We start from the raw sequence: 72089 nt of genomic DNA, 5'->3' as shown, positions 1-72089 counted from the left end.
CTGATCACATCCCTGCATGCTCACACAGTGTCTTTGTATTCGTCCCAGGTCTTGTGCCTCTGCTTCCACCTCCTGCATGCTTTATTTTTATGTCTGAGTTTTGTCTTGAGCTGCTTGTTCATCTGTGCTGGCCTCCTGCCACCTTTGCTTGACTTCCTGCACAGCCAGATGGACCTTTCTTGAGCTTGGAGGAGGTGACCCTTGAAAATCAAACGGCTCTCCCAGACACCTGCTTTCTCCAGGACTGTCTCCCATGAGATTCTTCTAAGCAGATGCCCTGAACAGGCCAAAATCTGGTCTCCTGAAGTCCAGAGTTTTGCTATGCTATGCTCCTAAAGAGCATCTGGCATGCTCTTAAAGAACTACCATTTATTTTGTTTCAGTTAAAAGGTATCCAGGCTGTGGTCTCCAAGACTGCTCTGCACTGCGAATCAAAGTGTTCAGAAGCATGCTCCCAATCTAGGCTAAAACAAGGATATAAGACACAACCTGCAGGCAGGAATGAATCTAATTCTTTATCATTCCAGTCAGAGAGGTCAGTGAGTGATATGAGCTTTTTTCCTTAAAGTGCTTCTATTTCTATTTTTCTATGACTCTTTAATGTAAAAAATAAAACAAAACCAACAACAAAAAAAACCAACCAAAGCATAAACAGCCCAGAAAGAAGGATCAGAAATCTATTTTCTCCTTTCCTGTGCCCACTAAGCTGCAGCATTATACTCCTTCTAAATTACATTAATTATACACAAAGGCCAGAAGAGCATTTCTGACTCCTTCATCCCTGCTTCAGGCAGGCAGACCAAATTTAAGACAGAGATATTTCCACATCATTTCCTACCAACTGACAGTGGTATACCCCTTTAGCCTCTTGCTTCTTGTAAATCCCATTCCTGGGAGCCTATACCTCTTCATTAACTGCGCATTACGCAAGAATATGAGTTCCACTTGTGGCATCAGACCCCAACACTTAAGCACTGCAGTCCCAAGACTTGCAGTGCCTAAGGCACCTTCTGAATCTGTACTGCATCACCTTAACAGATCTCTTGATTTGGGCCAAAGTAATATGAACTTCCCCAATAAACATGTCCAAGAGTTGGAACTAGACAAAGAAAAGCTGCATGCTAGGATGGTCACTTTATTGCAGCTCATTTACACAGCTGACTAAGCCCCAGCAGTTTGTAAAATCTTGTAATCTGTTCATATGATACTTGGCAAATTTCCAAGCTCTTTTGACTCAAGAGTGTTCAAATTGTCTTGTAATGAGGATGAATAAAAAAGTACTTTGTTTTCTTGAGAGTTTTCATGAGAAACTTGGAATAATTTCTGGCCACCTCTCCAAAATACTTCTAGATTTGCTGAGCCTTATATTTATAAGACAGCAGAAACCTATACGTAAAGTTTAGTGCAGCACTGGCTCCCTTTATCATTAGTCCCATCTGAATGATAAGGATAACATCTTCTTATCTAAAGACATATTAATGCGTGATAAAGATTGAGTTCTAGTAGAGCTGGCTAGTAGAGCTAGTAGAGGGTAAATCAGTTACTTTCAGAAAAATACCATTTGGGTGACTATTTGGGTCTTCATGAATTCACATTTAACACCCCACCCTGCCTCCCCCCCCCCCCAAAAAAAAAAACAAAAAAACCCCAAAGATCAAGAAAGGAAGCTAGAAAGCATGCAGCCATCAGGAAAGTAGAATAGTGCTACTTTTAAAATAAGAGGTAGTGACCTTTCATCTGAAGGGATTATTTTCATTTTGAAAATTGGCAACTTCTACTAAACAACGTTCCTGAAACTTTTACTAGAGGAAAGTTAACATTTCTGGAAGTCTGACTTCTTTCATCTCTGAAATAAAAGGTCCAGGTAAAATGTGGACTAATAGCCTAAAACCTTCTCCTAAAATTAGTTGCCTAAATCATTCTTGTTGGTCTAAATGTCCTGTGCAATAACTTACTGAATAGGGCATTCACCTGATGGAGACATCCAGGTTCCTGCCATCATTGATCTGATTGCTCCAGATTACTATATGAAAGGCAGTACCACCATAAGCCATATTTTGAGATAAAAGCAGCCATGGCTGTTGTTTCTGTGCTGAATTCAATAACATTAGTATGAGCAAGGATGAGTAGGTCAAGATTTAATCATCATCTAAAGTTTTATAGTATGGACACAGTCTGGCCATTTATTTCCGCTTCCCCAAGCTGTCTTGTTACTGTATTACACAGCTTAACCAGGGGAAAGACATGATACAATGGTCAGTTGTCACTTTGAGTTTCATTCAGTCTTCAGCTTCTCTGAGAACCAACAGCCCACATGGGTGAAGCAAGAGCCCATTGTTTTCTCCCCTTATTGGTGGATGGAGATCATCTGCCCATCTCCAACAGACCTCGAGTCCCAGAAGGCCCCACTAGATCAGCGCTGTCTTTCTGGCAGTACCAAGCTAGCTAATAACTGGATCAGTGAGGTAACATCCACATGTGGCATCATCAGTGTCCTGAGATGAAACAATGCTCCAGCATTGTGATTTAAATATTTTATATGAAAATAAAAATTAACAGCTTACTTTTAGGCAGAGTCTTATACAGCCATGAAATAGTAGCAGGCTGACTAGGACTAAAGTGCCTTTAACTGCTGCAAGCCAAACCAAAAAGCTATGTGCTTGGATACATGGCCTTGTCTCCAACTGAATAGCACTGAACCCAGCCAAAACTCATTTAGAGTTGAAAACTGTCAGCAGTTGGCCAAATGATAATGATTCCAGTTGCCTATAAAGAGAATTCCTGTAGTTTTATCTCAGAGCAATTTACATCTCATTGTGTGTGCTTCACAGGATGGCATGAACTGTGAACACTTGTAATATTTATTGAAACCTGTCATGGTTTAACCCCAGCCAGCAACTAAGCACCACACAGCTGCTCACTCACTCCTCCCTGGTGGGATGGGGGAGAGAATCGGAAGAGCAAAAGTGAGAAAACTCATGGGTTGAGATAAAGACAGTTTAATAGGTAAAGCAAAAGCCAGGCACGCAAGCAAAGCAAAGCAAGGAATTCATTCACTACTTCCCATTGGCAGGGAGGTGTTCAGCCACCTCCAGGAAAACAGAGCTCCATCACACATAATGGTGACTTGGGAAGACAAAACACCATAACTCCGAATTTCCCCCCTTCCTTCTTCTTCCCCCAGCTTTATATGCTGAGCATGACATCATATGTTATGGAATATCCCTTTGGTCAGTTGAGGGCAGCTGTCTCAGCTGTGTCCCCTCCCAGCTTCTTGTGCACCCCCAGCCTACTCACTCGTAGGGCGGTGTGAGAAGCAGAAAAGGCCTTGATGTTGTGTCAGGACTGCTCAGCAACAACTAAAACATCCCTGTGTCATCAACACTGTTTTCAGCACAAATCCAAAACATAGCCCCATACTAGCTACTATGAAGAGAATTAACTCTATCCCAGCCAAAACCAGAACAATACCATATGTTAATGCATAAGTGGATGGCCAAACAAAGACTAATGAGACTCATAAAATATAAAAAACTGTTAGTCGGAGAGGATTTTTGGCAAAGAGTTTCTCATGCTTGAAGACTGAGCTTGTCCTCTGGAAAAAAAATCTACCACATGCAGAGGCACCAGGCAAGTTGCATCACATAGTTTCCCCATAAAACAGCCCTCATGTTACAGGAACTGCAATGATCTGTAGAAGATGAACAAGAAGATGCAAAAAAAAAAAAGAAATAAGGTGTTAGCCAAACTCCATCACAGGGATTTCTCCAAACAAATTTCTGATGTGGTCAGAATTGATTTCACACGTTTGTTTAGATTAAACAAGAATTGTACTCATTTTCATCTAAGAACTCTCAAGGCAGTAAGGAATATTTAGCTTCTGTAAAACATGCAGTGGAATTTCTAAGCTTCTTGATGGCAGTCATAATTGGAATAAAGACAAGGAGTTTTTGGAGGCACTGAGCAATTCAGAACACAAGTGCTGCAAAACATCAGCCAGCATCCCTTTCCATTCAGTATCAAAATTCACCCACTTCAGACAGTTCAGCACTTGGAATTCAAAAGGTGAACTTTTCACCACATATAAACCAGGAACAGAACTGCATTACACATGCTGTTGTGAGTTGTCTCTTGGTGATATGGATGCTGATTACAAAATGAGAGAGCAGCTCTACATCTAGCCCGATAAAGCACTCATAAAATAATTCTTAAAAAACATTTTAATCACCACTAATCCAAACTTTAAGCTCTGAAAAATCCATTGAAAATTCCTATGCAATGGATGATATTTTTATTGTCTTATAATTTCATTCACTCTCTGTCTTATCTTCCCATTCAAGCTGAACTCAGTAGTGGTGTCTGCATCCCATGCAGAGAGGTGCTCAGAAGAATAGTGTAGCTTGATTTGGACTTTGAGGATCCCCCTGCCCAAGCCATGTGAGGTGTCTGTGTTTAGCAATGGACTCTACATCCAGCTCAGTTATGCTGCGGTCCTTGTTCTTTATATAGGGCCTTCTAAGGAACCAGTTTTGTCTCTTCTCCCAGGCTGGTATATAACTGCGAGAAAGAGAACCAGGAAATGAGGTGCGAAAGGACACAAAGTTAGGAGATGTGTTTGCATATTCAAGCTCCTGTGCAACTTTTGAACACTTGTTGCAGAAAATGTCAGGAAGGCCCAGAAGGTGGCAAGCCATAAAAATTAAAGCCATATTAGGATAAAATACTTCATTGGTTCCATCTTTAAAGTTTTCCATGACATAAAATCCGTTGAACTGAGAGCATAAAGTTTTAAAAAGGCAAGGCTTTTGCTGGATCAGATGGAAAACTTAACACACCCACCATATAACGCTGGAGCATGTAATACTTTCCATGAGAACCACACATTTTGATACCAAGCCAAAATACCTTAAGTATTTGTTCCAAAGTTTTGAAAGTGACTAGTGATATGACAGAGATTTAATTTTCAGAAAATCAGGTCATTCTAAGGGCATATCAGGTTGGACACCAAGAAGCCAATGTATTTTGACACCCCAGGAACATTTAAAAAACTGCAGTGTTGGTTTTAATCTGACACATCTTCTGAGTGTAACCCTTTACCTCTATATATAATAAAAATTCTGCTTATAGTCACTATGCAGTCAACTACTTACAGTCAACATCATGTTTTCCATATTCTATTTAGCATAAAGATAAGTAAATTAGGGGAAAAAATCAGGGAATTGATTCCTTCTGTGCTATACCCCTCAAACTCCATCCTTTTTTATCTGAAGAAAGATTAGGTTTTATCTGAAGCAGGATGATGAGACACTGATATTTCCATTTAATCCACACCTGTAAAAAAAGAGTAGCAACTTTAATTTCAAGATTTCAGTGGTAGGATTTGTTTGCTGTGAATAGGCTGACAGAGGTTATGAGAACACATAGCCAAAGCAAGAGGTGGAGGAAAACATATTATAGGTTTTGTAATTACACACACAGGCTTTATTATACTCATCACAGACACAGACATTATTTTTGGAACAAATCATTTGATGAGCTGTCCAGCATTATCCCTGACTCCAATCTAAGATTATGATAATGACAAGGAATCCAAACTCTTCACTAGAAAAAACAAACTTAGAGATAGAGCTCTGGAAAGTTCCTACAGTAAATTAAATATTAAGCAAGAGTGTTGTAATTGTTTTAGCCTCTGTTGGATGAAAATTATTTTAATTTCATGCAATAAATTCAAAATACCAGAAGAGAGCTGGAGTGTGAGGGCCACTCAGTTCACTGTAAACATGATTTGTTTTTAACTTAACCATTCTAGTGCCAAGTGTTGGGGAAAACAGATGTCAACCAGGCATTAGAATTCGATGCTCAGTTTCTCCATTCCCAGGACTTTTAAACTCTATATATCAAAATATGAAAGAGGCTGCCTTTGCTTCAGGATCAATGTGGAATCAGTACCAGGGGAATGAGTAAGTGGTCAGGCACCATATCCAACAGACTGCTTGTCCTTTATACATAGTTCTGGTGTAAGGAAGAAGAATGCTCCAGTGGTTACAGCGGCAGTTTGCAATGCTGTGGAGTGGAACCTGGTTTTTGTTCTGCTGCACATTTCCTTGGTCACATCACATAACACTCAGGGCCAGACTGAAAGGACACTTGGGTGTAGTGATTCTTAACACTGCTATGCCTGACTTTCAAGTACCCAACTGCAAGAATTCAATGATGTTGAGTTAGACATCAGGGGCTACAGGTAACCTTTGTGAAAGGTTGCTTTCCATCCAAAGCAGACCAGTGCTCAGACTGGTTGGATGCAGTCCCACAGAGAGACAGCAGGTTTAGATAAGCTCTTTCAAAAGCACCATAGAGGAGAAAGCTTAATACTATAGTCTGGGTTAAGCACACCCTCACCTACAGTGTAGATAGGGCAGATACATGTATGGCTGTGACCACGGTACCAACCATGTATCTTCTTATGCTTCAATAAGGCCAGCTTCAGACAAACCTGCTCCTACTTGAAAGATCTTGTCATTATATATGAGATCTTATACAACTTAGGCAAGGACTTGTGTAGCTGATTCATTTTTGGCTGCAATATGATCATTGGTACAGTACTTCTATAAGAAGGCGTTAAAGTACCAGTAGGTAAAGGCATGGCACATAGTTGTTGGTGCACACACGGTTCTAGCTTGTGCCCCCTTAACTGTATAGTCACAATCTAGATTTCCACAAGGTACCGGGAGAAGTAGGCATATAAGACTGGGACTCACCAGAGATGCCATTTTAACAGAGCTTACACCAGTGGGATACAGAGCAGACCCTTGGAAATTTATTTTCTGTCCCAGACTGATCACTTTTTAGTCTGAGTTTGATGCCTACATAAAATTTGATTTGAAGTCCTAAATCTCTGTACATGTGTGCACATATACATACATATGTAGCTCATGTGTTCAGCTAGTGGAACCACGCTGTCCTCAGTGTATTCAGATCCATGTCACCCATGTTTACAGAGGTAATGTTCACCTTTCCCACCAAAGCAGTGTCACTTTTGAGACAAATGAAACATTCAGAAGATCCAGGGAAAGGAAGTGGGGTGTTTCACACCATACGTACCTTTGATGAGAACGTTCACTTGGAAGAGGGAGGACCATGGCTCTTCCAAGCATGACACTGCTGCCAAAACTGCTAATATATTTGACAGTGAACAGTCATAGGACAAAATAAACAATTAACTTGGGTAGTTGGGACCAGAATCCCATCTCCCAGATGAGAAATTCTTGATGTGTCTGCCTGCAGGTCCACTACAAGTTTGTATGGCTGAAGGGAAGAATGACATTTAAGTAAACCAGTTACATGTCCTGGGTGAGCCCAGAGGCTATGAAATCTGCCTTTTGGGGAAAGAAGTCTGAGTCCGGGGATGAGACCATCCACAGAAGGGTGAGGCTGCAGCAACCCTACAGGCATGATGAGGCATTAAATGGAAAATGCCTGTAGCTCTTTCCTAGGGTTGAACAAGAAAAAAGACAAAACAAACCAAAAAAACCAAACCACAAAATAGGGCCATTTTTAATTTGCCCCTCCAAAAGATACTCTATGACCTTAAAAGAAATCTAAGGCTTTGCCCCAGTCTATTTTAAAAACAAAGGCAGGAACAGAATAATTCTTTGAGTCCATGGCTATAAGTAGGAGTAGTCTTTGCAAGCTAGCAATGCGGAGCAGCCCCCCAGATAAACTGGTGAAAAGTTTATTACAAGTCATTTACAGCAAGAGTGGACAATGTGGTATGGAATAAATGACCTGGCATTAAATGAAAGTGGAAATTGGACAAATAACCTAAGAGGACTTTTATATCTCTGATTTCTTTGTTTCTACAGAGATTATGAAGAAAAAAAAAATTAGACCTCTGGCCTAGTAGTTTATATACCAGTGTGTGGGATCTTAAAATCTGTGTTTCAAAAGAACGTAAACCATGCAGAATTCCTGGCCAGAAAATTTTGTTTCCATTATAAGATAAAATACAAATGTAATACACTTTCTTCTGAAATGGTGCAGTACCACCAGAGTCACTTCCTTATGTGTCCAACAGAGGAAAGGAGGAATTGACAAAATTCAATTAAAAAGTCAGAAACTCTGAGTTAATCAGTTTCTCTTGGTCCAAAGACACAATAGAGTTTTGACTCTGGAACCCCAGGATAAAGGATAACTGAGAGTGGAATATTATCTTAGCGACATGTTGGAGCCCATCTAAGGAGTAAATCATCTTCTAGACCTAAGCGCCTCTGTGAACCATCAGCAAAGGAAGATTTCTGACATGAACACTCACTCCTCTAAATGCATACAACTAGGTGAGATGAATCTACAACTAAACATTACCCTGTTTTGTATTATCAACATGAAGTTGGTGCTCCAGACTTCATGAGGTTCACTTCCTCTAAGCTGAATGGGTAGTCTTCCAGAAAATCACCATAAAGGAAACAGTAGGTTAGAATGAGGAAAAAATGCTTTACTGTGGAGTTTTGCAAGACTTTCACTGCCTTGCCTTTTAAAGGTCCTCTTCAGCACATACTTTTATATCTTCTTCCAGGGGCTTGCAGAGCTGCACTACACCAGTGTTTTTAGAAGAGAGCATAGCAGGTTTGCTAACTTCTTCCCTTCTGAGTTAACAGACACAGAGTAAAAACACTAATGCAGATGTCTAGCCAGGCATATGTCTCACCAGTACATCAACAAATATTTTGGGGATACACTAAAGTCCTCTGAAAAGCTGCTTTCATCAGGAATAAATAAGATTGCAGAACTGTGAATTCTGCTCCACCTGATGAGATATTCCTTATGGCCAAGACCAAAATCACCATAAATTGATGAGATGTTTTAGTCCAAGATGAGAAAATAGCAACCGTTGTTTTTTAATTAAGTACTAACAAAATTCTATAAAGTAAAAGCACTGCTTACACAGCAGCTGATTTATTTTTAATACCACAGCTGTAGAACAATAAGCCTGTGCAGCTGAGCCAAGTGCCCGGGATATGTGTGCTTTCAGAAGTGGAAGTCTTTGGGCCCAATGTCTTGTGGTGTCCCTGAAACTCGGTGTGCAAGAGGCTGAGTTGACACTAGCTGAGCATCAAACTCAGTGATCTTGGACCTCTGCAGGAAAAGCAGCCACATCAGCTGTTTGGGGAGCCACATCAGCAGTTTGTTCGTTTTCCCATCACAAACTGCAACTATGCTCAGTCTGTCTTGGGAGATCAAAGAACTCGGGAGTGAGAAGAAAGCACAGCCTCCAGCTGATGCTATGTCATGCAATGCCATGATTCTCTCTACTTTTTACTCATATCTCTATTCCTTCAATGTGGGTACAATAGTAAATACAAGTGTATTTCATTTAGTGTTTGGCAGCAATGATGTATTCGTGCATTATCTTAACTGTCATGGTGAGAACCTAATTACTGTCCCCAACAAAAAATGTGGAAGCCTTGGAAAAGAGATCCTATAACTCTTTGATTTCTCTATATAAAGCATGACCAAAGCCAAGTGAAACTAATGTAAGAGTACTTACTGGCTTCTTGGGCTTTTGATTAGACTTTTATTTAAATATGAACATATGATTTTCAGATTCTCTGAGAACCTACAACTGAATTAGTTACTCTTCCTCTACTGAAGCTCTGAACCCATTTTTTTTCACGGAAATCATTAAAATTTAAACACAATTCATGTTAGTTAATCCACTCCACACTAAAAAAAAAAAAAAAAGAAAAATTAAGGAAATATTTTAAAGGAAGAAGTTCAGCATCAAGTCCTACTAGCTTGACAATTGTTCTGGTTTAACCCCAGCCATCAGCGAAGCTCCACACAGCTGCTCACTCACTCCCCACCCCGGTGGGATGGGGGAGAGAATCAGAAGGGCAAAAGTGAGAAAAATCATGGGTTGTGATAAAGACAGTTTAATAGGTAAAGCAAAAGCCAGGCACGCAAGCAAAGCAAAATAAGGAATTAATTCACTACTTCCCATTGGTAAGCAAATGTTTAGCCATCTCCAGGAAAGCAGCGCATCATCACTTGTCAGAGTTACTAGGGAACACAAATGCTGTAACTCTGAACATCCCTCCTTTCTCCTTCTTCCCTGCAGCTTCTATTGCTGAGCATGACATCATATGGTATGGAATATCCCTTTGGTCAGTTGAGGGCAGCTGTCTCAGCTGTGTCCCCTCCCAACTTCTTGTGCACCCCCAGCCTACTCACTCGTAGGGCGGTGTGAGAAGCAGAAAAGGCCTCAATGTTGTGTCAGGACTGCTCAGCAACAACTAAAACATCCCTGTGTCATCAACACTGTTTTCAGCACAAATCCAAAACATAGCCCCATACTAGCTACTATGAAGAGAATTAACTCTATCCCAGCCCATACGAATATAATGCACAAGCCATGGACAGAGCAGAAAGCAGAACTCTGTTGTATTTCCCAGAATCACAGAGCTGATGAGGCTGGAAGCAGCTCCGGAGATCATCCAGTCCAAGCTCTTGCTCAAAGCAGGGTTAGCTACAGTGCCATGGCCCATTGGGTTTTGAATACCTCCCAGGACAGAGACTGCACAGCCTCTCTGCTTCAGTGTTCAACCACACTCACAGTAGAAAGTATTTTCTTATATTTAACAGAATGTCTTGTGATTCAGCTTGTGTCCATTGCCATTGTGTAGATACATTCATCTGGGTAGTGGTCTAGGAACAGCTGTGATCCCTCTGCTTAGTTGATGACCTGAACTGCTAAGTCCATTAACTGCATCAAATAGTGTTCAAGAAACATTAAAGGATTCTTTATTAATTGCTCGAATGTACCTATTGACATTTTCTAACATGGCACTCTTACTCCTGAAGGAATTCAGCACAACCTCAGCTGTTATTGTTTTGTGCCAAGTGGATTATTTGATTGAATGGAGGGAGTTTTCCTATTTCTACAACTTATTGACTCCTTTCACTCTAGCCATTGTTTCTGGTATGTGCTTTCTTTATCCATAGAAAATTACTAAAGAAGATCAAAATATTTATGTCAGAAAATTCTATTGTAAGTCAAGAAAAGTAAAACAATAGCTTTTAGTCAAAACCTTTTTTTTTCCCATGTATCATATTTCTGTGGCTGGAAAAACACAAAGCTGAAGCTAAATTTTCTTAGAAAAAACAGCTTTGGTGGGTAATTGTCAATCATTCTTAGCTGAACTGCTTTACTCCACTACAATTATACATGTGTTTCCAAATCTTTTCTCTTTAGTGTGAAATAAGTGACAAATTATTTGACTGAATGGCAATACAGGAAACAGCAGCCACTTCGTAAGTTTACATATTTTCTGTGCATTCTGAAAAAACAAACACACTACCATGTACGTGAGTATGGGTGTAATTCTGTGCTCTGAGTACTGAAGTTAGTGCTGGTCCATCTGTTTTTACAAGAACTGTAGAATCACACAACACATGTATATACATGGAAAAGCAAACCATTTTGTAATAATGTCTTAGGAATCGGAAAAAGAAATATAACCTTAGTCACCTCCCATCAAAAAAAGGTGACTCTCTGCAGCAAATTCCCAATTGCTTTCATTCTTGTAGCTGTAAAAGGCTGAATCCATCACTTTCCATCACTTCCTTCTGATGACTGCAGAGTGTACTTTCTTATGATGGCTTCCTAATGGAAGTAATGTTCTCTTTCATGCACTTTCCATTTTCCTTTGCTTTATTTAATCTCTTTTATTCCTACTTGAACTGCTATGAAGCATCTTTTTTTTTGGTCTTTGAGAAAATGTCCTTGCCAGCATATAATCAATTATCAAAACTCCTTTAGTGGACATTTGTTCAGGCAATATGTGTTAAATTTGAATAATCTTTGCTCATGAGTCTACCTAATCTACCTATTCTACTTAAAAGGAAAAACACAGATACAGTATTTTGTAAAAGCCATGTAGGCAATGACTGTGGAACACTGAAAAGTGGGAAGTTTGTATAGGCAACAGCTGTTATTGTTATCAATATTATTACCATCTAAGGTAAGAAACATTTTAGTAATTTCCTACTTGGAAGGCTTTATAGGTATTTAGCCCATAAGATTAAAAAAAAATGGCAATCTCAGAAGTTAAGTTACTTGTTCATTATCCTGTTCCCATTGTTCCTGATGGCTGATATTTCACTTTGCTTCAGTGCAAAATGGCATCATGGCAGTGTCACAATCCACAAGAAGTGGAAAGTCTTGTTGAACAAGATCCTGAGATTGGTCCTTTCTGCATATGTATCAGATATGACTTTCCTAATTAGCCCTAACCAGCCCATTTTCAGGTTCCTGCGATTACTCTCCACAACTACTTTACCACATTAACCTCTGTAGCAAACTTACTCTGTAGTAATGAGGACAGAGAGAAGTACAGTCCTGAGACAGAGGACAAAAAAGGAAGTCAGAAAATTTGTGTAACAATTTCTTACTGAGACAGAAGGGATAGGGCAGTAACTTATTATGTTAGATTGACATGTGTGTACACGGGATGATGAGGATATTTCAATAAGGCACTTTGTGAGACAGGATCCTTCTCACCCTAAGAAACGTGGCAAGGCATGTGAGACATTCAGGGTGATGGCGTTGGCAAATTAATTGACATTTTGCCAATGAAATAAGATTTTCAAAGTTTTGTGGGTTATAATGGTCCTATCCATCTTAGTTCTACACAAATTCATCAATGAAAATCTGTGTTATCAATGGGTATGTTCAAGGAAAGGTTTCCTGTGCTGATTTCAGAGTGGTGACTTTAACATCTGTTAGTCGTCTTGCTTGGCAAGTCAAGGATGCTGTGACTAGGAAAATGATAAAAAATTGCTGACAAGGTCAAGTTTTGTAATAGTATTTATTTGATTCTAGTATTAACAATGTTAATTTTGCATGTTGATTTCTACATATATAAGCCTGTTTTGTAATTATTTTAGTTATCTAATCTACTGTTATATAAGAGACTCTGAGGCACCAATTCCAGAAATACAGAAATCACATCAATTTCTTCTGATTTGGAGTGAACAGAAATCAATTCTGTCCTTCAAGACAGTATAGAGAGTACCTTCTGTTGTATAACTCGCTCAACAGTTATTCCAGGAACAGCTGTACTAGTTATACATATGCACATTTTCATATGTGTGTATATGTGTATATATATACGCACAAAGTATGTTTAACAAGTGCATATGTTCAGGGTCCTGGAAAATAATCTTTTGAGTTTGAGTGAATTTTGAATAGATCAATGTGCACGTCATAATGTCATATTTCAAATGTCGACATGCCAATTTCAGACATGGATTTGCAGCCCTAGTGTTTCTGAAAATACAACTGAAAGTCAAGTCCTGGCATGTGTAAGTATGGTACACACTAGATGAGATGAATTAGCTACCAGCTGCAAAGATTAAGGTGCAGCTTTGACAGGGGTTCAGATGTCAGCAGCAGGGTATGGTGGGAAGGTGTACGCTTTAAGGTCATGGCTTACATCTGGGTAACAGACTCTCCAATAAAGAATGAGCTCCTCCCCACTTCTGTTCCAGTTTGGGAGAGATGGAAACAGAAGATTATCAGCATACAAAAGAGTCTTCAAACGAAATGCTGCCATCTTCACCTCTGGATTGCAAGAGTTCCTGTTCAAACTGTGCTTGGTGGATACTGTTGCTGAATTGTGCACATTAGTCAGCCTTACAATACGGAACATTTTACAAAAGCCATGACACTGATCCATTTTGTCACAGATGGTGCATATTTGGCCATGTCCCACACCTAATTCTAGAAGGATTTCCAATAGATTAACTTGTCCAATAATTACAATTAAAAAAAGAAATAAAAAATAATGATTTATTAACTGCTTCATTCAAACTTAATTGTGACCACTTTGAAATACACCATGAATTAATTAAAAAACAGCTGCACTTCTAGTTAGCCCACTTTAAAACATTACAAAACCTAATACCTGTCCTGTGTTTTCATATAGCCTAACTGTGCATGTACATAGGTGGGACAGCAAGAATGGATTTTCCTAATATGTGAAAGAAGGGCATTTCTTCCCATAAATCTTCCCCCAATCATGGTCAGTGAACACAGGGGAGAGAGGATATGTGGAAAGAACAATACAGTGAAAAGTTAGCAAAAAAGGAAATGAAACAGTGCTAAGAAGTTCATTTTTGTACCTCCCCTGTTCCTGTTACATGGCTCTGAGCGTCTGTGCAGCTTGTGCTGGGATGTTCCTGCAGGGAAGGAAAAGGCATCTTTAGAAGCTGGTCAAATAGGTCCCTTTCGGAGAGCAGATTTTCAGGGAGCAAAAAGCTGAAAAACTGTCCAAGGCGCCACAAATTCTAGCCAACACTGGTGAACAGGCTATTTACACTACACATTAAAATCCACCTCCCAGAATCTGCAGATTCATGGTAATGTACATCTGCAAGATTTTCACCCAGAAGTATTTTCAAGGGACTAGAAAAATGTTTTCCTGACAACAGAGGCTTTCAGGTTACATCTGTACTGAGCAGCAACCTTTCTCTGATGCTGAGGTCAGTCAGTCAGCCTCCACCCTACCCACTAAACCCTCTTACCCTCCAAAACAGAGTTGTCACACCCAAAATAGGGATGAGAACGGTCCCTGCCTGTGCTAACTCTGAGACACACCTGGGAACTCTCTGAGAATGTGAATTGTCCCAGTGTGACATCAACCAGGCTAGCAAGTTACCCATATAGGCAATTGTGTCCCAGCTGCCAGGGACATGTCCTGGCATTTTAAGCACTTTTGAAAAAGCATCCTGGGAAATACCCCAGCAGATATACCCAAGCTTGACCGGCTTGCCAAGCTGGTTCCTTTTTATTTAGCTGCAGATTTTCTGAAATACCAAAGTGTACTAAATATTATTAGTGTTGCTTTTCTACAAAATTTGGTGTCAAAAGCCCTACCAGTGCTGCCCATGCTCACTGGCAGGCAAGCCCCCCTTCCAGATAAACACTTTATCCCTCCACCTCCAATTTCCTTCCTCTATGTCAAGTCATTCCTGAGAAGAGACGTGTCCAGCTCCACGTCCTGTCTCCTGCTCTCTGCAGAGGATCTTGTCTCCCCTCTGCTGCTTGGCAGGAGGTTTGCCACCAGGTTGTTAACATCTGGGTGGGCCTTGAGCTGGGAATTACCCTGAGGATTTCATATCTGCAGCTCAGGGCTTCGGTCCCCAGCACCTGAGCTACCATGGCTGAGCACTGCCCACTGAGAAAGCAGTCCCTTACCCAGAAATGGGCTCTCCGAGGGGGTGGCTCACCCTGACAAAGGCAAGAGAGGGTCAAACCTTTTGAAACGTGACCATAGAAGACTAGTGAGAGCCTTGTCCTGCCAGAACATCTGCACAGGCATGTCCCCCCAGCTTTGCTCACTGCTCTCAGCTCTCTGCACTCCTGAAAAGTCATGGGTGGGATGAGCTGCTCATCTGAGCCCTGTCATAGCAATGGAGAACCACAAGGCAACCCAGAGAGTCAGTTGGCCTGTTTTCAATAGCTACTTAGGGAAAAAATGGGTTTTGCCTTGAAAAATCTGTTTTCTTCCACTGACTATAAGCATACCGCAGAGAAGTGTTATGGGCACCACACAGAAAGCCCACACATTTTCTACTTGGAAATTTGCCTGCTTTGAAAGTGTGAGGATAGATTACAGGGATCACTGTGACCACCTGATCTGATCTATTCCTTCATAATCTGTTAACCTGAGAAATTTTTTTAGAAAAACAACTCCTCTGATCTTAAAAAATCCCCAATTTCACTGACTCCAGTGACTAAATCTCCACACCGTTAAACGGGTCTAGAGCTGTTTTGAACTTTCTAGTCCCAACTTCCTATGTCATTATAATTTTATCTAATAGACTGAGCAACACATAATCAGTGTGTTTTTTCCCCCCTAGTGTCAGCACTTATAAATCGTGGTGAGGTCACTCCTGTCCCTCTCCCTTGAGGTCCTGGGCACTTCCATCTATAGGGCACGTTTGTCAAGGGTCATTAAAAAAATGGCTGGAGTCAAATCTCAGCATATAAATAACATACTGATGTTGCTTGAGGAACAGATGAGTGAAATGTTTAAAATGTTAGATACTATTTATTATTTTTATTACACATCCACCATTACAAGACACTGGCTTTTTTAATACTCCTAATTTATTCAGGCAAGGGACAAGCAGAGTTTACTGAACTGAGATCCTCAGTTTGTCCCTACCACGTCTCCTCTAAAAACAATTTACTGAACACTAATACCAAGTGACCTACAAGAGAGAGGTAAATTAAATACCAGCTTAATGACATGAAAATTTTCAGATGGCCACTGTGTACCTTAGCAATGAATGCACACTTTCATGAGTGGAGAGGCTGCCACTTTTAAATCTAAATTTAGAGAGGTGGTGTATTTCTCTTACAAAGTATGAGCTGATTTCTACTCTGGAAACAGACAGCTGGTTCTCAGGAATAAGTATCTATCACTTTCCGCCATTACTAATTTTCAAGGGTATTCCTGCTGTTTTCATGGAGTTAGAGAATCTGACCTCTGTTGATCTCTGCGGTCCACTTTGAAGTGCATTGGTGGCCAGTTATTACTGTTTACATGTATTTATAAGGTTTGAGGGCTAAAGGGAAAGTAAGTCCTTTTAGTGCTAGGTGCTGTACAAATAAAAATGAAGGGTGGTCCAGAGGATGAGCTTGTAGTCCAGGAATGGCATCAGAATCTGATGTTCTGCAAGGTTCCTAAAAAGAGAAAACAAACTAATATTATTCTAACAGTACCTTCATGCATATTTATTTTAGTTATTTACAGACTAATTTTAGCAACAGTGAAGGAAAAGTTTGAAAGGCAAAAAGGTCGGGTAGACACCCTGCCATGGAGGAAAGCCTGTGTAAGTCATGTGCCAAATTTCTTTTTTGTCTTCAAAATTTTTTCCCCACAGCTCTACAGGAGTCACATTGCTTCCCCAGGAGAACAGGCATATTTGGAATGAAATGTTGATACTGTTTAGTGCTTGAGCCATCATACACATTATGCACGAACAAGAAGTTAGTAATCGAAGGCAATTAAAACTACAAAAAGATTTGAATTGGCAGAAAAGAATTAATCCTAGAGTCACATGGATTGGAAACAGGACTTCTTTTCTCTGCCAGTGTTGGCTGGTTTCCCAAATAACATTTTTACAGCAATTTGTCCAGGCTACTTTCAAAAGCCCCAAGTTATCAGAACTCTTTTCAGAAGCCCTAAAATCTTCTCAAGATTACCACAAATTTCAGAATTGCATTCCACATCATTCAGCAATATCTACCTAAATCCCCAAAATATCTTCCCACCTTTGGAGACAAATCTTGTGGACCTGCCTCCCCATGTCCAAGAGAGATCCCTCACCCCTGTCCCTCAGAGACCATTTGATGGAGTTAGGACAAGCTGGCACAGGGTTGGGCAGAGCAGTGCTGCCTCCTGTAATTGCTCAAACCATTTCCATGGGTGAGGGAGGATGGGTCTCCTGGACTTGTCCCAAAGCAGGACAGTCCACAGATCATCTGGGCCTTGCTGGAGCACTTGTTTTCCTGGGAGCTGGGCTTGAAGAAGACACTTTTAAAACCTTCCTAACTACCTGGTCTGCATCTTTGGATGGCTAAATGCCTTCAGAAAGTGCTTAGATCTGTTAGTGTCCCTGTGTTCATCCCAACTGACTTCAGCTGTAATCAACAGGGAGAGAAGCGCAGCCAGAAGGCAATAAATCCCATCAAGATTAGAAATCTATATTATCACAGGGTGGATGGTCCTCAGAAAAGCCTGTGACTTTCCATAGAGAGGCTGGAAAACCAGATAAGCCTTGAAGCTTGATTTTCAGGTGACTGGATACAGTTGAGGTGCCTCCATCTCAGCTCCCTACCAGTCAAACAGAGATAACCTTCCTCTATCCAACCTGGGAGATGTGAAGAAAACTCTGTACATATAATGCTATACTTCAATACATAAAATAAAAGATAGCTGCTGCTATGTGACTATGCTGATGCAGGGTAAGACATGCAGGTAACAGTCCAAACAGATCAGCAGCGTCTGCAGCTGCTGCGGAAGCACTTTCTGTAACTGCTGCTCACCATGCAGTGCACAAGAGCCTGACAAAACATAGGATTCTCAAACACCTTGTCCCTGTCATAACTGTCATCCCTCCAGTGTCTGTTTTCACTTCATTATAAGATAGTCAGCACAACCCTGTCAGCTGTCAAAGGATCTCACCTGGGTCGTCAGTATGCTGGGCACCAGCATCTCAGGCTGGCAGCCTCTCAAACGTGGCTGTCCTCTGCAAAATGGGATTCATTAAGTGAGCTGTCCAAGTGGTCTGGAACACATTAAAGTAAAAGGAAACAACGCTGTACAATGAATTTTCATCCACTGAAATGTGTTACAGTGCTTATCAGGTATTTGTGTAAGCTGGCTCTACAGTAATATCAAGCTGATAACAATTTGCAGCTCCATTAACTGCTGTTAGGCAGCAGAAAAAGCAGACATGCTGAAAAAAGACAACCACACAGGAACAAGGAATTCCTCATTTAAAAAAGCCATTTACATGTTAAGTGAATTGCTTCTGTTGAGCAGATATGTGTAATAAAGGTAGTGTTTTCTCGTGCAGCTAAAAAGACTGCTCTGGATATTGAAGCCTTCTTTTTACTCATCCAATGAATGTGATCTGTAGGAATATTGCCAATGAAGGGCAACATTCCTCTCTTTCTCATTTCAAGGGAGCAACTTACCGCCACTTACACTTTTAGAGTCTTATTTATTGGTTCCCAGGACTGTTCCTTTGTGTCTGAAAAGAGGGAAATACTGTAAGCAGTCCCTACTTCAAAGAGCTTAAAATTCAAGGTCATATATAACACAATGAAAGATCACATATAACAATGAGGTGGAAGTGGAAAAGGAAAGAATAAAGTCATATATGTACTACAGGATAAATGTGTTCACACTGCGACTCAACCACGGTTTTGGCTGGTTATCACAGACAACAAATGTTGGAACTAAAATAAGTGGCCTATGATAAAGCCTTGTTAAAATCACTTCTTGAAGACCCAATGGTAAAATGTAGGCCTAAAAGAGCAAGCTGAATGAGGGGAAGAACTGGAGAAACACAGATGTCTGTCTTTTGCATGAGTAGGATGCTGCACAATGTAAATATGGATTAAACAAAGAGCGAACATAAAGAGATTATAGTGGGTCATGTAACTTTTCATGAGGATGTGCCAGTTTTAATGACATTGCTGGCCAGATCATGACAGAAAGATCCATTTACCTTGGTAGGGTGATCAGTAGCTGTATGGTCAGGAAAAGAGCTACTCCCGACAGAAGGTAGATTTCAGCTTAGCTTCCTATGTTTACCTGAAATGTGGGAGACTGGGTTTCAAATCCTAGGCTGGGCCCAGCCTGGTCTCAAGAGATAGATGATATGGTCTTCACTTGTCCATGTAGGTCCTGAGGGATCTTTCTCAATGGGAATGGGAATTCACTAGAGAAGTTCTCAGCGCAGGAAAAACGTTTCTCCCATAGGACTAGGCAGAGATTGGCTGTCGCTATTAGCACTGCGGAAAGAACAGGAGGTGACAAAATATACTAAGCTAGGTAAACAGATGGGTGAAGAGTTATGGAAGGCTGAAACAAGATGACTGCAAGGAAAGCTGTACAGGGGTGAAGGAGAATGCTGTGAACAGACTGTTGTCTAGGGAGATTTAGGCAAGTTTGTTTACACAAATTGGAAAGGAGCAATGCTGGAGACCTGATGTTGATTCTCTTCACCTGACTCATAAGGCTATTCACACATCTTTAGATCATTATTACTATTCATAAACAAATTTTGCTAGAACCTCTGAGGCAATAGCACAAAGTTGCAGTCCAATGCTGCTCAATACAGAGCTCTTAGATCCTGAAGACTTCACCTACTTCTCACGAGGCCTGAGATTTTTCCTATTAACTGCAGGCACCCAGTCACAGCTAATTATCAAGGCTGATTCAAAATCAATTAAGAGATAGGCACATCCAGGAGGTGACTTACCCTGCTGTGAGACAGGTACTTAATGACACATAGATGAAGGCCAGCTCTAGCACACCTTTTAACAGATATTCCTGGCTTCTTCTCATCCTTATTGTCATCTTGCAGGTCTTGATAAATCATAAGGGCATTTGAGCAGCCAAGCTGAGTTGAGACATGAAGCCCCAGTATGCGTCTCCATCAGCTGCCAGTAGTGGATGCCTAGCACAGACTGTAAGGACAGTGCAAGGATATAATGATATTTCCCCAGAATATTCACTAGACTTCAATGATTTATGGCTCATGAACTTTCTGAGCTAAAGATGGCATCTCCGTACTGAATAGATTGCCATGTATTTTTCTGCCATGAGTTTATTCAGTCACCTTTTGAACCTATATAATCTTATTCTAATTACAGTGTCCTGTAGCACAGCCTTAGCATCACATTATTTGGAGAAATACCCACTTTTTTTTTTTTTTATTTTGAACCAGACTTCTACAAGTTTCATTCGATACCCTCTACTGATCATGTTACGAGACATCATTTTGTGTTGCCATTCTTCACGTTTCATGATTTTATAGACTCCTCTGAGTAGTTACCAGGCTGATGAATCTTAGTCTGTTTATTTGTTTCTCCTAGAGCAGAATATCCATATCTTAGACCATTTCTGATGCCCTTTTTGTACCTTTTTTTTTTCAGTTTTGTTACTATTCCTTTTTATCTAGTGAAATAAGAGAGGATGAAGGAATGAGAAACTATACAATGTATTCAAGATGAGGACACATCATGGATTTGTACAGAGGCATAATGATGTCTATTTTGTTCCTTAATCCATGCTAAGAACTCCCTATATTTGATTTTCTGTTTTGACTACTGCTGAGTATGTAAAATTGGCTGTGATAACTCCAGAATCTCATTTTTGCATGGCAATAGCAGTTCAAAGTTCATCACTGGGTATATAAATACGAGATTGTTTTTCCCTTGTGCGTCACTTTATATTACATGGAATTTCATCTGTTATTTCATCATCCAGTAATTTAGTACCGTGAGATCCTTCTGTAACTCTTTGTAGTTGTCGTCATCAGCAAATTGTCACATCATCCCCTTTCCACATCTTTATTGACTATATTGGACAGGAATAACCCTAACATAAGCCCTACCCAGAGCAAATAACACAAGTCCTTTGATTAACTGTAAGTGATGACCGTAAATGTAGACTTATATTTGTAGAAATATATCATCAAATTTCCACACCACTAAAAGGCCTTGAAGTAAGCACATTACCATACTCACAGTATTAGTACTGCCTTCGAAATCTCCTGGATATCCCTTAAAATGACAGATTTAACTCTAGACACCAAAATATCTCTGTCAAACAGGTAAAAAATTGTTCATGTTGACCCAAGAGAGAAATTTCTTTAGCTGTGAGAATTAGAGCACTGTATGGATGTGTTCTGAATAGATTCAAACTTCCTATTTCTGGTGTTCATCTATAGTAGATTCTCCACAGTTCATTCTACGGTGATTCCAGATACCCTGTTCAGAGTCACCAGGCTTTTTCCTGGTCAAACATTTATGATTTAACAATGTTTAGTCAGCTTTACCTATATCCTCATCTAGTTTTACAATACTGCACCCTTTACAGTCAAATTGGATTTGAAAATGATCCTTGCTATGAGGGGCAAAACCTGCATTAAGCGTTATTAGTTCTAATACTCCTAATAAAATTTAATATGGAAAGAGGACTTTCCAATCTGACTGTTCAATTCAACTGAGCAAGAGTCATTACAGCACTTGGCCCTTGCCTTTTAACAAGTCACAGTTTTCAATGATTTCAGAAGTCATTCAAGCATGAAAAGCAGATTAATTTAAATTCCTGCTTCATTTGATGTTATGTGATGTTATTTTTCACTGCACCTCAGCCAGTATTCTTCAAACTTCAGTTAAAACTTATTTGGCTCATATTTCTCTTACAGAAATGACTGACTGTACAGTAAGCATGAAACACGTTGGATGGTTGTTAAAAGGGCAGAAACCACAAAGTATTGCAGTCTCAAAATATCTGGGGAATTCTGAAAAACTTTGAATATTTAAGAGAGTCCTAGTTCAGGAATAATTGTCACAAAGTTGGGTGATGGATGAATAAGTGAACGAACAAATGAATGAGGAATGCAAGGTCCCCTGTAGATCTAGTGGCTGAATGAAGATCAGTGTCCAGAACCAGAGCAAAGAGGGCTCAACGTCTGTCCTGCCACAGAGTGTTATCAAGAAGATAGGGAGGCAGAGTTTAGACCAGTCAGCCAGTTTTTATCCATGTGTTAACCCCAAATATGTTGGCATTTGGAACACAAAGTAAGAGCACAACATAATTTAAGCTAACAACTCACTGATTGGGAATAAAACATCCGAATGAAGCTCTGAGGATAGTATGATGGTAACAGATGATCTTTAGCATCTGATTGAGACCACTCAAACAGAACATCCATGTTTAGAGCAAGGCAAAACTGTACACTGAAACTCATTTAAATACCTTCTCAATTATACTATTATCTGTAAATAATTTCTTATTTCAGTTCTGTGATACATCATTCACCAAATGTAAGGCATCAAGATGATTTCTTGACACAGGCAATGTTTCCAAATGTTTAGCCTCTGTTATCAATTTAAATACAAGACTACTGTAAGGCTTAATCTAAACTAATTCCATAGACATTCTTTTGATGGCAAAATCTGTTTTTGAAGATTAGCCATCCACACATCTCTCAAAGTGCCTAATCATTTCACTTATCCTATAGTGGTTAGCCTCCCATGTAACTGCAGTGAAGAAAAACAAAAATCATTGAAACTACAGGAAAGTAACTGTCTCCACTACATGGTACATGGTAGGAAGTACCATGTACTTCAAATATCAATAGTAACACACTACTGGAATAAGCTGTCCCACCTAGGAGTTCTCACTGAAAAAGTAATTTATAACAATGGTTTCCAAATTGTGGTCTATGGACAATGGGTGGTTCATGAGTAGTAAGTGATCCACACCTGGCCTGTGAAACCATGCTGAGTAGCAGACCAGTTAATGACAGTCTGCAGAGCTTCTCGCAGATCCACAGAGTGTTATAAGTGCTGTTCTGCACCATTGTGCCTTTGTGTTTTAAAAAATTATTATGTTTTCTCCAGGCAACAGAAGGCTTGCTGACATAAATCCATAAAAGGCTACTGAAAACAAGCAGGGAATCAACTGTTCTCTATATATGGTGTGGTCAGGAAAAAAAAAAAGTGGTAAGGATAATACTGGAATAAGCTGCCTGGGGAGACTGTAGACTCTCCACAACTGAAGTCTTTCATCACAGGACTGGACAACATCTGTCAGGAATGATATAGGTTTAGCTGAGGGAGACTAGGAAATCTCTCATGATACCTTACAGCTCTGTCCATTTCTTTAGACAGTTTTTTTAAAAAAATAAATCAATTACCAACCAACTGCTAAGTCTTTCTTTCAAATAGGCTCTTTCCCTTTTCTATGGGTCAGGACAACCCCAAACATGGATACAGGCTGGGCGATGAGTGGATTGAGAGCAGCCCTGTGGAGAAGGACTTGGAGGTACTGGTGGATGAAAAACTGAATATGAGCCAGCAATGTGCACTTGCAGCCTAGAAAGTCAATCACATCCTGGGCTGCATCAAAAGAAGCATGACCAGCAGGTTGAGGGAGGTGATGCCCCCCCCTCTACTCCACTCTGGTGAGACCCCACCTGGAGTACTGCATCCAACTCTGGGGCCCCCAGCATAAGAAAGACATGGACCTGTTGGAGTGGGTCCAGAGGTGGGCCATGAAGATGATCAGGGGGCTGGAGCACCTCCCGTATGAGGACAAGATGAGAGAGTTGGGCTTGTTTAGCCTAGAGAAGAGAAAACTCTGAGGAGACCATATAACAGCTTTCCAGTACTTAAAGAGGGCCTACACAAAAGATGGGGAGGGACTTTTTATCAAGGAGTGTAGTGATAGGATGAGGGTAACAGTTTTAAACTGAAAGAGGGTATATTTAGATTAGATATTAGGAAGAAATTCTTTACTGCGAGGGCGGTGAGACACTGGAGTAGGTTGCCCAGAGAAGTTGTGGATGCCCCCTCCCTGGCAATGTTCAAGACCAGCCTGGATAAGGCTTTGAGCAACCTGATTTAGTGGAAGGTGTCCCTGCCCATGGCAGTGGGGGTGGAACTAGATGATCTTTAAGGCCCCTTCCAATCCAAACTATTCTATGACTCTCATTCTATGATTCTCTGTTTCTTGCCATTTTTGTGGTGCTGCGAATAGATAGAATTCAACAAAACAAAGAAATTTGTTGCATTTCAGAAAGATCCAGTATTTATTTGCTTCTGACATTTGCCTAGACTCCAAAGCTCATTAGTGCTAAATCAACCACACTCATTTAATAACTAACAGCAGTACTTCTTGCCAAATAATGTTCTCTGAGTCTTTTTTTCCCCCTTCTGTTGGAAGCAGGGCACCCAAAATAAGCAGTAGAAGTTAGAGGCACTCACTACCCCTATCAAAGGGAGAGAGATTGTTTGAAAAAAAGGAATATGCCTATCTGCAGAGGGAAGATAACCTTCCATCAACATCCTGAGCATTTACCTACCCCAGAAGAGAGCTTTCCCAAGCACTGCAGTTGTGCTAATACCATGCACATCTTTCAGCCTTCATCCCCTGCAGAACTGCAGGCAAAGCAGCCAGCACCAGACTTCTTTCCATGGTGAGTTAATTGAGGAGGAAAAGGCTCATTAAGAGTTCACTTTCTGAACTCACATTCATGAGGAGAGAGTTTCCAAGTGACTCCTTGCAAGCAGCCAGGCTCTGACAGCAATTACATTATGAGTTTTGACTGAGTAAACAGTAAGGAAGATTTCTGATGTGCCACAAATTTGGAACACCGAGATAAAACACACCGGCTGAGAGCACTGAAGGGGAAACAGATGTAACCAAGAAGTAGTCTGCAGTAGTTTTCCTGATATGTGGTAAATGTATACATACACACACACACATACACACATACATATAATATATAAATACATTTAGACATATATATAGACACATATCCATATATACAAACATATATGTACATATGCATATACGTGTATATAATCACTCATATTTATATATACACATATCTACTATGTGTGTGTGTGTGTTTGTGTGTAAGAATATATATGTACATATAGCTCATGATTCTTCTAGAGATATTTTCCATTAATGCTTCTTCCAGAAAGTAATTATTTTGCGTTACATGATACTCATGTTTTTTGATTGGTATCTGCAAACTCATAAAACAGGGTGCGCTGTCCTTCACCTTGGGCATCCACCTAAGTGTAGACCTAGTTCTAGACATTATTCATCATAGTCATGAGTTGCAGAGTCAAAAATGATTGATGATGGCACCAGCACAGAGGCTTACATACACAGTCTCACTCTATCTTTTCCACACATTATCAAAGTGGAGGAGATAGAGCTGGAAGTTGTGTAGGGGCCTATCAGAGTAGGCGGGACGTAGCTACAGCCTTCAGCCCTCCGGAGATTCTTGGCTGAGGTGGAGCCCGTAGGAAGCCCTGGGCTTGTTTCCATGAATCACAGCAACTGAAGATTGCTTCAGTTTGACCATGATACAGCTGAGTCTCAGCTGCAGCTCTGAAACTGTTGCGCGAAAAAAGTGAATATCCTTGAACCTTGTGTCTGCTTGGACACATCACCCAGCCTGGGGCTTTCAGAGTGATTTTGTGAAATTTGCAGCCTTCCACCACAGACCAGAACCCTGCTGTGATGGATACTGATTTCTCTGTACATTTTTATGGAGCGTAATCCCAAGATGAGAACTCCAAAACAGAGCTGTGCATACACCATAAAGCATATTTTGTTGTCTGGATGTAAGTTTTCAGTTGTTAGAACTTCCACTGTCAGTTTTAAAGTACAGACCGATTTGTGGTCTGAATGCTTACAAGTGAATACACTTACAAGTGAACACATTTAGGAGGTACTAGCACAATTTGCACAAGGTTTATAACTTATTTCACATGCTGTTTATTTACAATAATATAAAATTAATATCAAATTCAAAAATTACAAAGCGATTCCCATATATTGCACTCTAGGTTGTCTGGAGTGTATTCACAACACTCTGTCCAGATGTGTGCTACAATGATGTCATAGACAGGTTGTGGTTTTAATAGGGCAGATGATACATTACCGAGGAGGGCTAAATATGGAAGTTTGCAACAAACAAATAAAAGAAAGGAAATTCAAAAGTCAAGAGCTGCAAACTTTCCTGAAGCGAAGTGCACTTTAGGATCTAGTATCACAGTAAAAATATTCCCTGCAGTAAACATAACTTTGACCCATGCCAGTTGCAGGACTGTCAATTCCAGACCAAGGACGAAAGGGAGCCTTTTGCCTTTCCAGAAACTGAAAACAATCTGGTTGTATCTGACTGACTAATTTTTGTCTGTTTCCATGGTTGCAAAAAGATAACACACATGCACTCTATCGGATCATTTTTGGCAGAAGGGAATATCTCCATAGCAGTCCATCTCCCTTCCCCTCCACAGACCAGAGGAATTAGGAAGGAAAATCCAGGCTTTCCCAGGGGCCCATCTCCCCTCACACAGCAGTGCACTGAAAGGAGGGGACGTGCTTTCAGGGCACGCTTATCTCAAGCACAGTTGTGTTTCATGAAGAGAGTCTCTGTACAGAAGCTTGTAACCGAGGATGAGGAGATAGCAGCCTGGCGTACTGGCCAAAGCACTTGAAGACATAAAAGCGCCAAGGGTTGTACATAGAAGGGGAAGACTTGACCAAGCCGGGAGACACTCATTCATAAGGGAAGGGGAAGGGTAACAAGGCTAACGCTTGAGTAAACAAGAGAGCTGTTTTCGCTTACTGTTTGCATGGGAACCCAAATGATATTGCTATGCAACTCTACTTACTGTCAAAAGGGCAGCACTTGACATCCTTACCTCATGAAGGTCAGGCTGAGGATTTAACTCACACCCTTATCTCCTCACTTTCCCATATTTGTCATTATTGACATTCTCTCTACGTGCTTCCAGGGAGCTTGGCTGTATTCAAGAGAGACATTCAAGGATAGCCCCTTCCAGATCTCCTCAGTTCATGCTTAGGGACATGGTTTAGTGGTCGACTTGGCAGTGCTAGGTTAATGGTTGGACTTGATGATCTTAAAGGTCTTTTCCAACCTAAACGATTCTATGATTCTATGATTTTATGATTCTGTCTGCCTAAGCTGAATTGCTCCTCATTCCTCGCCCCATGAGGATTCCCATCCTCTTGCCTGGCAATCCACCACATTTTCCTAGCAGTGAGGGAGAAATTCTACAAAAAAAGAAAGCACCTGAAAGCCTTTGCATTGCAAAAAAACCCCTAGATTTAAATATGTAATATTTCAATTCACTCCTCAGTTTAAATATGTTCTGGAATAATCCAGAATTAATTTGGAAAGAATGGGGTGTTTAGCAAGAATAGAAAAAATAAAAAGAAATTTAGGTTATTTGAAATATTTTGCTAAATCAGAGGTTAGATCATCTGTTTCCAGGCATTTTCCTTGCTGAAAGGAAAATTACAAAACTCAGGTCTATCTCCACAAGGTGATTCATACACCATTCTCCAACTGGGAGAGGAGCCTGTCTTGCTGCTTGGAACTAACAGACCACCAGGTTGGGCAGTTGCCCAGGCAGTCTCCTCACTCTTTGGCTTCCTCAGGCTCAAGGAGTGGCCAAATCCTCATTTCTGGGCCCTAACAGCATTTTGGGCTATGGCTTTCCTCACATTAGAAAGAAGAAACAGAAGAGAGAGAAAACTGTTGTTCCTGCACCGTGTTTTAGAAAATCGTGCCTACTTTGAACCCCGACTGCCCCAATAAGACTTTCCATTTCCAGATGCTTTAATGAACTACATTGATTTTTTTTCTCCAGATGTTCACCCAGTCAGATTGGGTGAATTCTCAAGCTTTTCGGCCTCCCCAGGGCTGTATGTCTTGATATATGAAAGACTTGCCAAAAGTAAAAAAAAAATAAATTAATAATTGTCCACTTCAGCCCAGCAGAACTTAATTAATGTATAGCAACCTAAATTCTGCCCCAAGTTTTTGATTTCACAGTCTTAATAATGCAGGTTTCTTCTTATTCTTAATATGCTGAGGAAAGTTTTAATGTGATTTCCTGTAGAAAAAGACTAAGGAAATCCCCTGAAAAATCGTTATGTAGTATCATTCCAACACTTCTATGAAATACCAACTGTGTTGGAATAACTGGATCCATGGGACAGCTCTTCATTCCTCTTTTTACCTACAGGACCTTCACATGAAAGTCATGCCTCCATTTCTGCTTTCAGAAGTACAGCACTAAACATTTTAGAAGACTTTGTGGCTTGCTAGCCAAATCTATCTGATTGTCAGGGAAGAAAAAAAAAAGACAGAGTAAGATTTTGTAGAAGGAAGTCTGGCTGAAGTTTCTTTAACTTCACATTGGTGTGAATTATTGCTTCCTGTTACCCAGAATAATCTTTTACTGTATTTCTTCAGCCTGGCCTTCGTTAGGAATAATGCTGCCAAAAGATACAGCCCAAGTTCTATCACAGTCTCAAGTCCTGAAACAACAAGGGAAAATGTTAGAAGTGCAGAATTAAACCAAGAAATGTTTGTGGTGGTTTTATTTATTTCTCTTTCTTTTTCCATCTCTGTCTCCCTTTATGTGTTTATGTATACATGCATGTAGATATAGATACATGCATAACTATGTCTATTTAGATTTATATATGCATATGCACACTACATTATTTTGCCCTCTGTATATGTCTGTACTTTGTGTTGTGTGTATAATAAAGCAATCAATGAAGAAATGAACAGCAGCAATACCTGATTGCCTATTCCATGCTCTGGATAGTTAAATCATAAACCCTGTATTTTTGAACAAACTAAAACAGGAGCAACAAAAATCTGGCAACTGAACAATTAAGAAAGTTCTAACCCTCAATAGTTCACAATCTCTTTCTCAGCGAATGGTTGTCTGCTATCAGTGGCCATGTGCTCTTCCTGTATCCCCTTCCCTCACCCCTCAGCCCCATCACATGGCAGAGAGGAGTGCATTTCCAGGAAAACCAAACAGGACCAGAATGCTGATCCTGAGTCCTGCTCATCCAGGCAGCACCGAGACTATCATTCCAGAGAGTCTCACTCTGCTGCCAGCATTTAAGGCAGCACACGAGGGAGCAGAACGGCATTGACAGGAGGGCCTGTCAGAGAACGGAGGGTGCTCTCACAAAGCAGTGAGAAACAGCTTGCAAAGAGTGAGAGGGCGAAGACAGACAAACACGAGACACTGCATCTGTCTGATTTTTCTACAGAGCCTGAGTAACAGCTTCCCCTTCTCCCCTAAATTCTAGCCAGTTATTTATGTAGGCAGCACTTTAACACTTCTCACTTTCCCGTTTGTTACAGATGCATTAAAACACAGAGTACAATACCTACAAGAATTTCCATTTGAGCTGGCTTAAACCATATTTTCTTTCTTCCCCAGTTCTTCCAATTCTTTTTTGCCTAAGTAATCATCAGTGCATATGATGACATTAGAGCTATGGCATTATGCTCTTAGTTGGAGCTACAACACAAAGTTAAAATGTATCCTTCGAATCTTACAAAGAATTATGCAATTTGTTTTTCAAACCACGGCCCATTTGTATTTTCTATGCCAGTCCTCACATATTATTTTCAAGGCCTAATAGGAAAGGAGCAGATATAAACACAGTGAGAATGATTTCTTGCATTATTGCCCAAGTCAGCATGGATTTCAGCTGCATTCTTCCAGAACTGGCACTTTATTCAAGTAGTCTCTTGAGAGGTATCTGACTGTACACTCTTGGCTGATTCAATGGGTTGAGGCACTGCTGTAGGAAGGAGGATTCCTCTTCTAGCTCCCAAAGACAGGAATAATAAATTCACCCTTTTAGAAGCTGAGTATTCACTGTAATGGGCCCAGATATAAAAAAGTATGTTCACTGGTGAAACACAAAATAGGTTTTAATTGCAGCTTATAGATTTCCTTTTCCTTCTTTTTTTTTTTTCTACAGCATTTTTCTAATCAAAAGCTAGAGCAAATATTATAATTTTTCTAAAATAACACTCTTATAACAGAGAGTTTGTCTGGAAAGGGGCATTGTGGTTTGGTGCCACTGGATGCCCCTTGTACAACTCAATGAGCCCTTGAGTTTATTTGAGGCATCTGGTCATTGCTGCAGTACAAACAGAAGGCACTTATGAGTGAAAGTGGGCACATGTCTGAAGTAGTGTCCCCACCGCTGATTGAAGTAGTAACATCCTCTAAGATCACATATGTAGGAGAACATCTGCACATTGTGAGTAAATACAAGCGGTCCAACATGATGTTTAAGAACCCAGCAATTGATAAAATCCACACCAAATTTACCTAGAGCCACCCCAGGACTTGGAAACTCACTGCCAGTACTCAGTGCAGTCGATCCACACTCTTCACCCTCCAAGAGGTGCTGTGGATCTTTTCTGCCATATTTTCCAAGATGAGTGATGTTTAAGACAGCATTGTTGTGATGTGAGTCTGAATAAGATTGAAACAACACCTGGTAACACTCATGGAGGCAGGTAACAGTGTCTGCATCTACACTTCTATATACATCCTATCCCCGAGAGTGATCTCTGCACATCAGGCAGACTATGCTTGATCAGACAATCAACTATGTCCACATTGCACAGCATCTGACTGTGCATCTGCTTTGGACACCAAGTCGCAATGGAGTAGGAGAAGAAGAAATCATCTCAAAGTGTCTAAAATAGTGTGGGACAGTTAGGCGAGGGTGCCCTTATGGGAGATCAGAGGAGTAGATCGGGGTACAAAACCTGTGGGGAGTGCTGGAGGGAGCCCAGGTATGACCTTCTAAGTACTTAATGCCTTCTTTGCCTCATTCTTTAATAATCAAGCTAGTCATCCTCGGGTTTTTCAAGCCCATGAGCTGGGAGATGGAGATAGGATGCAGAATGAAGCCCCAGTTGTTGAAGAGGTGGCAGTCACTGACCTGCTCCTCCACCTGGATGCACACAAGTCCATGGGCCCAGATGGGATCCACGCGAGGATACTGGGGGAGCTGGCAGAGGAGCTGGCCAAGCCACTCTCCATTATTTATCAGCAGTCCTGGTCAACTGGGGAGGTCCCGGATGACTGGAAGCTAGCAAATGTGACGCCCCTCTACAAGAAGGGTCGGAAGGAGGATCCAGGGAACTACAGGCCTGTCAGCCTGACCTCGGTGCTGGGGAAGGTCATGGAGCAGATCATCTTGAGTGCCATTATGCAGCAAGTGCGGGACAACTGAGGGATCAGGCCCAGCCAGCATGGGTTTATGAAACGGAGGTCCTGCTTCACTAACCTGGTCTCCTTCTATGACAAGGTGACCCGCTTAGTGGATGAGGGGAAGGCTGTGGATGTTGTCTACTTGGACTTTAGTAAGGCCTTTGACACTGTCTCCCACAGCATTCTCCTGGAGAAGCGGGCTGCACACGGCTTGGACAAGTGCACTCTACGCTGGGTTAAAAACTGGCTGGACAGCCAAGCCCAGAGAGTGGTGGTAAATGGAGTCAAATCCAGTTGGCAGCCAGTCACGAGTGGTGTTCCCCAGGGCTCAGTACTGGGACCGGTCCTGTTCAACATCTTCATTGATGATCTGGATGAGGGGATTGAGTGCACCCTCACTAGGTTTGCAGATGACACCAAGTTGGGTGGAAGTGTCGATCTGCTGGAGGGCAGGAAGGCTGGATCGTTGGGCCGGGGCCAACTGTATGAGGTTCAACAAGGCTAAATGCCGAGTCCTGCACTTCAGTCACAACAACCCCATGCAACACCACAGGCTGGGGGAGGAGTGGCTGGAGAGCTGCCTGGCAGAAAAGGACCTGGGGGTGTTGGTTGACAGCCGCCTGAACATGAGCCAGCAGTGTGCTCAGGTAGCCAAGGTGGCCAATGGCATCCTGGCTTGTATCAAGAATAGTGTGGCCAGCAAGACCAGGGAGGTGACAGTGCCCCTGTACTGGGCACTGGTGAGGCCGCACCTTGAGTACTGTGTTCAGTTTTGGGCCCCTCACTACAAGAAGGACATCGAGGTGCTGGAGCGTGTCCAGAGGAGGGCAACGAAGTTGGTGAAGGGTCTGGAGCACAAGTCTTATGAGGAGCGGCTGAGGGAACTGGGGTTGTTTAGTCTGGGAAAGAGGAGGCTGAGGGGAGATCTTATTGCTCTCTACAACTACCTGAAAGGAGGTTGTAGTGAGGTAGGGGTCGGTCTCTTCTCCCTAGTAACGAGTGATAGGATGAGAGGAAACGGCCTCAAGCTGCGCCAGGGGAGGTTTAGGTTAGACATTAGGAAAAACTTCTTCACCGAGAGGGTGGTCAGGCATTGGAAGAGGCTGCCCAGGGAAGTGGTTGAGTCTCCATCCCTGGAGGTATTTAAAGAACGGATAGATGTGGTGCTCGAGGACATGGTATAGATGGACTTGGCAGTGCTAGGTTAACGGTTGGACTCAATGATCTTAAGGGCCTTTTCCAACCTTGACGATTCTATGATTCTGTGACCTCCGGAGTGTATTGAAAATGGGCACCGGGAGAAACTCTCCCCAGAATCAAATCAATGTTTTGTTTTGGAGAAGAGTGGTTGACTGGAAAAGGAAGCTCAGGAATGAACTAACATTTAGGCAGGGAACCAGGTGTAAACTAGCCAGAGAAGTTATCTGATAGTGTAAACACACCCTCTACATCTGCTTCCCAGCAGCAGTGCAGCAAAACAGATTCAAAGACTGGATCAACAGACTAGAAATTCTTAGATCTGAGTCCAGTCTGACATTTGAACTCACAGTTTTCAAGCAGTTTACGTATGTCATTGTTCACATATATCCCACAAACAACCTGCAAACTCTGGTACTTTTAAAAGATGGGGTTTACTAACTCACCACTCCTCTGGCTGTGTGGGGCCATTCCCCAGCTGTGTGCTCATAGGAGTATTTTGCTGGTATTACCTTACACAGACTGTATGCTCAGAACCAGTTAAACCAATGCAAACACTGTCATAAGTCAACTGTGGAAGGCAAAACAAACATGTTTAAAAATTCTGTTTATTCATGTCTTTAAAACCCTGTCATTAAACAACTCTTCAACATGCCAGGCATCTACTGATATATACAGATTTACGCATTTATTAATGAAGTGGTATCTCAGCTATGCTTCATGAAATCAAACACATCACAACAAACTAATGAAATTCAGGTAAACACTCCACAAAATCTTCATTTGCCAGGTTTGCTGTATCTGAAATATTCAATTATCCATGCCTGAGGTAAGAAGATCCCACTGCCACTCACACGAATAAAATTTGAACAGGACTGAATAATTAATGCATGATCTCCCTAATCTTACAAAATTGAACATTTTGTGGGAAGAGTAATGCACAAAGGGGATGAAATTTAAAGTTCTCGGATCACATGATCCCTCAGAGATCTCCATTCAGCAGTTTTCATTTGGGGGAAATCCCTGTCCATCCTGACTGGATCTCAGGGTTGAACTACAAGTGTGGTATAGCTCAAATATTTTCAACAGAAGATGGCTGCTTCTAGGACTGGTGAGGTGCCCTTCACGCACATACAAAACAGAAACAAACTAGCTGTTGGATAACTGAGTTTGAAGAACATCCCGAGAAAGCCTGCAGATGCTCTACCATCCTTGACAGGATCTTTCTTGAGATCCCAAAATGAGGGCCAAGGGATGACCAGAGGTATGTACCTAGCACATTCAGTTGTAAGAGTCCCTTTGGAAAAGGGCTTCTGGCAGCTCACACAGACCCATTGCTCTAAAACTGCTAAGTACTGCATCAGCATTGCAGCAGCTCAGGCTGGTAAGGGTTGCAGCTGGAGTCTTCATACTTCCAGTTCTCAAGCAGATCCCTGAGGTCACCAGAAAACAGCAGAAACACCGATTTCCTAATTTCAACGTAACAATCATGGATTTTGGCACACAAATAACTCTTTGGTAACATGTGCTGTCTGGCACGCCTCAAGGACTGCACAGAAATTTTTAAGCCTTTTATAGTAAGTTGACTTCCACTACAGTCCCCTAACATAATGGCAAATAAATGCTGTCTCTATCTTAATGATGGTGGATGTGATGATTAGGGAAAGCAAGTTCTGTATTAAACACTCCCCAGTTTAGAGACCTTTAGGTTCTCACCCAAAAGGAAACCTAACTCTAACCCTAAACTCAGCTGAGTAGCCATTTGATCAATGGGGTCTAAAGAAGCCCTGACAACAAACTGAGTGTGCTAGTCACATAAGTGTGTTAGGCATCATCCGTGTTAATCCACTAGGTTAACCTGCAGCAAAGTCAGGGTAGAAGTGGTAATGGGAACCAAGGAGTTTCAGCCTCTGCCTCTGAAACACTGCACTACAAAAGATCCCAGCATGCAAAGAAACCCTGGGTCAGAGTGAAATACTGACATTTACAGTGAAAACCTTTCTCCCTATTAACACTTCTAGCACAAAAACATGTGGGTATTGCCAAGATGTGATACTTTTACATGCCCCTTATTTCCTGTGTGGGATATTACATTTTTAAGTCCTTTGTCAAAATGCAGTGAAACACGTTCAGGGAAAAACCCCTTCTGTCTTCTCAAGAGGATGCATGATAGAAATTGAAGTGCTCGGCAGTGTTATGAAAGTGAGTGGGGGCAGTAATGAATGGAAACATGTAGCTAGTATCTCTAAGCCGGCATAAACAAAACTAGAGACAGAGTGCTAGGTGATACGGAGACGGGGGATCACTGGCGACCCGTCAAGCTGCCTCCTTTGCTGTGTCACCAGGGGCCAGCTCAGGCCGGAACCGAGTGGTGACATAAGATAACACTATCCCATAGAGGCAAAACCTGCACCAAGGCTGAGAGCATGGAACAAAGATCATGGAAACTCTTAACTCATTTGTGCAAGAGAGTTTTTTGCCTGCCATTCAATACCTTCCCAAAGCAAAGGGAACTGTACTTTTTTCATACAGCCAGCCCTTTACCCATACATGAATTGCCTAAAATCCTGCTGATCTCAGAATTTATAAAGGATTTCTCTGACTCAGATAGCAATAACCAGCTGCCCAGATCATCTGAACACAGCAAAACAAATATACTTTGGCTACAGCTATGCCGTGCTTGATCCTCTGTGAATACAAAGCCCAAGCAGAATCACATAAAGAAAGGCAGGTCTATGCAGACACAGTTGTTATCTATGGGCTGGGTACGGGCTGGGCACCGGCTGGGCACAGCGGCAAAACTGAGAGCACATCAAAAAAGAGCTACTGACCAATTAGTGTTGTTAGCAGTACAAAAAGATAAATTTGCCAAGTGGAATTCTGCTGAAAACAAGCCCATGGACTACACAGATCCCAAGAAGACATACTTTGAGACATTATTAATTGATTGGTTTTACATTAATATCTAGGGGTCAAGGACCTAGTGTACTATGTGCAGCTCAAATCTACCAAGATGGACCCTGCCCAGAAGGCTATCAAATCTAATCCATTTGCAGATGGGATAATTCTATCCTCAGTTAGCATTTTGTAATGGATTTATTCTAATTTTCTGTGATGGGAAATGAGGATTGTGAAGGATGCCATGGAACCACGGACAACTCAGGGACTCCTTCCTATATGCTGCAAACCCACTGTGAATCTTTATGAGTTGGCTCATGACCATATGCTTGGCCCGCTGGGCAGTGTAAGTGACACCTTCCTCACTTGTCAGCATACCAAATTATTATAAATACCCAATGCAAAGGAAACTCAAGTAACAAATCTCTCAGAGCTTAGCTGCCCGGCAGAGGAAACTGAGACTCAGTACAGCTCAGTAGGACACAATGATGAAAGACTCCGAGGACAGAGAGAAGTAAGAAATGAGAAATGGCATGGATCCAAGAGCTGGCAAACACTTGGTTGTCCATAGCAGCTTGTTTGGACAGGGCTCGGTGACTACCCGGGGAGCCAACTGTGTTTGTCGCTTGTTCTTTTGATCCATATTTTTTCTCAAATGCTTTTGTTCTGAGTTAATGGTTCCCAATCTTAAGATGAATTGGTTAGCCCCCATTTAATCTTGGAGAAGAGAACTGTAGCTGCTAAAACGAATTCTTCTGCAGCAATTGCAATTGGTCAAAGGAGATAGCCTAAGAAACAGGTCTGGAGGAAGAAAACTGTAGGAACCTGCAGGGAGGAGCTGGCAGCCAAAAAGCCAAGACTCCTCTGAGGCCCTTGAAGGGTCTACAAAGCAGCTAGAGTTACAGCTAAGCTGGAGATTGTGACAAGGACCCTATGTAAAAGGGATAAACATAAAGTGTTTCACTTATGCAGAGATCTACTTGCAGGAAAGCTCAAAGGGAAGAAGAAAATCTATGGATACAGCATAGCCGCCCCAAATCTGATTGCAATCCTACAAACTCTGTTTTGCCTAAAGCTATACAGTACTGTAGCATCAGCTAAACTGTTCTTTTCTCCGTAGTTTTTGATCCTGACAGGTTTATAAATAGGCTGAATAAATTCATTTTGGTTTGAAAGTAATGGATATATTCTCAGCATGCAGCCAACTTTATTTCACAGAATAGATACCAAAAAAAACACCAGAAAAAAGAGTGATGGAGCCACACTTTACTCAGGGAATAAATAAATGTGACACTACAGTGCCCTTTTCAGAAGTGTAAGTTTTTGCTGTTTCACTAACTGAAAACAACTTTGTTATAGGCCAAAAAATATATTTTTGTGTAACTGCCCACATCTATAAACATTCACAAAATAAGCAAAGGGAGAAAAAAAAGAGATGACCAAGTTATTGTGGTTATGAAAGAGCTCTGTAACTGGCATTATAGAAACTAAAATACTGTTTGCATAAAATTGGACTCTGTATCTCCTCTAATCCTTGGAGTCCTGTTGATATCACTGGTGTGTTAGAGAGCATCTTTTTATAGGTCCTGTAGACTGTTATGCCATAATCAGAGTAAAATCTTGGCTCTACTGAAATGAATATGAAAGGGCTCATTGCTTTCCTTGAAAATGAGATTTTAACCTATTACCTTCTTACGTTTATACTTGACCTTGTGTATTACGCAAGTAATGCAGTAAACAGTAAATGTTACTCTGGTGTGACAAGTCAGTTGAACAGAGCAAGTCCTTATAGGGAAGGTAAACTTTGTGGTTTTAATATTACACCATCACTTTCTGTGTATAGACTGTACACTCAGAGAAGTGTATTTATACTTTAGTATGATAAATCCTTCTTTCTTAAAGACCAGACTGGAAAATGAGGGATCATGCCTACTTTTTATACAGCTCATGCAAGAAAAGGAAGTAAGATTCAGTACAAATACAGAAGCTGCACATGAACTTCTGTCTTCCACATGCCCAGGTTCAGGTGGTTTGGACTGCAACAGATACTGTAATGCCCATGCTTTAAGAAACATAAAGATCTATCCTGTACAATACTGTGATAACAGCTGAAGGGAATCTGCTCAATACACACCTTGCAGGCAAATTTTTTCAGTGGTCAGGTGAAAAGTGAGGTTTCCTGTCTTCACTGTTCCACCACAATTATGGAGCACATTGCATCTCATATTGTGTATTCTCAGTGTTCAGCTTCATGGCTTTGCTTCCCATACTAAAGAATCACAGAATGTTTGAGATTGGAAGGCGCCTCTGGACACCACCCAGTCCAACCCTCTGCTCAAAGCGGGGTCAACTAGAGCACATTACTCAGGGATGTGTCCAATCAAGTTTTGAATATCTCCAAGGATGGAGAATCCACAACCCCTCTGGGCCGCCTGTGGCTGTTAGCCACCTTTGTCACAAGGACACATTGCTGCTCAACTTGTTGTCCACCAGGATCCCCAGGGCCTTTTCTGCAAAGCTGCTTTCCAGCTGATCTGGAAAGGGTTGTTCCTCCCCAGGGGCAGGACTTGGCATTTTCCTTTGCTGAACTTCATGGGGTTCCTGTCAGCCCATTTCTCTAGCCTGCTGAGGGCCCTCTAAATGGCAGCACAATCCTCTGGTGTATCAGCCTCTCCTCTCAGTTTTGTATTATCTGCAAACTTGCTGAGGGTGTGTGCTATCCTATCATCCAGATCATTAATGAAACAGGTAAAGAATATTGGCAATACCGGCCTCTGGGGTATATCACTAGTGACTGGCCTCCAGCTGGACTTTGCACTGCTGATCACAATCCTTTGATCCTGGAAACTCAGCTAGTTTTCAACCACCTCACTGTGCAGCTGTCTACCCTGTGCTTCATCAATTTGTCTATGAGGATGTTATGAGAGACATTGTTAAAGGTCTGGCTAACGTCAATTTAAACAACATCCCCTGCTCTCTACTCATCCCCTGAGACAGTCATCTCATTATAGAAGGCTATCAGATAGATCAAGCATGATTTCTCCTTTGGAAACCCTTACTGACTACTCTCAATCATCTTCTTGTCCTTCATAGGTTTAGAAATGGTTTCCAGAATAATTTTCCTCACCCCATTCCAAGGGAAAGAGGTGAAGCTGACTGGCCTACAGTTCTCCACATCCTCCATTTTTATAGACGATTCCAATATATTTGGAAGGTATCAATTTTGCAGTCACATATGCTGTATAACTAAATAAGAAGAAAAGAGACCCAATCAATAGAACATATCATCTGCTCTAATTCAGTAGCCTGATGCTGGCTATTGTTTTGTGTTTATTAGCTTCCTGTAGTTCAGAGCAAAAGATTAAGGATAATTAAATGGGATTCATTTATATCCTAAACTGGTTTTTCAAAACATGATTAATTTACATCATTCATTGGCTTTTCCATCATAAAAGAAACATGAACTTTCCACATTTTAAAATATTTATATAAATATTTAAAATATTTATATTTACTTATATAAAAATCTACAGAGATCACATCCACACTATATAATATATAAAATACTAATTACCAGTATAAATGTATGCATTGTATAAATTTGCTCACAAATTCATGAAAAAGCATTTAAATATGCTTTGAACAATACTTATCCAGCCTGCAACAGAGCTTATGTGTAGCTTTATGTTTTATGCTGCAGCCAGTTCAAGAAGTTGTACGTGTGTAGCGGAAGCTAAACATTTGCCTAAATGGTCTGCTTAATAATGATGAAATACAGAATCAGGTCTTAAAGTTGCTCACTACTACCTGAACTCCATCTGGCTACCTGAACACCACCTCTCAGCCACAGGTACTTGCAAAAATCTTGCCCCTAGGAACAGTATAGATGAGAGTAACATAACTTATTCCAGCAAGGATTTCAGGATTGAGATCTTTTTTTTCTTAACCAAGTTTTTCTTTCAGAATAGGGCTTATTCACGTAAGCACACCGCAATTGTGCCACCACAACATAGGTTTAACTGAAAACATCTTTTGCTAATGGGGCATGGCATTTCCTTGTTGCACCACATTAACTTAATTTCTTTGGATCAGGTAATTAAGGCTAATTGTCTCTTGAAAACAGTAAATTAATTCCTGACACTGTTGCACTTTCTAAAGACTATCACATCCAGCTGTCGCATTCAAAAAAAAAAAAAAAAAAAAGAAAAAACGAAATTTGGACAAGATTCACCAAACTATTTAAACCCTGTTTATACTCTGTATGTGTTGAATTCTTTAGGCAAATGGCAGTTTGTACATAGCACTTTGTACAAACAGATACAGCTAGGAAGTACCAAAACAGTGACAGATTGTATGGTCTCTTTCTGTCTGGCAATCACAACTGGCTCTTCTTCCACAGCGAGTATCTTCAGAGCTGAGGAGAGTTACCCAATACCACTATCCTCCCCACTTTACAACAGTGGAGGACAAGACACACCAGGGACATTTCAGCAGTGGATGCAATATTAAATGCAGCAAGCACTTGTCATTAGAAAACACAACCCAGATCCCAAATCCCAAATCCCAAATCCCAAATACCAGTGGGGATGGCTTTGCTCATGTCATAGAATCATAGAATCATCAAGGTTGGAAAAGGCCCTTAAGATCATTGAGTCCAACCGTTAACCTAGCACTGCCAAGTCCATCTATACCATGTCCTCGAGCACCACATCTATCCGTTCTTTAAATACCTCCAGGGATGGAGACTCAACCACTTCCCTGGGCAGCCTCTTCCAATGCCTGACCACCCTCTCGGTGAAGAAGTTTTTCCTAATGTCTAACCTAAACCTCCCCTGGCGCAGCTTGAGGCCGTTTCCTCTCGTTCTATCACTTGTTACTAGGGAGAAGAGACTGATCCCCACCTCTCTACAACCTCCTTTCAGGTAGTTGTAGAGAGCAATAAGGTCTCCCCTCAGCCTCCCCTTTCCAGACTAAACAACCCCAGTTCCCTCAGCCGCTCCTCATAAGACTTGTGCTCCAGACCCTTCACCAACTTCGTTGCCCTCCTCTGGACACGCTCCAGCACCTCGATGTCCTTCTTGTAGTGAGGGGCCCAAAACTGAACACAGTACTCAAGGTGCGGCCTCACCAGTGCCGAGCACGGGGGCACTATCACCTCCCTGGTCCTGCTGGCCACACTATTCTTGATACAGGCCAGGATGCCATTGGCCACCTTGGCTACCTGAGCACACTGCTGGCTCATGTTCAGGCGGCTGTCAACCAACACCCCCAGGTCCTTTTCTGCCAGGCAGCTCTCCAGCCACTCCTCCCCCAGCCTGTAGCGTTGCATTGTTGTGACTGAAGTGCAGGACTTGACACTTAGCCTTGTTGAATCTCATGCAGTTGGCCCCGGCCCAACGATCCAGCCTGTCCAGGTCCCTCTGCAGGGCCTTCCTACCCTGCAGCAGATCAACACTGAAAATGACCAAGTTAGAAGTGTTCAGAAAACAAACCTGCAAACAATCCCTTCTAAGCTTTGGGGGGGATATAAGCTTTGGGGCTTTTTCCTCCTTCTCCTTCTAAGATGTATGAAGGGAGAATGCCTTGGCTCATGTGACTGTTCAGAAGAGCAGCACTTTATGTCAGGATGTGCTTGTCTGTGCTCATGTGCTCAGGCCAGGGGGAGCAAGGCATGAACAGGGAGCTTGTGCCACCAAAGGACTCAGCTCCCTTGGTCAGGGACATTTGTGAGCAACCTGTAAAGAAAAAATACGTATATATTTGTTCACAGGCACATGTACCAATATTCAGCAGTCATGAACAATAAAGACAATGGAAGAAAAAGGAGACCAAATTTCATTGTTATTTGACAAATGAAGCAAACAAAGTTGAATTAATTCTTTCTTGAAAGTAACTCAAGGCTGTCTCTTAGAAGTCAGCAAGAAGCAACTCAACTTAACCATAAAACAAAACTAAAAAGCTTTATCTAGTCTCTGCCACAGTGTTGCACAAAACAATTTCAACTTGGTGACTGTCTTTGGAAGGAAACCCAACAAGGTTCTCCCAATTTCTTCTTTTGTCCTGCCATGCCTTTGGCTTTCATTTTGAAGACTAAAGATGTTTGGCTCCACTCTGAGGACAGTTAGAGTCGCTTCAGGGTGTTAGTGCAGCTACTCTGTTGGTGTGAGAAAATGAGTAAAAGCACTAGATAACAAAGAGTTGGTTTGAGGTAAATGTCAGGGAAAGGGAAAGGGAAATTAATATAGGAGCAATTACATCATTTTAATTAACTATCACAGCAGTTTAAATATCTGGTTCAGATCTCACTTTCCTTCCATTTTCTTCTCCATGACCTCAGTCCTTATCATGTTGGCTTTATCTGCTGGTGCCCATAGTGACACACAGACTTCCAGAAGACTTTGCAAAACACTAACCTCATTTAGCCGATGCAAATGCCCGACATTGTTCCAGGGACAGAACAGGCCTGCTGATGCAAAACTGCTGTTTATTTCAGGAAACTCATTGTTTCAATAAGCAACTTCCTTGTCTGGCCATTCTGCTCCTTGTTTCAGGATGTCAGTCAGTGTCAAAGAATTGGCAGTGGTGGGAAGATAAAACAGCTTATAGTCTCACTGAGTTACACTGAAGCTCCACAGAACTATTAATGTTCCCAGCCAGGCCAAGCAACAGACACTAATTAAGAGTAGCTTACCCATGCAGGAGTATTTAAAATCTCACCCCGTTCTCTCTAAGGCAAAAATCCCCTTCGTTCCCGGGCTGACTAACAAGCCACTCATGTCAAAATGTAAGGTGACATGTTCTTTTAGATGATAAAAGGGTCACTAGAAAACACATATTTCTCAGTCATTCAGAATCCCAGAAAGGCACACTGTGTATATAGTCAGCCTAAATAAAGGAGAGTCCCAAAAGCTCCAAGCCAGACTCCAACTGTAGACTTACAAATAGATTTCCCAAAAAAATTCTGAATTTTTTTCCCTTTCTTTGGTGTCTAAATGTGAATCGACCCATTTGATCAGCTCTGACTAAGAAAAAAATTAACTGTTTTAAAAGACCTTTCCTTGCTATATATCCTTTCTAGCAAGGACAGTGACTAGACACAACATTTTTTTTTGCAAATAATAGTCTTGTGTTTCTGCATGACCTGTCAAGCATGACCAGAGTGCTTAACTGCATCTCTGGAATTTAGACATGATGTGAAACTGTACGTGCACATATAATCTTATATCACTATATTCCATTTCTCTGTTTTCATCATAAGTTGGTATTTCTGGATGGTCTCAAGGAAGGCACAGCAAAGATGGACTTTGATTTAGATATTGTTTAGAATACATATACATATATATCATACGAAATGTTTATACACGTATCAGTATTATAAAATGTATTTACATGTATGTACATATATATGTGTATGTACATATGTATATTTATTTCCAGTCCTGAAATCAAAGCTCCTGTGCTGCTAAGCTTTTCTACTCTTTGACAGTGACATTGAGCTTTTGCCAGCTGAAGTCCACCGCTTCGGAGTGCAAAGACATTGACCGTTTCAACCCAATACATCCATGCCAGCAAACACTCACCTGTAAATACAATCTATCAGTCCCTCTTCCCAAAACTGTGCCATGTCAGCAGTATAGCAAATGTATTTATGGAGGTAATAAAGTACATCAAAGAACAAATTTTAGTAATATAAGCTGTGTCTCCAGCAGGAAGCTTTGCTGGCAGACTAAGACTTTGCAGCAGTAGCCAGCATCAGCTACAGCCAGCTGCTGAGCAAGAGTGTCTCATGCTGCAGCCTCTGCAGCAGAAACGGCTGCTTTCTGCCCGCAGCTACAAAGAACTCCAAGGTCTTCTCAAACAGGCTGTTGATTTCAGCAGTGCCAAATGCTAACAACCTCCCACTGTGGTTGCAATTGGAGCGCTGAAACCTGCGGTTTGAAAGATTGTCTTCTCAGAGCAGCAGCAGCAAAAGAAAGAAGAGTAAAAAAGAAGCTGGAACCTCCTCAGGGGCTTCTGGGAACTCCTTGGTGTGTAGGTAATGATTTTTGGGCCATGCTGAGAACATGGCAAAGAGCAATGGGCGTTCTATTGGTTTAAAATATATTTCTAATTCTGTGAAATAAGAAGTGATATAAAGTACCTTTGACATTTTGTTGGTTCTCCCAAATCTTCTGGAGCTCTCTTTTATACCCAGTGCAGCCTCCAAGGGGGCTTTCACTTCATGTTCCTGCACTCAGAACAGACAGAATGTTTCTCTAATAAAAGATTTTGTTAAAAGGAGGACAATTAGGGTTTTTTTCCCTGTGATACCACCTAGCTGTCCCAAGTACAAAGCCAAAATCCTCCATGCTCTGCACTGTCCAAATACAAACAACAACAGCAGAAACAGAGTCAGCTTTTGGGGCAAAACTGCACAACTATCTACATCTTTGGGAAGAGGACAAAATGATCAGGGAAAGACTCTTTTGGAAACCATTTAATTTTCAATTCAGTCCAAATGACTCAAATAATTGCACATAAAAGCAATTAGTCAAATGACAAACTGGCAATTGGCATGCAGAATTATCCACTGTGTGTAAGTACCCTTTATTCCTCTGTGCACTCTTGATTTTTAAAATTTCATGTATTAAATGGCCACGTAGTCAACTGACTTTCACACTGGTCAGTTTACTTCAGTGAGACTTTGGCAGTGATTTTGTCGGCATGACAACACTCATGCTGAAAAACAGGATCCCGTTTTTCTCTGGTACATGGTACACCTTTTGTACACCTCAGCTGGGAGAAAGGCTGAGTGAGGAAATGAATCTATAGTCCAAGCAAGTCTTTCCATTTCTTATCTTTCATACCACTGAGTCAGAACAGGCAATGACTCCCACTGCAGCCCGCAGAGCAACAGAAGTACATGAAGGCCAGCCAGGAATTCATATTCTGTCCAGCATCATGGCAGACTGTTCCACTGAAGTATATCCTCCACTTTACTAGATGGTGATTCTGAGATTTTATTTAATTAGCATGAACATATAACAGGGCAATCAATTTTAGTAAAAATATTTAATGGAAAGTTGGTAATTGGAACAAACAAACTAATTCTGTAGTAAAATACAGTCTTATAAACTATTTTTGGTTATTAACATTATAAAAATGGCAGGAAAATCAGTTAATTTACAAATATAGGCTTCTTATGACCAGCCAAAAAAGGATTTAGTGGATTCACCAAAAGCCTGAACAGGCACTATTGTTCAGAGATAATTTAAACCATCCTGTGCAGTTTCAGTAATTTGAATACCACTGAGTACAAGCAGAGAAGATCTTACTTGTCTCTGAGTCACACAAGAATCAGGAAACAGTTTAGGTTAGGAAGCATGCTTCACAGTTTCCAAAATATCAACATCTATTCCTATGTCTCCAATCAGCAAAAAAGCATCAAGTGCCTACTTTTCCACATTCTTTGGATCTGTTCTCTCTCTGAAACCATTGCTGGGAACACACTGTGATGAGACAGAAATGCAGAAAAATGTCTTCTGTTGTTTATGAGGGCCCCAGTCCTGCAAAAAGTGTTTTGTGGGAACCCCCACACACACTTACCCAGACTCCTTCTGACTACAAGGGTTCCTCACTTGGGCTCTGGGATCTGCTGTATGGAAGTTCCTTCAGAGGCATGTAGACGTCCCTGAATATTATTCTTAAACCTGTGGCTCTTCCACACAGTCAGTAGACACCTGCCTCATATAAAACTGAATTGATTTTCTGGAGAGGCACTTAAATTTGTGCTCAGATTTAAGCATAATCTCAAGTGACATCTGAAGTCACAGTAGTTTTCTAGGCTTGAGTAGCAGATGAAATGAGACAAACTCAAGCCCAAGTGATCCCTTTGCGCATTTGTTGGGTAATGTTCCTTTTTAAAAAAAGCGTTTGTTTTCATTCTCATGGCTGAGATTTGAAAGGGAAATCAACAGAAAGAGGAATTAAATGGCACAGGGCCATCTTCTGAGGGACAAGAGAGTGGGTAGAAGGATACACTGAATTCAGAAGGAAAGATTAACTTGCCAGAGAGAAACTGGGCATTATTATGCTCAAATGAAGTGATAATTCAGACCTCAATGCAACTATGACTCTTCACTTCCCACAGGAGACTCCTATATTCCTGATGCAATAGGCAATTAAAGATCTTATTTTCCGTAAAATATATGCACAGCCTTCCTTAGGAAACCGTTCATTAACATCCACTAGAGAAGTCATTGGCAGAAGGTGAACAGGACAGGTTAGCTCCCTGCACGGAAATTGGGGAAAGGACTAGGTGTTGGAGGAAGGAGAAGCTTGGAGAAGATATAGGGAATCTGTGTGCATACAGGAACAAAGCCCATCAAGGCTGCAGCACTTCAGTAAATAAAGTTCATCGTTGCAACTTAAGTTCTGAGGCAGAGCAGAATGAAATTAGAGATTCATTTGTGCTTAAAACAGGAAATAAATGTTTACTATGTTCATACCTAGTAAAAGGTTGTAAAAATTAGTTATAAAACCCTCACTTTTAGGGGACAGGACACCTAATCCATTTCACTAGAGATACTGGGGAAGCAAGCGGATATAGCCCTAGGAAAAATACTTACAACCTGCAGAGGCAGGTAAACCAAAATAAACCAAGGGACATAATGTTGACAGCAATCAGTAAAGAGCCATGAACCGACCCCAGACAAGTAATGCAGATTGAAATACAGAGTGATACCTACTGAGAATGTTGATACCATCAAGGGTTCTGCCAGAAGAAGAGTGAAAGAATGAGAAAACATTACACAGACTAAGGGGATCAGCTAGACTTCGCAGTTGACCTGTTATGTATCAAGCAAGACACTAATAATGTGGCAACTGGAAATCATGGTACCCAGCTATGACAAACCCTGACCAGGTGCCAGCAAGTGAATGGCAGGCTAAAGGCTGATGAACTGGAATCCACCAGGACTGAGATCACCAGGTCTCAACATATAGGAAATTTTGAAAGACACAAGCAATTGGGAAATGCCTGGATGCATTTGTGTAAAACAAATCCAGCAACCAACAGGAGCAGCCAACTATATGGACTCTGTGCATATTTATCAAAAGCACAGGCTCCTTGAGGCAATTAAAGCAAAGTGTAGAAATATGGAGAAAGTCATAGACCAAAGAACAGACAGTTGGAAGAGTAAAACTGATCAAAAGGAAAGCATTTGTCATAAAACACCACAGCCTTACAGAACAGCTTGAGTGAACATGTGATGTCTCAGAAGGACTGAAGGATCAGTGGCAATGTAAAGTCAGCTTACAGCATCTACTAGTATAGCTCCAACACAGAAAGGAGGTGTGCTCAGAAAGATACTGGGATAAGGGTATCAGTTATGATATTTAGAATGGAGGGATTCCCTCTACTCACTTTTGGGTGAATGGCACAGGTTTTATAAAGTACTGTATAAAAGTCAACCACAAGCATCTGCAAGCAAATGCATTTTATGCAGACTCTCCAGCCAGGAGAGGAAGAGAGATTTCTGCCTCTGAGAGCTGCTGCTACTAGATTCTTTAGGGCAACCGGTAAAGCTCTTTCTGAGACAAGACTCTACAGATTATAACAATTCAAAGCCTGAGCTTGGCCATCTTAGAAGAAAACCTACCCAGAGACGTTCTATTTTACCCCACGTAGATGGTGCCAGGATGTATGTGCAAGGCAGGATTTCATTTCAAGATGGCTTAGCAGTTATCTCACCAAATTTAAGATCTGACATCATAAAACAGAGGGATGTGCCTACGCGGTAGTCTTGAATACTCAGCTTAAAGCAATCCACATACACAGTGCATTAGCAAAGAAGTTTTCCAGTAAAAACAAAGATTTGACAGCTTTCTGAAATCTCAAACAGATGTTGTGAGAAAAAATTAGAATTGGCATATTCTCCCTGTATGTCAGGAAGCAACGTTGCTACCGTGGATTACAGCTCAGGTTCGGAAAAGTGATCTGCTGGCATCACGCAGGTATCAGCTGTGGCCAGTAAACCGAGAGCAAGTTTTGTAACATTATTTTGTAACAGTAAGAGGCCACAGAACAACACAGCACAATTAAACCCACTAGTGACAAATGGGAATTTAAGCACAAAACAAGGCTAACAATAAAGCAGTTGGAAAACAGAAACCATAGTAAAAAAACTGGCTGCAAAGACAAAACACACACACACACACACAAAAAGAATGCTGTTTTGCATTGATATGCACTCCCTCAGGTACCTGACAGTGAGGTTTCAAAGAGCAGTGACCGACAGCACATAACAAAAGTTAGGATAATGTAGGAGACTCAGGTCTAAGGCCAACACCCAGGTTGGGTTTCTGAATTCAGTCTCATATAGCTACAGGGAAGTGGTAGGGTGCAACTGGCATGTGTCATTCAAGGGAACTGCAGATTTAATGGACGTAAACCTGAACACAACTGATGAATAATCAGAGGAAGACAGAACCAGGATCAGATCCAGAAGGACTGAGACAGAGATGCTGTTGTCAAAGGAAATAAAATCCACTGGAACAAAAGATATATTTTTGTTGGCCAGTCGTCTTCCAAGAGAACAAAAACAGAAAAAAAGATGGGATCCAGTCCTGTACCTGGAGTAATAAGAGAAACAAGATGTGAGAGAGAGTTTGAAAGGCAAAAAAACCCCAACAGTTAAAGGACCAAGTGGAGTAAGTGGCATCCTTACAAGGACCATGTATGTGCACACATGCTCTCACACCGACAATTCCAGGGTGCTGCAAGGCCTGAAAAGCCTATGACAAAATGAGGGAAAAGGGAAGCTGGAGGAGGGAATGATAAAATAATCCTCACAAAACAATGAAATGAGAATATTAGAATAGATGAGAACTCATTTTTTGTTTAAAAAAAGTAAAACTTTAAAAGTCACAGAAATGTCAGAAAAGTTCTAGAATGGGTCATTTTTCTTCTTAAAAAGAAAATGTTATGAACAACACATTTTTCATTAAACCAAACCAGCAGCATTTGTTTGTCACTGGCATTTTCAGAGCTTCAAAGAATCATCTACAGTGTCAGAGCAACCTAAGTACTGGTCTTCCCCCATTGTTCCCATTCTACAGCAACCTGAAGAGCAGGAAGCAACTGTTTGCATTAGTACTTTGCTGTTAGCAAGTCACAGAGCCATTAAAACCTAATAGAGAAAAAAAACCCACAAATCTTCAGCATTACCTATTTGTGTCCCCTCCACCCCCACCTACCTCACATCACACTCTCCTACAAGAAGAAAGGAAGTCTTTCGGCATTCTTTCGGTACAGCAAGACCTGCAGCAGCTCTGTTTCTTGCATGTAGGAATTGCACTCCAGGGTGCCTTTGTTCTGTTACGCTAGGCTATAGGGAGCACACAAGAAAGCAGAGGATGGCTTTAGAAGACTGCTTTAAACTGCCTTAAAAGACTCATTGGCACCTAACCCTAAGGGCCCTGGTGGCTCAGGGGCCTTCAGGACATGCTTCAGGGCTGGCTGAGACACTAGGAAGCTCCTGCCGGGTCACCTTGTCCAGTGATGACTTCAATACCAGATGAGGAAACATGGCAGGGGTTGAACACATCAAGACTGAAGCTATCCAAAGGCACACCTTCAAATCACCAGCTTTAAAACCATCATATTTCTTAGAACGTGCAAAAAAGAGACATGCACAAAGAAAATTTACAGGCACAGGAACGCAAACCAGAATGGGACTTCAAAGGCTGTTTAGACAATCTGCTCATTTGGATGCCAAGTCTCCCGTTTGCCAAGACCATCCCCAACAGATGTTTGTCATGAAATCTGCATGAGAAGATTTCCCTGGCTCCCTCAGTAGCATGTTGCAATGTTTAACTGTGCTTATAAAAAATATTTTCCTAAAATCTCACCTGAATCTTCTTTGCTGAAAGGTCAGTTACTTCTTGTCCAGCTCCCAAATATTCACAGAACAATTTGTCACTGACCTCTTAATAATAACTTTATACATATCAGAGAGCTGTTACCATGTCAGCTGTAGTCTCCGCTCCTCTAGACTAAACAAACTCTATCATTTAAACCTTCCTTCAGAGGTCATGTTTTTCAAGACTGTTGTCATCCTTGTTCCTCGTCTCTGGACTATCTACAATTTGTCGATAGCTTCATAGAAGTTTGGGCCTGGAAACTGGATATAGATCTTCAGCTGAGAGATGACTAGTGCCAAAAAGAGTGAAAAAATTACCTCCGGTGTCTTATACACAATACTTAGGTTAATACATGCTACAATGAGATTTACCGACGCTCTGACCAAAAAAAAAAAAAAAACAAAAAAGAAAAAAAGAAAAAAGAAAAAAAAGGCATTGATCAAGTAACTATACATCTAAGCACCAGTCTGTATGCACACATTTTTTACATGTGGAAAACAATATTCCCATGTGCAAGGACTTCTGTCTTATAAAGCTGCATTGCTTTCAGTTATACTTAACACAGGCCAAGTTTTTTCAGAAGTACATGCCAAAAGCTGGACTTCTAAACCTCCGTTTGGTTGCTGAAGTAATTGACTTTGATCTTCACACACCGTCAAGACACAGTAGCACCTAGCTTTGCAATCTCATAATCTCTGCAGGCCATAAGAACAGTCTTTGAATCTTAATTTTAAGCACATTTTTGTTATTAAGAGCTGAAAGTAAAAGCATTACTCTTTGACGTCCAGTTTACCATATCCTAAACTCTACAGCTCTGGTAGACAGAGTCATTTTTCTTCCACTTCCCACAGAAAAAGCTGGGGAGCAGGTGGTCAGTTCCTGGCATCTTTCAGTACCAGGTCCTGTTACAGTTGACTTTAAAAGAGGGTCAAATTTAAAGACATCTCAATAAAGAAAAACAAATTTCTCTTAGAGGTCCACCAAAGTTAATGCTTGGGAATTTTGAAAATAAGTCATCCTCTTGGGAGATAGTGGAGTTAAGTTAATGATCATGGCTAATCTATTTGAGTCAAGGCACTTCCACTACTCCTGGGCTTAAACAGATGATGTTCAAGTGGTTGCTGGAATCCCCTTTTATCTTCTGCCTACAAAGTGATAAATCGTGTGACATATTCTTATAAAACTCCAGGAGAAGAAGATCTGAGAATTAAGATCCCCTAAAACTTACACAGGGGATTTTTTCAGAGCTGAAAAATTACAGATTTTCTTCTTGGGTGATGCGACCATGGCCTGACAGTAAATCTTGCTATTCTGTATGGAAACACCCAGGTGGCTTGAACAGCCGGGGAGGAAATTTTGGATTGTCTGGCATGCAGCACTTACTCCTGCTCTCTGCTGACATGCTGTACTTCTTCTAGGGTTTCCCATCACGGCTGTAATGACTTTTAAAGATATGAACAGTATCAGCAGACCACACTCGGTACCCCTTCCTCATCCCCCAGTCCCACATTTTGCATCAGTGACAAACAATTCAACTGGGGTGAATAATCAGTGCTCTCACGGTGGCCTGCTTCACTGGCACCACCAGCACAAGCTTATGAAATTTGTTAGAAGTCTGGACTCCATGAACACTGCAGGTTTGGGAGTGACAGACTGTGACTCCTGAAACTGCGCTGAAAAAATAGAGGGTAACAAACTCTTATCAGAAAAACAGAATTACAATTCAATTCTCCTGGACAATTCTTCAGACTTTGAAGCACCTTTAAAGCTATATTTGCTTTTGCAACTTGTATTGCACTACAAGAGCAGTAGCTATGTGAATAGAAGTGTCTGCACATTGCTGACAGAAGAGTGAAGAACATCATGAGCTATGTAGACAGCCACAGCTCAACTCTCAGCCTCACTGAGGTCTTATTTCCTTAGCTGAACACTCCTGGGAAGACTCCTTGGTTATTCTGAAAACCTAACATTAAAGTTGCTGTATTGTAAATCTCAGATCACAAAGGCTTAATTAGAATTTGTGAAGTAATCATTGGTCACAGAGGGAGTTCTTCACCTTTACATGCCTCTGGCAGGAGGTATTCTCAACAGTTGCCTTTGCAGGAGCAAAGTTGGTAGCTTACAGGGCTGAGATGACACCTTGGCCCTTCATATTCAGTAGCAACAAGAACACTTCCCTCAGCCAGATAGGCTTCCATGCCGCAATCATTTTGAAATAAAAAAGTCTCTAACCCACACCAGTGTTCTTGCCTATGGTCATTTACCAGTAACGTGCAGGTCTGGCCCTGAACACTTATCTGGAAACATTCTGATCTAAACTCTTATTTCTTTACTTGGGTATTTTATTGTTGGCAAATGGTTAAAAACTTGTATCTGAAGGAAGTTCTCCTAGTATTACCTATTTTCCTTTTCTCTTGTTTGGAAGTGGGACTGACTTGGAGAAAATAATCAATTGCAGGCAAGCCTTCAGCTTTCTGCTCAGACTATAGGGATGTCGACAGAAATGGTATTTACATGCAAGTTGATGTATATGCTCTATCAAATGTAGCATGCAGTGTCAGAGAATGTAATGTCATAAAGTGGAAGATGGAAGACAAAATCTGCACCTGTAATTTCTAAAGAAATATTATTGATTTTAGCAGGTTTACCTCAGTATTGTCAAGATGAGACCTGGGTCTTTTTTAGTCACATTCTGAAGAATTTGGCCAACTAAACAAGCTGGTTTATATGGCCACAGGTTTCCTATCTGACCTCTAGCTGCTGGCCCAGAAGGACACTGAGTGTCTAGAGGGTCCTCTGTCACATCTGCTAATCACACCTGGATGTCACGATATCCCAGGGTATGTCAGACTAGACTAAATGCCTATGCTGAGGCAACCAAATCTCTTCCTGGTATCCAATAGATAGTCCCTAGTTGTAGACAGATGGTTACACACACTTTTATCTGTTTGCACACACAGACACCCCCCCCTTTACAAGACTACACACAGTCTGCTGCAGCTCACACTGCTCTGAGCCGTTATAGGAGCTTCCAGACTGCTCATCCATTTGGGGTTTAGTCTCTGCATTAAGTCATTTTTTTCATAGTTTTTTCTTTGTATTACCACGACACAACAAGGAATCCCGTCCTTTTGCTTATCTTGTGTCATGCCATACTGATAAACAGAATGCTTCGTTTGTCAGTGCTGTGCATTTTCCATAAGCACAAACATAGCGACAAGCGCCCAAATAGACAGTATCAAAGTGGCAGATAATCATCTTCCAAACAGATGCATGCTGTTTATTCTACACATTACTCTGGAACGGTATGTTTTGTGTGCATACACATGCAATACCATGGAGGAAACACTTGTTTATTCCTGTTTCAAGAAGCGTGTCTTCTAAGTACATGTGTAAATCTGTTTTCAGAGATATGCAGGTAATCAGACTAGCAGAATGAGCATATTCAAAATTCTTCCCAACACCAGTCCGGGAGCCTGGAAGAAAAGGAAACCGGCAGATGTAGCTTACCTTGAGATTACTTCTTTCCAGTTTACCCTTGTCCCATTATTTTTGTCTTGTGCATTTTTGTTTCAATCTTTGTCATCTAACAAAAGGTAGTAAATGAGTTCTTTGAAAAAAAAATCTTTAGAAATTTCAGGAAAGAAAATTATAAGTCCCATAACTCCTCACCTTCTTCTGAACTGTATCCACTTTCCAATTTGATGGACTCCAGCTGGGAACTTGTTTGAACTTGAATAAAAGGGAAGGATTTTACCATCTCAGTGCAATTCAGTCACAGTTCTCCACTAAAGGTCAGTCTTCCCAGTCCCATCACTGAAGGGGCTTTCCATGCAATTTTTTTCCAATATGAGGAATTCCTTTGGCTCCAGACTTAAGGGTCTCTTTCTCAAGGTTATTTATTGCACACCCTGTGGGAGCTTCCAAACATTAACTGCTCAAATTTGGCAGAGGAGAACTAAGAGATTTCCCCTCTCTCTATGGAAATTTCTATTGTATGAGCCCACATTGTTGCAGAAGTCACTCTCCTGGGAATCTCTGTCTCAGAGGAGGAAATATGGGACAGCTGTGATTTGGCATGTGGTTTCCTTCTTTTTATGGATTTTATTCATGGTTTATAAAACTTCCAACAGCACAGTTGCTCCTAAACAGAACAGGAGATCTAAACCTTACTCTTGCAAGTGTATCTTGCAGGATTTCATAAGGAGTGCAGACAGTGGCCATTTCTTTGATGCCACTTGAATCCGTTCATCTCTCATGTCTTCTAGGATACTGCTGACATTTTCTGACTGACTCCAAGTATCAGTGGTTGTCACACAAGCTCATTGGCCCAAAGAAATTCTTCTTCAAGAGCACAGCAGATGAAACTTAGCCTAAGATCATATGCTTTGGAGAGCTGGTTGCCATTTCCTTTTAATTACATTGTCCGCACTAGATACTTTCAAAGGTTTAATATTTCCCCTAAAAGATTAGCAGCCACAAAGCAGCCTACATAGGAATAACCCTCTGCTCTATTTTTCAGTATTTCCAATAGAAACATTGGGATGTTTCTAATCTGTCAGGAGGAGTCATAATTTCTAACTAGAAACTGATTACTCCACCAATTAAATGCAGAAGCTTCCAACAATTTTCTTGACAGTTCTGGTTTTGTCACCTCCGTGGATTTGACACCGCACGCACATACAGCAATTAGTTGCAATCATGCATTTTAAAAGGCACCACATGCTCTACATCTCAGTGTGTCATAAATCTGGTATCTAGTTAATATTAACAAATAATATCAGTTATACTACATGGGTATTATTAGGAATAGTATTCAAGTGCAATGGCTATTAACATGAATACATATATACATTAATAGCCTATGTGTGTGTATATATATATGCATGCATGCAACTTATTTCTCCACTTCTGTGGTACATGGCACATGAAATAAGCAGCAGATGATACATTATACATGATCCAGGTTCTGTAGCTCTCTGGATGAATGGCAGTAGGTGGCTCTAAGGGGCATATAGCTTCATTATATCTCATCACTTAACGTGAAAAAGGGGATTGAGCACAAAGATAGGGCTTTTAGATAACACTTATCAGTTCCCTTCAGATTTATTTCTGACATTTAAAGCAGAAAGTTCCATCAATTTTAATTCTTATAAAGCTTGAATCTGTTGATTCTCAACTACATGAGAGTACATACTCCTAATGTCAAAATTAGCTGATATAATTCTTCACGCTTGGCTTGTTAGATCTCTCCAGGACTCAGAAATAACATTGTCTATGGTTATAAGGTACTATGTACCTGAAGAAAATAGAAATAGATTATGAATTTAGGAATTAAAGTAACATTTGTATTTGTACTTCTTGGCTTAACTGCTGTAGTATATTGAATAATATACAGATCATCAGGTCACAGATAATGAGAGATGTTTTCTGTTCAAGTTGGACAATTATTTATGCATTCAATCAGCAGATTTTAAAGAGCAACTCCTGACACTACACTGAATATAATTTGGTATTTGAAAAAACTATTCAGAACTCGTATTCTGTCAGCATTCTACATAAAAAGTCACTGTCATGAAAAAATGCTTCAAACAGAAAAGTGTTTAACAGAAAGCATTTAAAGCAACTCCAGACTTCTCAGCTGTTAAAAGGTAAATTAGATTAGTTGCTCCATTAAAGTTTGTAACTGAAAAGCAAAACTGGCAGGCTGTATTTTTGCAATTACAGATGAATAATAGCTATGAAGCCAGAAACAATGCAGCCCTATACATCTTGATCATAAATATGGATGTACTTATAATGACCTATTCTCAAATGAATACTTAAACCTCTTCCATCACAGTTTGTTTAGTTGTACATAAAAGACTGGTACATAGCACAAAGACACCGTAACTTTGTAAAATATGTAACACTGCAACCTCTAGGAAGCTGTCATCACTTTAATTGCATATTTAGGAAAACATTTTTCAAAGTGCCACATTTTGCAATGTTTCAGTACAGCTCTGACAAACCCTAGAGCCATACAGTTCATCCTGCCCAGTGTTGCTGAGCATTTTATGCTTCCTGGTCCAGATGATGCAGACAAAGGTCCTGCTGTGATGAAGGAGGGAGGCCCTACTGAGAAGTGCTGAATGCCCTCCCCTCCCAATAAATTGCAGTCCCATTGGAGGTAAAAGGACCAAATCTGCTCTCCCTGATGTGAATGAAAGGGGAATTAGGAAAACCACCTGCAGCCGGCAATTGAGAGCACAAACTGCTATTTACCAACATTGATTTATCTGCTGTTAACTTCTGACCACCTGTTCAACACTGCAAGCATGGTGTGAACTGGTTTATCTCCCTCGAATGGAGCCCTGCATCAGAGAAGAATCTGTTTTTCTGGGCATCAAGAAATATTTCTCCAGCTACATCCATGTGGAATACTCTAACTGGAAGTATTACTCCTTTCTTATATTAAAACTATGTGTTGTGGTTTAACCCCAGGTGGCAATTAAGCACCACACAGGCACTCGCTCACCCTCCTCCCCGCCATGATGTCATACGGTATGGAATAGCCCTTTGACCAGTCTGGGTCAGGTCTCCTGGCTGTGCCCCCTCCCAGCTCCTTGTGCACCTGGCAGAGCATGGGAAGCTGAAAAGTCCTTGACTACTACAAACACTACCTAGCAACAACTAAAACATCAGTGTGTTATCAACATTATTCTCATCCTAAATTCAAAACACAGCACTATACCAGGTACTAGGAAGAAAATTAACTCTATCCCAGCTGAAACCAGGACAGTATGTTACAAATTTTAACTTTCTCAGACATCTGCAAAATTATCTACTTTAATCAGTGGTCACTTCTTCATAGGTCACATGCTTTTCATTAGTTTTATTATTATTGTTAGTCTGCCATTGTCCTTTGCTAGATAGGTTCCAATATGCTATTGAGCTGAATTCATGGCTCCAGCCGTCTGGGATATGACAAATGCTTCATGGAATAATTTGGAAGCTTTTCTTCTAAACCCAGCTTCCACTTTCTTTTCACCCTTGGGTGTTGTTTCACGTGCAAGCCCAGATCTGCTATCACACAGCATCTCAAAGTTGAGCCATGGAAATGTGTGCCTCGTTTTCTGGGAAAGCCACGGATAGGTAGGAGCTCGGCCTCTGCGCAGATGGGGCATTTGGCCGACTGCATGTTCTGGTGTGTCTGGGGTTACTTGGGTTTCCAGATCATGGTGGTCTTACGGAGTATTTAACATCAGGTGCCTAATTTTCAATGTCAGATGTGCAAGGTTCAGAAGCACTGAGCCAAAGGCCTTTTTTTATTTTCAAAGATAGCAGTGAGTTTGGAGTTCCTAGAGCAAGAAGCTTCAGAAAGGTTCAGTTTACAAGATAAGTTATGCTCAGCATTTCTGGAAAATTGTCCCCCTTGGCAAAAGCAGAAAGCCCAAGACAATCAGGTGCGCTGTCCCTTCTCAGCCAGCATTTCTAGCTCAGCAACTGTGCTTTTACATGTGTAACATGGAATAAACTTTAGCCTTACCTCTATGACAAAATAGCACCCAGCCAACACAAACAGGAAAATAAAGTGCAGCAGTGCCCAGCTTTTACTGAGCAGGACTCAGTGTAACTGGAAAGATGTTCTGGAACAGCAGGTGCTGGCGTGGGTTGACTCTAGGGCTTTGTGGCTGAGAGAGCTATTTAAGGCACCGTTGTTATTACAAGGCAGAGAAGCTGCTGAAGCTACCAACACAAATATATCATTGCCCGCAAAATTCATTCCACATCACTTTAATGAAGAGCAGGTTTTCTCTCTCAATTACCACATGACAATAATGACTCCCTGTGGTCCTGTCCACCAAATGACAGGGAGATAGTACTATGAATCAAAAAAAGCAGCAGGTTTCCATAATGCTTAACAGCCTGATCTGCCTTATTGTTATGAATCCCATGGTCTGGAAACACCAGGAGGATAAGATACCGGTTATGCATACTTATGCACTTTAAACATCACTAGTCTTTAGGTTTAGATTGTATCAGTCAGGCATGGCCTTGGCTACCCAGCTGGGTGCAAACACATCCCTAACAGTGGGCCTTACTTATTGAGTTTCCAACTAGCCTCATACATCGAGAAATATCTGCTCCCCAACTCATTCCTGCCTTTTTTGGTCCTGCAGGTGCAACACGTGTATGCACAGAGCAGCTTCTCTGCTCCTTTGTGTTGGGCATCTGAGAAGAATTTACAAAAGGAAGGGAAGATCTGTCACCACTGAGATAAATGTTAACATACAGGAAGTTGCAAGTATAATCTTGTACTTATTTTTCTTCTTTTCTGTCTCTTCACTGTTGAAAACTGGTGCTCAATGGTTTCACGATGGTTTTTTTTACATCTGTAAACAAGGTCTTCAAAAGATACACAAGTTAAAATCTGCAGAAGATGAGAAATACCAACAGAACTATTAATTCTGAACTTCTTAAGGCTGACCAAGGTTTTACAAGATTCAGGTATTTTTTGTCAATTGTACTAAATTCCAAGGCTAAAAATGTGCCTTTTCCCCCTTAACATTTTCTTATATATATTTTTATATCAATGTCTCTAGCAACTGTTTTTTTTTTCTCACAGTCTCATTAAATGATCAACTTAACTTTCATTCTTTAATTCTGCCTAGCTAAAAGAAAGTAAAAAGTTCTGTAAGACAGTTAAAACACTAGCAAACCTAAACAACTCGTGGGTTTAGAGACTTGAACTAGATAGGTGGGTATCTTTTTTGAATGACCACATCCAGGAGAGGACAGTTGTCTTCTAAGAATGTGTATCTTGTTAGGTCATGTCTGAACCTCAGAAAAATGCAAGAAATATGTGTAAAGAGGACTAGAACTGAGGCCAAAGGTTGCAACAGCAGCCAAGGGAATACCTGCCCAGCCTCTTCAAGGCAAGGATATTTTGTTTGTAAAAGGATATTTTAACCTTCAGAGGCCATGGACTACATAGTGGTAATGTGACCTTTAACTTCTCCAGATCAAATGTTTATACAGGTGCTCTCATTTCCTGAAAGAGGAGCAGAGGTTTGAATATTATACAAACACTATTAATTTAAATATTTTTCCCAGTTGCTGTTTCATGCCATTGAAAATAAATATATTTATCATTTTTACTCAGATCCACACATGTAGCTTAAGATTTTGAAAATGTCTATGGTCATCTGGTGGAAGTTATCAGAATACATGTATAGAAGGCACCTTAGTTGCTATCTAGCTTGAATTCTAGAGATTATAACAATGAGAAATTTCACAGGAAAAAGCTCCGAAATTTCCCCTAAGTGTTATGAGGTAATCCTAGTGCTGCAGTGGCTGCATATCGAGTGAAAGAAGAACAGAGGTCCCGGGACTGGGATTCCTGTGGTTCCTAAGTCAGTTCTGAGACTGACACCCAGGGGGTTTCCTTGTCCCAGTTTGGTGGCAATGTTAGTCTGAAGCAGGAACACCAGCTTTCCATTGGAAATGTCTCAGCTACAAAAATCTCTCAATTGCTCCCTCTCTGCCTGCTTGGAGTTGATAAAAACGCTGTTTTCCACATCTCTTGGCAATGATCTGTTTTTCTACTACCTCAAGACAACCCAGCGTCCCAGCCAAGATTCTCCCTCCAGATCAGTATCACGGTGGAGTGCTGCATGGGGTTGTGTTGAGTGAGTGTTAGTTGCTGCATTTGCTTTTCCTGTAGATCTATTTAGCTCAAGTCTGGAAAGCACACAGACATAAAAGCTCTGAAAAATCCTGCACATGAATGATTTCACATGCTCTGAGCCAATTAATTAGTGAGATGTGATTTTGGCTGCCACCTTGCCAACTTTGGACCATGTCTCAGATTCTCAGATAGGTGATTTAAAACAGATGCTTAGAAAAGCACCGTGTGAATCATATAAGTCTTGTTTGCTCTGCTTTCTTAGCCAGGTTGAAAGTTAAGACAAGCAATCAGGTTGTGTTGAAAATGTGGTCAAACCCAGTAGTGTGCTTTAATCAGGTGAGAAGTGAGAAATAAGAGTCCTCCAGAAATTGCACTGTGGGAAATTTCTTCCATTTAATTTGCAATCTGGGTCAATTTCTGGAATGTCTTCCCGTATCAGCCTAGAAATACGAAACCTTTGAGTAAGGCTTGTAACCCACACATGTGATGCTGAAGTGTTTGCCTTCCCTCCAAAAACGCACAAACCAGAAGATGAGGCAGAGGCTGTTAAAGCATGTGGAGGCTAAAAATACCACATGCAAGACCAACACATGGGCCTGTTGGGAGTAACAGGGCACTCTTGATATGGGGAAGAGATTTTGGCCTCTACAACTGCCAACAACTAGGCCAGTGCCAGGCAAGAGCTGGAAGATGGCTGGACACAAAGCCCTCCGTATCACTTGATCTCTGATGGGACCTTGAATGTTTTGGAGAGGTGCCATTTCCCTTAGCTCTGTAGAGCTCAGGTGATGTGCAGAAAATATTAGGGCAGCATTGCTCAGCCTAAAAAAATCATCTCTGAGGAAAAACCATGGGGTACTCTGCGTGCTAAAACAGAGTCATGTAGATATTATATCGAACCTCGCGAGACATCCATTTTAGGAACAGCAGCTGGGTTTCTAATTAACAGCTTTTGTCTGAAAGTTACTCAGAGTATTCCAAATGCCACATACATTGATGGTGTTTACAGCAGGTTTTGTATGCATTAAATACCTGTTTACTAAGAAATTACATGGTATTCTCTGAGGATGTCTGAAAAATGGTAGCAGATACTGATCAGGATTTTAGGGTTTAAATTTTAGACAGAGAGAGATTTGTTTGATGCTGTGCCCTAAGGGGAGGAACTTGAAATGTTCTAATATAAATACATATGCATATATATGTGTGTATGAATGTATCTATGTATCAACAGAACTTGTAAGATAAAGAGGCAGTGCTCTCACGTTTTTGTAGATGACCAAGCCCTGGATGGACTGTGCAAATGTTTTAAAGCCAGCTTGGAAGTAAATTATGGAAAAGTAAAAGTCCTTCTAGTTTCATCGCATTCAGAAGAAACATGGTATTCTCGTTCCTTATTTCCAGCTCCTTATAAAATGACATGTCTGCTGAGACCTGCTCTATGATGGCACCCAAGACTATTGCATGATGCCTTTTTGGTAGTTAATTTCTTCTAGCATTGTCCATTTGGTTAATGGAAATCCAATACTGAAGTTTTCTCCAGGAGACAGAAAAGACTGCAGCTTTCTGATTTCATGATCATTTTACAGTGTGTCCTTTCTCTCAACACAAGCGAAGGGAAGGCACTTGAGAAATTATTCAGACAGCTCTCCTTGCACTTCTTATTCAGGCAGAGTTGGAGCTTGTCATCAGGCTGTATGTACTGAAGGTCTCATGCTGCTCCTCCTGTCATGATGGACTTCTTATTTTCACAGCTTTCCAAAAGTCACAGTGTCCTAGCATTATGTTAATGCAGCTTTCTAGAGGCTGTTTATTCACTAACAGCATGAGCCAAGCCCCATGAAAATCGATGATTTTCACAGAGTAGGGGGTCAGTCTGTAAGTGCATTATGATACAGAGAAGAGCATTGGGAATAATTTGAGACACTTCCAATGAAAGATGTCTCTAACTCAAGACCACCTCTGTGCAAAAAAATCGACAGGCAAATTCTGTTGTTCCTTAGAAAAACAGGCAGAAAGAGGAAATGAGGATTTTGAATGAAACATTTGAAGTTTACCTAAATATTCCACAAGGAACAAAAGGAGTTGTTTACAGATGTATTTAGGGATGTAAAATCAGCCTTGACTGATCATCTGGGGAAGCACTCTCTTCACAGATACTGCAACTATGATGCTAATTCGAAATGTGACTGTTTGTGGTGGACTTCCTCTCTTCTCTCTGCAGAGCGTTTTAGGTTGGTTTTTGAACCTGCTGAGTGAATTCCAGATATATTCCATTATGCCCAGGATCTTGGAAATCTATTTATTTAGTGTCTTAGTAGATGTGTGATTTTCGTGGGATGATTATAAACTCTGTTTTGAGACATGCTTTCTTTTTCTATCTTGTTTCTGACATCCTTAGAGGTGGATCTTCTCATGTGTGATCTCTTCTCCGTGGTATCCAGTGATAGGATGCATGGGAATGGTTCAAAGCAGTACCAGAGGACGTTTAGACTGGAATTAGGAAGGATTTCTTTACCGAGAGGATGGTCAAACACTGGAGCAGGCTTCCTAGAGAGGTGGTTGATGACCCAAGCCTGTCAGTGTTTAAGAGGCATTTGGTCAATGCCCTTAATAACGTGCTTTAACTTGGTCAGTCCTGAATTGGTCAGGCAGTTGGACTAGGTGATCCTTGTAGGTCCCTTCCAACTGAAATAGTCTAGTCTATTCCATTCCATTCCATTCCATTCCATTCCATTCCATTCCATTCCATTCCATTCCATTCCATTCCATTCCCTTCTATTCTATTCTATTCTGTTCTGTTCTGTTCTGTTCTATTCTATTCTATTCTGTTCTATTCTATTTGGCTGGGAGTGTGAATAAACTTCTGCCCTCTCTCCTCTTCTGTCTTTGGTTTTTAGAATCTTTGGTTTATGACTTCAAATATCTTCTTAACTGACTTACACTTTTTTTGTGTGTGCAGAATAACAGACTCAGAGCTCCACAAACACAACAAGTTTTGCCAAAACACAAGCAAACCAGACCTTCCAGAGGTACTAAAATCAATAACAAAAGCTTCATTACCCATACAAATAAAAAAAATAATTAAAAATAAGGGAAGAAAAACAAGAAGCAGTGTAGCAGTATGGGCAGAGATTGAGATGAAAGAAAATCTTAGCAGCCTTGGGATATTAAATGAAACTTTGCCTCAGTTTTCAACAGGATTGATGATAGAGTATGATGACAAAGTCAGAATGACTAATCAGAGTACGTGGATGGAAAAGGAAAGCACTATATCAAGGACAGACATTAACTTCAAACATCTTAATAAATTCCAATTGGCTGTGAAGAGGGCAAATAGTCTCCATGGAGAAACATAGGAAAATATCACAGAAATTACAGGTCTGGCATCAAGGATATTTAACAGATTCATCAAATCGAGGACACTGAAATATAAGTGGAGAGTAGGAAACCCATTGCCAGTGTTCAAGATATAAAAGAAATGCAATATAAGCAACTATAGATTTGCTACTCTGACTTCAACAGTATGTTAGGCTTGTAGGAAGAAAAACATGAAGAAAAGGTAGTTAAGTGACTGAAAGTAAGGATAAAATACAACATTATTCTATGAAAGGTTGGACATAAAAAAAAAATCTAATATTTTTCTTTGGGAAAAAGGTTGATTTTCTAGGTGAAGAAAATACAGATATGACTGTCTTAATTTCAGAAGAGCAACCTATACATTGCTATGTAGGGAATTTCAATTCAAATAAGGAGAATGATAACTGAATTTCAAGATGGATTGTTCTGTAAAGGGATGTTGTTAGTGGTGTTCTTGAAGTACCAGCTTCAAGAACACCTTCCTTCATATTAGGTCAGCTCCATACCTAAAATAATTGGGAGGATGCTAACAAAGTTTCCCATAGACATGAAGCTGGGAATCCATCTTAGATACAGAGGGTGCCTAGAATATCTCACTGGATACACTTGTGTCCTAGACTCAGAGAAATTAGATAACATGCTGAGTTGTTGCAACATCATGTATGTAGTCCACTACCTCACACTGATATCATAATCTGGAGGGAATATGAATTAAAATAGTGCGAAAGAGATCCTGATGTTCTGGTAAGTCCTAAGAAAACTATGAACTATCAAAATAACATGGCCTTTATAAAATGTAGTAGTCAGAGAAATGTGAAAGTAGAAGAAAACTGCAATAGCCTGTAAGAGATGAGGCATTGCTATCAGGTTCAGAGAATCATTAATAGCATTGTATATGGCATTGATGAGACCTTAAATGGAGTTCTGTGCTCAGATAAACATATCTGTTTTCAAGAAAGATGAGTTCAAATTAAGGTACTGAAGCATGTGGAGAGCCTTTCTTGTTTACCTTCATCAAATGCAGGTTTAGAAAAGATGTGACAGTTCCTTATAAAAATACCACAGAGTATAAATCAAAAAAAGAAACTTGTTTAGGGTAAACATCAGTGGCGGCAGAATATCAAATGATTATAAACTGTCCATTAATACAATGGCGAAAGCATTAGAAAAAACTTCCTAGGCGAGACATAAAGATCTGAAAATACATTCAAACAAGCAAAACTAGAACAGGAGTGATGTTCTTTGACGGTCCAGGGGTTTCTTCCAAGATCCCATGTTTTCAGCCAGAGTGCACACGGAAGACACAAAAGCTATATTTAATCTATTTTAAAATTAATTTGACTGTGGTCGGTCTAATACCAATATGAACCGTTCCTGAGAATACTTCAGTACACAAATCATCTAACAAAAAGTGGCGAAACAAGTCCCTTATTTAAGGAACACTGTTAGGCCTTTTTCCCCATTTTATAACTTGAAATGAGAATGATTCACGTCCAGGCAAAAAGTTTTGGGTGATGATCCCATCCCATTCAATCTACTTACATATAAAGTAATTCACAACTCACTGACATTATGCTGACTCTTTGCTCTCACTGCCCTCCTTCATCAAATTCCTAAATACCGGCATTTCCCTTTACTCTAATCACGGGTACCCAGAGTTATCCCGCTGCCGTAGAATGGTACCATTCTGCATGAGCGAGAGACTGGGGCAAGGAAAATAGCTTGTGTAAAGTAGTAAAGGAAATCTATGCTGACCCCTGGATGTGAACTGAGGATAGACTGATTTCTTGTGTATTACTCCAGGCCATGAGCTGTAGGTCTAAGCATGGTAAAGCAAGTTTAAGAAGGGTAAAGACCAGCTGCTAGTTGGATCTCATCCAAAGAGATGTGTGTTCATGTGCTTTCACTGCCACAAACGGAGAGTTTTCACTGCCCTGACTGGAAAAAGGAGCACCAGTGGGAGCTGAGGGCACTGTGAGTCAGCCCTGATCCTTGTACACCAGGGCTGCTAGGGCTTTGACATCTCATCTCCATGGCAGTGGTGGCACAGTTTGATCCTGGGCTACAGAAGGAACTGGGGAAAATAAAGATTGCTGAATGCTACTCAGACAAGGAGAAATTTAAGAGCAAATGAGCCTCGTCTGGTTACAGCCAAGTAAAGCAGCCTGAGGAATATCCAGTAGGGATTGTACCACTTTACCAAGACTGACTCTATCACTCTGAAACAGGGGACAGAAAACCATCCAACCATCACTCTTACATTGGCTCCTCCTGTGCTGTTGGAAACTTTACAAAAACCCAGTAAGCAGTTCCTAGTTCAAAGTCTCATCCTGCTTGGGTAGCCAAAACATGACACACAGGTTTCCTACTCGCACCCCTGGATGCAGGCAGGGAGGGCAGTTTCATCTGCTTACACCCTCTCAAAATGGGAGCCATTGCTGATGTTTACTACCTCCCTCGATGCCTCTTGTCCTCCTCTTGGGCAGGGGCACCACCGGACTTGTGCCAGAGTCCCTCTTCTGTGGGATGAGCCCAGCCCCTCAGCACCTCCACTGCTTTCTGGTAGAGCCACCACAGGAGATCTTCATGCCAGAAGACTCCACTTTGGCTTCTCTTTTGTGACCTGGGACCACGCTGGGTTGCTGGTCCCCAGGAGCTGTAGAGCCTACTCTGTGCATGTTGCCACTGCAGAGCCAGACACAGCCATGACCAGTTCCCCAAGCCCTTTCTGCAAACTTTGGGCAAGGCGAACCGCTCCCGGGGGGCTCTGCCTGCCTCCTTCATCGCCTCACACCCAGCCCCTCCTGACCTTTCAGAGTCACTGCCATTTGCCCTGACAAATGGGATGCCTTGCTCTCAACTACTAACAACTCGTCGTTAACACTGCCAAAAAATCATGCAATTGCTCTCTATTTTGCCTTTTTTTATTTTTCTTTGTCGTTTTAAACTAGGAGAACTTCATGCCTGCAGTTGGCAGGGACAAAGAGGGAGGCAGCAGGGCGGGAAGGGGAGAGGGCTGGGCAACATCTGTTTCACATTTAACCTGGAACCAAACTTTTTCATTGTGCTTCTCCAGCCTTGCTTGTATATTGATTCAATTACTAGGCCCTGCTAGTGCAAGAGATTTATATTAAAGCCTCATACAAAGCTATTGTGTTTTGTCACACAACAGTACTGAATCAATTACAAACGTGCTCCACATGATACCTCTCAGTCATAAGCATTCGCTTGGGGAGAAGCTGTCTGACCGAGACACCGACTGGGCGTTAGCTGATCTCCAGGAAGGTGTAACACACCCAGCTGGCACTTGCTAGCAGGATGATCTGCTCTCAGCACATCACCGTCACTATCCCCTGGTGCTGCCGTTCTCAGCTCTGCCTCGTTAAAGGTTTGCATGGGGTGGAGAAACGAGGCTGGACACACAAACACAAAAGCCTGGGCTCTGGTCTCAGCAGCTGCTTGGGGGTAAAGGTCCCTCCAATGTGCAAAGCAACAGTGGTGCTGGCCCTGGGCTGGTGTGATATGACCTTGCTGCCAGCAGCAGGAAGAAGCCAGCCAGTGCAATCACATCACAAAAATGGGAAAAGGCACTCAGGTCTGGGTGGTACTAGGGGAGCAGAGGGGCAGAAGACACAGGGTCTACAGCCCTACAAGTCCCTTTTCCCCTAATAAACCAGCTTCCAAGTAGGGAAGTAAAACGGCAATTGCTCTTTGCAGAACGTGTCGCTTATAGAAAGGCAATTTGCTGCTTACACCAGAGGCCAGTTGCTGGCTTGGCCACTGAATTGCCATGTAAACACAGCCAAATCTTTCTAAGGCAAATATTTCAAATACAGCTGATAATTTTGGATACTGAGAGAATTTCTGGCCCCTCAACACAAGCTTTCTGTAGAAAAACACCAGAAGTGGAGATACCTTGGAGCTTTTTTAAGCACGTAAACCTATTAATTTGTTTTGCAAACCACCCAGGAAATCATACAGTTACCTTACAAATTGCAAATGCTTATATATAAAATAACGATCAATAAATTTAGCACCTAGAATGATTCCAAACTGGTCAGAAAACCCTGCACAAAAAGCACCTAGGATCCACAGAACGGGTTGCTGCAGCTGTGTCAGTCGTGCAGATGCTCCTCACTTACCCACGTGGTTCCTACTTATTTTTCTGCACAAACAGTGTTTGTTGCTTCTTAACATCTGTCTTTCAAAATCTTCCTGATGGGGTTGTAACCACAAACCAGTTCCTCTCCCACCGTCCATGTGTGCCCAGTTCCCAGGTACATGCAGCTACCGGGGCAGGCAGTACCTCCCTTCCATGCAGGCTGTAAGGTAGATCTGGGGCTAAGGCTGCGAGATCTCTTGCAACAGGGACTGCTTTGAACTTCGTGTTTCATAAGTAAGCACATCCTGAGAGGACCCTTGAGGTACTAATGTACATTAATAATAATATTAACGATGCTATACCTAGCCAACATAGACTTTACAGATGAGTTCAAACGGTCCATTTAACAGCCTTATTCTTTTTTATATTCAATAGAGACCCTAAAAGATAAGAGCAAAGTCAGGGTTATCCAAGATGAATTCACCTTCTGTCAGATTGATTCACCATGCCAATTACTGCCTCCTGCCTCAGTTTCCCTTTTCCTGCAGTGGAGATGGTGTCCATCAGGGAACAGAGCAAAGCTCTCATCACACAAATGGGTGGTGTGAAGCAGATACCTATGGACTTAACCCACATACAGACTCGACTCATAACTCCTCAGCAGAACTTTGTCCTGTGGGTAAAAGTTAATAGGACCCTCTATCCTTGGGAAAGGTTGAAAATATCTGAACAGATGGAGACTTTAGTGCCCAGAGATTCTGAGCTAAAACTAGCAGGGCTTTTTCAAAGCCAGACCATAACTACCTGTGATTAGAGCTCTTAAAATGAGCTTTAGCTAATTTTGAGCTTTTTGGAGATCCTTTTATACAAGCAACATGCAAAGAATGGCAGCAGCTGCATGCTGCCCTGTGCATGCTGTGAGCCAGCCGGATGCAAGCCAGCTGCAGCCCAGAAGCCCTATAGCCACATTATCTTAATGCTGGCTCCGAGTTATTATACCTTATTTCTCAGCAGGGCTTTATTGCTTCAGGTTGAGCATCCTGGTAATGTGGCTACCCAGCTTCCTGCTCTGTCACCAGCTGGCAGAGAGCATGGGCAAAACAGGCACTCTGCTGGGTGTGTTGGAGTGAATGGGTATACTCCCGAGGTCCCCACCTGCAGTGGTGTCCCCATGGCAAACCTTAGGTCCGAGGGCAGCTCGTAGCCCCATGCGCTAGCATTAAACAAGCAATGCTGGCAAACTTCCTGCTGGCAAAAACCCTGAAGTAGCTTGTGCAGCTACCACTGAAGTTTGCACCACTGCAAGTTATATACGGACTTCAGTTCACTGATTTAAGTCTAGTTCTGGTACCTCTTCCCCTCTGAGCACAACTAAACACCACTGGATCATGGTTACCCCTGCAAAAGGATTTCTCTCTTCATCCATGACACAAATGGAGCAGCACGGCCATCCTTGAAGGTGAGTTTCTTGTCCTCAAACGTGCAGGGCATTCCCATTACCAAGAAATGAAAGTTTCTCAAAACACAGGGAAATATGGCCCAGGGTCAAGCATCCTCATCTGGCCTGCCATGATAGGAGTGTGAAAAGCAGGAATAGCAGAAATGGGACTTTTGAGTTCAGGATTTCTGACAAACACTTCTGAATATACTCAAAGGAGCCATATCGGTATTCTGCCCACTTCTATAACTAATGTCTGTGAGTTCATTTTTCGCTACTTTCTGTACATCTGTTTAAAATAAAGAGCCTTTGTTGGAAAACCATGTGTCGTAAGTTGACATCTTAACACCGTGGAAACCACCCCTTTTCAAGTCAAATAATTTCAAAAGTTTATACCCCTAGAAAAAGATGAGAGAAATATGATCAGGGAAATCTCTTTTGATTGTTTGCTGCTTGATTAACCTCAGTTGCAAGGTATCAACACTCCAGCAATTTGTATTTGTGCATTGATGTTTGATTAGTGTTGGTTATTTTCTTTTATACCTGAGTCATCTGGATCTACTGTACAAGAAATGTGAATTTACTAATGAATTATCTCACATTTCCTGTGTCAAAATAATATTTTGCAATGGACATTTTAAATTAATTAGAACTGGTGGCAGAAATCTCCCAATTCTTGAGAGCAGACATCAGCTTTTTTATAACTGGGTAGTTCCATGAAAATATTATCTCAGTGCCACGGTCTGTTATAAAGAAAAACAGGTTTTAAGAATTTTTAGGAAAAAACAAATTAGAATCCATCACTCTGCACTGTGTGTGTCTATGCATCTGTGTCCTGAAAGTTGTGTCATGTAATCTCCTGATATCCCAGCCACAGAAAGATATAATAGACTGGAAAAGGTTCAGAAAAGGATGACAAAAGATAATATAAGGCATTCAAGTTGCACAGGACAGCTTCTGTACAAGAAGTGCCTAAGAGAGGTGACAGTCTTCATCCTGGAAAAAGACAGTCAAAAGGGGGTTTGATGGGATCCTACAAAATCAGGGAGAGGATGAGCGCAGATTGAATATACACTGCCTGTTGAATACACACAAGACATAGAGGATATAAAATGAAATTATCTGGAAGCAGGTTCAGACCAAATTAAGAACACTTTTCCTCACACCAGAAGCTGTTCAATCTGCGGAGCTCCTCGCCAAGGTGCCAAAAGATCACACATCTTCACAAGGAGGGTGGAGAAATTCATAATCTATCAAAGGCAATTAAATACACAAATGGTGCCTCTGGCTTGGCAGGACGACAAGCTGTAAATTGCTGAAGACTGGGAGGACATTTGAGAAAATATCTCTCTATTTTTGCAATATTTTATGTAGTTTCCTAGCTGTATCCATTTGGCACCATTCAAGACAAAATACTAGACTGCTGTTTGCTCTGGCCCAGTATATCTGACTTCATGACTTTATGTCGAGCTTGAACCACTAGTTAAGTTGGGTCTTGTTCGTCTGAGGGAATGCCTGTGAGAATCTATACCCAGAGCTACCACTGAGCACAGAAACCAGGCATCCTGCAGGATGCCAGAATCATTGCCTGGTGCACAGGATAGATGTACCCATACTTCACCCTACCTTGTTCTTCAAGTAAGTAAGAGCTCCCCAGGTATTTTTTGGACCCCAAACCACTGATCATACAAACTGCCTAAATGTTGGCTTACTCCCTGGTTCTCTTTTGCCAGCTAGAAAAAAGCATGTGACTTGTAGATCTGGAGGTAGTTGAAGCTAAAGAGCCCTCCAGTTGAGGTTCTGCGATGGATGATGGATAAGGGTGCAGCAGGTTCATTTCCCTGTTCCTTACAAAGTCCTTCAGTGCTCTTCAGTTGGCTGTGCACCTTCATGTCACATCTCAGGGCATGCAGCGCAACCCCTCCTTTATATCCCACAGCATATTTCTGGAAGCTGCAGCACAGCTCTCATGGAAACTTCACACTGGGGAAGGGGGTGGGAGGCAATAAGCAAAATCATCATTTTGTCTTAGGTGACACCACACGGAGCCTATGGGAGACTCAGAGTCAAATGCAAAGGAGACGGGATGGTACCATGGAGGAATCAAATGCCCTGAGCAGTCTGAGCACAAGCAGCTTGGCCTGAGGATCAGGGATCGTGTCCTGGAGAGGAAGTATTTAATAGAATTTATGTAGGTGATGTTTCCACTGAGGACACAAATCACCCCTGAAGTAAAATCTATTTTCACTCTAAAGACTTTATATGCCAAAAGAAGTCTAAGGATCTGACCATCACTACCTTCAGCCTCTTCTTCCTGGCTACAATGAATTCAGTCTGTCTGTGATGTATAGTAAACAAGTTCCACACAGATTCAGGGGTGGTTTTGCTGGTTGTGTAACATGGAGATATGCTTGTAGAAATTAAAAGTATGTAATCCTCAAAAAATTCAGCTAACACTGTCCCACTATGGCATAACCCAGATGTGATCCCAACATCCAGAACTGCTACCAGCAAAGAAGAGCCTAATTACAGCTCCTTTTCCACTGGGTGCTTGGAGTTTCCTGATGAAACAGCTCCTCTGCTAGCTTAAAAATATCAGAGAAATTAAAGGTGATCCTGACTATAGGACACTGCACAGCAGTTCTAAAAACCACGCTGCACAACATGAGAGTCAAAGGTCTGACAGAGCCCAGGCAGCCCATCAGGAAACATGAGCTGGTTTCATAAGCCAACGCTGCAGAGGGAAAGGTCACAGGCACCACCCACGCAGCCACCACCTTACCCACCAGCATCCCGGTACTCTTTTACACTTGGGTTAGACACAGGGAAAGGGGAGAGGAAAAATGTTATCTGTGTTGCAAGGCTGAAGTCATGTCTTCAAGGTTTGTCAGGGTGCTTTTGCCAATAGGTCACCACACCCTCCCCACATGAAAGAACTGCACTGAAATCAATGCCAATAGCTTTTGGCCCCGGGCTGACGTAGCATTTCGCTCTTTCTCTGATGTGATGTGAATAAACAAAGAGAGGTGTTGAACTAAAGTGCCCCAGACACTGCAGCATGAAGCATAACAAGTTCCCCTTTTCTGTGTGTTACAATATGCTCTGACATACGGTACTGAATGTACTTAATTATTGCCTAAATTCTGTTAATTTCTGGGAATCAGTAAGGAAGCAGACTTCCAGCTAAGATCCTTATCCTTATATACCCCCTGGAGCCAGCCACTTCAGTAACATATTTCAGCAATACAGTAATGAAGGAGGTCCTTATATGAGGCACTGGATTGCCCTCACTATTTTCCCTCACCTCTTACTTGCCTCCAATAAAATCTCTACCTGGGGAGAGAGAAAAGAAAGGGAAAGCCAAGAGGTGAAAAGCTTTCTCGGGCTGAATCCCACTTACTCTGGCTGCCTGCTATGGTCTGGAGCAGATGATCACAAGCTGTGCTCTGATGGTTGCTTCATAGCTGTGCACTGGAGGTACAGAGGCAGGCAAAGACCACCCTCAAGGCATGAATGTCATCTGGGAATACTAGTGTGGGCCACTTTAACCAGGTCTCACAGGTCTCAGTGTAAAGCTGATGAGCTAATGCTGGGCTGGGCTGGCAGTCTGCCCTACATCCAGGTGTCTGTGGCTGTCCCCTAACCAGCTGCACAAGCCGGTGCTCAAGACTGCTCTGGAGACCGTATCTACAGGTGCATTGTCTCTCCAGCAGGGGAGTCAGGGCCGGACAGTGGCCTCCAGGGTCAACTTGGTCTCTGAGGCACTTCGCCATGTCAGCTCCCTTTATGTCTTTGTGTTTTGTCTTGTGCCCAAACCTCTCTGTGGCATTCCTCATGGAAGATATGCAAAAGAGATGTCATACTACAGGCAGAAGAAATAATTTCTGATGAGCTAATAAAGCAATGGGTCATAATGTGCTTTAATGGGTAAACATAAAGCTGTTTGCAGCTCCCAGAGACTGGAAACTTAACAATTAACCTCACTAGCTCAGGGACATGAAGTCTCTGCAGATATCCTGATTTCTATAGTGCTAGAGGACCATAGCCATTTTGTCCTTCTGGACTTCCTCTTAGCTCTTCACAGCTCTCCCAAAAGACCTTAGACCTCAGA

The sequence above is a fragment of the Nipponia nippon genome, unplaced genomic scaffold (genome assembly GCF_047370975.1).
Source record: "Nipponia nippon isolate SJK-2023a ecotype South Korea unplaced genomic scaffold, ASM4737097v1 scaffold_1, whole genome shotgun sequence".
Classification (NCBI taxonomy): domain Eukaryota; kingdom Metazoa; phylum Chordata; class Aves; order Pelecaniformes; family Threskiornithidae; genus Nipponia; species Nipponia nippon.
The sequence above is the reverse complement of the archived record's forward strand: the minus strand, read 5'-3'. Positions refer to the sequence as shown.